The 61,435-nt window shown below is 53.8% G+C and overlaps 1 protein-coding gene across 2 annotated transcripts; it reads right to left on the bottom strand.

Annotated features, from left to right (window-relative positions):
- Positions 1-3,686: 3,686 nt before the first annotated feature.
- Positions 3,687-25,528, bottom strand: SBK1 (SH3 domain binding kinase 1). 2 transcript variants are annotated; one of them, XM_029219375.1, is made up of 5 exons: positions 24,823-25,528; positions 19,442-19,632; positions 7,202-7,434; positions 5,559-5,761; positions 3,687-4,817 (listed from the first exon to the last, which is right to left on the bottom strand). In XM_029219375.1, exons 3-5 carry the CDS (start codon positions 7,425-7,427, stop codon positions 3,984-3,986), a joined length of 1,263 nt encoding a protein of 420 aa, XP_029075208.1. In that variant the 5' UTR covers positions 7,428-7,434; positions 19,442-19,632; positions 24,823-25,528; the 3' UTR covers positions 3,687-3,983. The 2 variants fall into 2 exon arrangements, with proteins under 2 accessions (XP_029075208.1, XP_029075209.1); XM_029219376.1 differs by lacking the exon at positions 19,442-19,632.
- Between the last annotated feature and the right edge of the window lie 35,907 nt (positions 25,529-61,435).

The raw sequence follows: 61,435 nt of genomic DNA, 5'->3' as shown, positions 1-61,435 counted from the left end.
CCCCCGCGACCACTGAGATTTGAGCAGGGACCTGAAGGAGGGGAGGCAGGGGGCTCCAGGGAGATTTGGGAGAGTCCAAGGCAAGGGTACAGTCCCTGAGGGGAGCGTGCGCTTGGCTGTCCTAGAGGCCAACATGGCCTGAAGACAGCACAGGGGTGGAGTAGGGGATGGGGCTGGGACCTTGGAGACCACTGTAAGGACTTCAGCTTTGATTTGGGGTGAAATAGGGAGCTTTTGTAATGTTTCCAACAGAGTGACAGGTGTTGTCTATGGGAGGACTCACTTTGGTTGCTGTTCTGAAAAAAGCCTGAGGAGGCTCAGGAGAGGAAGCTGGGAGACCAGTGAGGGGCAACAGGCAGAGGAGGGCTGCCGGCTTCCGGTGGGAGCAATGCCGGCGGTGAGCGAGCTCAGATTCTGGGTGGACCTGTGTCTGAAGGCAGAGCCAACAGAATTGTTCTATTGACACAAGTAGGTAATTAATAAATATTTGCCGAATGAATGCAGAATCATGAAACTCTCCACAGCCGGCCCCAGCTGCCCTGCTTTAGAACGGCCATTTGCCCGCTGCCTCTGAGTCCGCAGCCACTGCCAATCAGCTTCTTCACACCCTCTGTGCCCGATGCCCAGACAACTCTGCCGAGTCCTCTGGTCTCCGTCTTCAGGGAGCTCCTGCCGCCTCCAAACTTGAACAGCTTTTCAGTTATGTAATTTCCCAGCACCCAGTCTTCCATGTGGGTAATGTCTGCTCCATCATTAGATCGCTGGCTGCCTGAGGACAGGGGCCCCATCTGTCCTGTTTACTGGCGCATCCCCAGGCTCCGCTAGGAAGACAGGCGCACAGAATGCACTCCGTAAACATTTGCTGAGCAGCGGCTGGATGAATCGCCTACTCTGTTCCCCTGGGCTTTCTGTTTCTATTTCCTGCCCAGTCTGAAGGGCTCCACGCCAAAGCTGGACTCCAGTCCAGGGACAAGTCCCTGCCTCTTCCCCCAGAACGTGGGTCCTTGTTCCCTTCACACTCAGTCCCTGGGCTGGGCCTACTTTAGGTCACATGAGAGGTCGCAGGAGCCCTGGAGTAGCTGCGCTTGGACTCTGCAGACCCCACCTTAACCCATCTGTCAAGTTTTCGGTTTCCAGAGTAATTCTGTGTGCCTCCCTCTCTACCCCATATCTGAGACAAGACAGCCACCCAGTGGTAATTTTTCTAAACTTTTGTTTATTTTATAGCAATTGTCATGATTAGAGAAGTAAATAACACATTTAAAAACCTTCTCAGGGCCAAAGGATGCCAGAGTATTTACAAACACATGGTGGGGGACGGTGGCAACATAAGGGTCTGGGGCTCTGGGGCTGGGATTCCACCCAGGCCCTGAGCCAGGCTTGGATGCCGACGCCAGCCATCATGACTGTCCTGCCGGCCACAGAGTGGGCTCGGGGAGCAGTGGCAGCCTTAGGGCTCTGCTCAGCTGGCCTGGTGGGAGACCCTCTAGCTAACCTGTGGCCCTGCCTCCCCTCCAGGGGCTCCCCACACCCCACAGGCCAGCTCAGAGGGGCCTCTGGGAAGCACCGAAGGACAGGGGGCAGTGTGGGGGGCACAGGGCTGGGACAGAGGGCAGGGATGACCCGGCCTGCCCAGGGGAGGACAGAGATGCAGGCACACACGCACACACACATACGCCTTCACAGAAGAATCGCGAGGGGTTTTTTTTTTGTTTGTTTGTTTTGTCTTCTAAGTCTTCATGTTTATGATGTTATTTTTTGCTGTTTATTTTTTCTTCGACAGTGACATAAACTGAGGTAAACACCTGTGACCAACACCTCTCCTAAGGGGCACAGGGTCCCAGCCCAACCAGCAGAGGTGGTGGCGGCAGCGGCGGCAAGGCCCCAACGGGGAGGGCGCAGACCCGGTTCCAGTCCTGCTTCCTTGTTGGCCGCTGCTGCCCCTTCTCTGTGCCTCCGGAAACAGGGGCTGGACTACAGAACTACGATCCCTTCCCCACTCTAACATCCTAGATACTATGAGGGAGAGACTCTCAGACAGGATCTTAACAGAGAGAGAGAGAGAGAGAGAGAGAGGGAGAGGGAGAGAGAGAGAGAGAGAGAGAGAGAGAGAGAGAGAGAGAGAGAGAGAGAGGGAGAGAGAGGGCGCACGCAAGGGGCATCTACTTGGAATCTCGCTTCCTTGTTATTGCAGGAGAGACAGGATGTCAAGAGGCCTAAGGCAAAAGGAGAAGTTGCGGCTGGGAGAGGTGCCCAGATGGGCTCCAGGTGGGCCGGGGGCAGTGATGGGGGGGCCTTCTCTGAGACTTGGCCCTTGGTGGGAGGAGGGGTTTGCTACTTACCTGGCATGTGGAGGGCCCCAATGCCCGCTGGGGAGGTGGGTCTCAAGAGGGGTGGGCACACCAAGGAGGGGTGGGGGCCAGGCCCTGGGGCAACCGCACAGTTTGTAAACTGGACCCGGGCAGGGCAGGGGGACCTATAGCCCTTTTGCGCGGTGTGAATGAGGGTGAATGGAGAGGTGGGGACTTCAGGCCAGAGGGGCCCCTCTGGTCAGCCTGGCCTGTCAGGGAGCCCCCTCAAATGGCCGAGAACCCCAGGAGGAACCCTGGAAGGTGTGGCCCGGGACAGTGGATGGGGCACTGACAGGCAGAGGGAGCAGCCTCACCCATGTTGAGGTTATTGCGGGGTCCCAGGCCTCCACGGAGGGGGCGGGGGTCGTGGAGTCGTGCTGGGTGAGGCTGGGTCCCTCTGGTCTGTTTTGCTGCCTAGGGTCCTGAACCAACCTGCAGGTGCCTCCTTGCTGGGCTCCCTGAGGGGTGTGCTGAACCGCAGGCCTGGAAGCCCTCTGGCAGCTGCCCGCTGAGAATCCTGGGGTGGAGTTACTGAGGCGTCTGGATGCAGCCACTGAACACACGAGGCTACACGCACACATGTGCACTCCACATGCACTCACACTGCACACATACCTATTCAATACACACTCACCCCCTCCCACTTCCAGGGCCTCCCATTCTCACACCCACACCCCAGTACCAGAAACTTGGGAGACGTGGGGATGGGGTCAGCCCCGGGCTGACATGTTAGACCCCAGCAGAAACCCGGGAGAGATTCCTGGCACAGATCACCTGGCCGCCTGCCAAAAGCCCAGACTCCTGAGTCTGGGCTGGGGCAGGGAGGACTGAGAAGGATCTGAGGTTTCCCGGGCCTGGGGAAGGTGCAGTGGGCAGGCGGGCCCGGCCCTGCACTCACTCCCTTGGCCTAGGGATGTAGGGGTCCCGGAGCCCTTCAGTTGTCCTGAAATCCCTGTGGGGGAGGGGAGGGCCGCCAGAGCTCCACCTCTCTGGCTGTGTGGTCTTGGCTGGCTGCCCTCCTTTTGGGGCTCAGTGTCCTCATCTGGGGACTGGGTGGTGGGGAGTCGGGCCCTGTGTCTGCACATACACACTTCTGCAGCCTCCAGACATTTGCTACATTTTGCAGGGGGGCTGGCCCCTCCCCTCCAGCCTCCCAGGAAAGGGGCAGGTGGCCGCTGAGCGACGCCCCCGCCCTCAGCTCATCTCCCTCCTCCCAGCCAGTGCCCAGGGGCCCTAAGGCCCTTCTCTGCCCCAGCACTTCAGCCCCTTTTCGTGCCCAGGGTGGGGGTGGGGGGCGGGGAGGCCGGGAGGGCAGGACCGGGGGTGGGCCTGCAGGATCTGCCAGGGGGTGCAAAGGGCCGGGAGCAACTAGTCAGGGTTCCAGGGTTCAGGGAGGTGTGGGAAGTCTGCCGGCAAGCTCCCTTGCTCCTGGTGTCAGGGGGCCTCTGAATCCTCAGGCCTGGGGAGCTTGGCTCCTTTTGGTGGCGATCTCACCAGCCCGCCGCGGGCCGGGCGTCTACCACTACTCCCTTCTGCCGCCGCGGGGGGCTGGCCGGTTCGGCCCAGGGCGTCTTCCCGCGCCCCGGCCTGGCTGCTACACGGCGCCCCGGGCCCGAGGGCGGCGGGGGCGGCTCAGACGCAGATCTCGATGGCCGTGGCCAGCACCACCTGCCCTTTGCTCTTGTCTGGGCGGCCGTCGGTCCTGCCGGGGGGCCCCGGGGGAGCCAGGCCGGGCTCGGGCACGGGGACCGGCACGGGGACGGGCGCAGACCCGGGCCCGGGCCCAACGGCGGGGGCCGCGGGCCGGGAGCCGCTGCCGCTCTCGGTCAGCACCGTCCGCTTGAGCGGCCCGGGCGCCTCGAGGCGCAGCGGCCCCGCGGCCGGCGGGCGGTCCCCGGCGGGCTTGCGCGCGCGGTGCGAGGGCCGGCGCCGCAGCTCGGACGTGAGCTCGTGCTTGAGGAAGCGGAAGACCTCCTTGGCCGGCCCGCGGCGCTCGGGCTCCAGGGCCAGGAGCCGCTGGAACATGCGCAGCGCCGGCTCGGTGAAGCGGCGCCACTGCGACGGCAGCCCCGGCAGGCGGCCCCGCTGCCAGCGTACGAACTCCTCGAAGAAGGCGTCGGCGCCCGAGGCCGCCTCCCACGGGAAGTTGCCGGTGAGCACGCAGAAGATGAGCACGCCGAAGGCCCACACGTCCACACCCGTGTCCACCGCGAAGCCGTCGGCGCGGCCCGCCTGGCACACCTCGGGCGCCGTGTACGGGATGGTGCCGCTGACCCGCTTCACGCGGCAGCCCACGCGGCGCGTCATGCCGAAGTCGGCCAGCTTCACGCGGCGGCACTCGCGGTCGAACAGCAGCACGTTCTCGGGCTTGATGTCGCGGTGCACCAGCTGCCGGCCGTGCATGAAGTCCAGCGCCAGGCCCAGCTGCTGCACACAGCGCTTCACCGTGTCCTCAGGGAGCCCCACCTGCGGCCGGCCAGACGGGAGAGCCGATCAGGGGCGCCGGGCGGCCACAACCCGGTCCTCTCCTTCCCGTCCCCGCCACCGCTCGCCTGACCTCCCTCCGGGTCCCTTTCCTGGGCAGACCCGGTGCCAGCCACCCTCCCTCATCCCAGGCTCCCTCCCTGGCCCCGTGGTTTCCCGCTGTCCTCACCTTCCCCGCATTTCCCGCAACAACTGTCCAGAGCGCCTACACTGCGCCAGGTGCTTTGCTAAGCGACCTATCCCGCACGACTCAACTCTGCAGCACACGGTACATGCCCGTTTCCCTTGCACCGAGGCCTTGTCACTTACCCAGTGAGCGGCAGAGCAGTTTCACCCTGGCCGACTGCAAAACCAGGTGCCTGGAGTCCCCCCGGGCACTCTCCCCACTCCAGGGCACCTCCTCTGGTGGCCCTGCCACCTCCCCTCTTGGGTCCCCACCTGTTGCTATGCAACTGCAGAGGAGGGGGCTGCTGGACTTCATCCCATCACCCTGGCTGCTCCTCATCTCAGTGCATCATCTGGCTGACTGTGGAGTGTCTGTTTCCCCCTCTAGGACCAGAGCAGGACGTCTTGTTTGCTGTGTATCCCCAGCCCTCCAAACAGTGACTGACATACCGTAGGGGCCTAATAAACGATTAAGTCAGGAGGCGCCTGACTCCTCCTCGACTCTCACTCCGGGGACCCAGAAGACAGTCTCCCCTTCCTCAGCCACCACCCATGTACCTGAGGAGGAATGATGTCAAACAGGTCCCCGGCAGGTGCATACTCCTGAGCAAAGACGTAGCAGTCCTCGGTCTCAAACACTACGTCGAAGACCTTGATAATGAAGGGGCTGGAGGAGAGGCTGTTGGTGATGCTCACCTCCCGCAGGAAGTTCTTCAGCTTAGTTTTGCTCTTGTTCACAAACTTCAGTGCCATCTTTGTGCCTGGCCAGGTGACAGTGACAGTGGTGAAGACCCCTCTCCCTGTACCCCTGCACCTCACACACCCGTGCCTGTCTGCACAGCCTGCCCCAGCCACAGTGCACGATGATGGCCCCAGCAGGTGTGACTCTCCTCATCTCACAGGTAGGAGACTGAGGCCCAGAGAGGGGAAGGAACTTGTCAAAGGCCATGCAGCAAGTCGGGGGTCAGCCTGGGTCCTCCATGCCCAGCCTGAAGCCCTTGATGAGGAGGGCCTGTTGCTTCCTCCACCCTCTCATTTTCTTCCTGACGTACTGTGTACCTATTTATCTGTCTGTCTCGCCCACCTAGAAGGCTGCTCCCTGAGTACAGGGAACCTTCGTCTTGTCTGCTGCTGTATCTCCAGTGCCCACAGAACAGTCTGATGCATAGCAGGTACTCAACAGATGTTTCTTAAATGGATGAATAAATAAGAAGGCACTAGACACAGAGAGATGAGGACCTGCAAGGCGCACGTCCCTGACTCTGAGCTTGAGCAGGCATCTGTAGCCACCTGGGTACATAGCTGTGTGACACACGTGTGTGTCCACAGAGCACTTACACATCACAGGTCTGCCTTCTGCACTTCATGTGCACAGCTCACTCTTCATTAGGACCCTCTCAGCTGGGCATTAATGCTACCTTGTTTTACAAAGGAGGAAACCTAGGCACAGAGAGGTTAAGTCACTTGCCCAAGGTCACACAGCAAGCAAGTAGCAAAGCTCAGGTGACCCCATGTCCAGTACTCCTCCTGTTGTCCCTGTCTCCTCTGTGTGCAGCTGTGGGCGCTCATGCAGCCCCTGTTCCTGACTGGCTGTGTGGGCACTGCTGTGAGCCTACACTGTGGGGAAGGCATCAAGTTCAGGGGTTAAGCAAGAAGGCCCTGGAGCTGATTACTGGGGTCTCATCCTAGCTCACACCCTCTGTAGCTGCACGACCTTGGCTGAGTGACTGAATCTCTCTGGGTCTCAGAGTCCTCAGTGACCTGAGAAATGGAGACGGCCACACTGACCTCACAGGGCCCTCTCCCACCCGTTGTAAGCATGGTGCCCTGTTCCCGAGGACCCCCCTCAGCTCGGTCCCCCTCCCTGGGGGCTGCTATCACCGATATGCTGGTGACTCCCCAGACACCACCGCCAGCCCTGACCTCTCCCCTGACTCCAGATGTCCCCGGGCGCATCCCCTTGGCTGTCCCAAAGGCACTCTGGATGGCCCCAAAGCAGCCCACCCTCCAGTCTGGGCACTCTGCCCAGAGATTGCTCCCTTGTCCCATCTGCCTGGTCCCCTCCTCCCTGGGCCACTTCAGGCCACATTCTCTCCACGTGGACCACTGACTCTGCCTCCTGCTGGCCTCCTGGCCCCTACAGAGAGCCCCAGCCAAGTCCCCACTCCTGTCTTAGAGCTGGCCACCCTGCAGACACTCACCTGTGCCCTTGTAGGCTACCAGGTCAACCTTCCCATAGGTGCCCTTGCCCAGCTCCCGGACGAGTTCGTAGTGCTTGGTGACGTCGCTTGCGGCCAGCGTGCGGAGGGTCAGCGCTTGCATGTCTTCAGTGAGGAGGGGCACGCCTGCACCCAGCCCAGGGGCGGTCCCTGGCCCACAGCAGGGCAGGGAGTGGGGCGGCTCGGGCTCTGGGCAGCCCACGCTCATCTTCTCCCTGGTGTGTGGCATGGAGTGTGACATCAAGCCAGGGCCTACTCCTCCCTCACCAGGGCCCACTCCTCCCTCCCCAGGGCCCAGGATCCCCAGGGCTGGGTCCGAAGCCAGGCCGAAGATGACCACGAGGGGGCAACAGGCATCTTTGCTGCATCACCTTTCCCCCAAAGCTTTAGGGCCAGGCCTGAGCCAGCACTCCCCAGAGACACAGCCACTGCCTCCCAGCCCCCACTTGGGTACCGCTGGCCTGCCTCGTGCTATCATCCAGACACTGTGCCAGGCAAGGCACACGTTTTTATGTCACACAAAGACACGCCACATACTGAGTTCACATGAGTGCTCCAGTGCACAAGTGCTGATCAGCACCTGCTGTTCGCCAGGTGCTGTTTGGAGCCCTGGGGACAAAGCACTGAACACATAGACCAGACTCCCACCCTCACAGGACTTACGTCCTAGGGGGGAAATGGACAAAACACAGTGAACACATGAATGATATATTATGATAAAAGGTGACATGCGCCATAGAGAAAATAAGGCAGGGGGAGGGGCAGACGAGGTCTGAGGGCAGGGGTCTCAGACGAAAGTCTGGCAGGGCGGTGCAGGTGTGGCCACACCCCCATCACAGCATTAATCCCTCCCCCAACCTCAGAGGACAACACACAGCCTGGCTCAGGTACACACAGCCACAGCTGTAGCCCCAGGGTCCCACCCAGGCTCCCCAGACACAAGGACAGAATGCCTGTCCTGCAAAGATCCGCCCTCCCTCGCCCCTACCCTCCAAATTCACCGACCGACCCCTTCAATGTTCACACGAGCTGGGTGGGGAGGCCTTCCTGGATACACCTACCCCGTCGGGGGTACTGAGTTTGCCTCTAGATGGTGCCGGGGAGGGGGGCAGAGAGCTGCAGTGGGGAGAGTTCAGGGCTGGGTGACAGTGAACGCCCATCTGGAGTCTGCATTCCTCGTCTGTCTAATGGGGGAGGCTTAGACCAGGGCGCTGAGGCCCTGTGAGCAGGTGTCCGCGTGTCCGTGTCTGCGTGCGCGCCAGCAGGGGAGGCCAGCGCTGAATCCGCTCTAGGCTGGACCCTCGGGAGCTGCCTCCTGCTGCAGCTCCTCTGCCCTCACTGCCTTCTCCCTCCAACCCCAGGTGGACCACCCATTGCTCTCAGCCGCCGCCCCTGCAGAACCACCCCGCGGCTCTGAGGGAAGGCACAGACTTGGAGCCAGACTGCCGAGTTTGAAGCCTGGCTCTATGACTCGCTATTTGGATGCCCTCGTGCAAGCGACTTCACTTCTTTGTGCCTCGTTTCCCCGCCTTAGCAAAAGGATAATAGTATCTTTTCCCTAAGGGTCAAAGGACGCGAAGTGCTTGGTGCCTGGTGCACAGTAGGCACTGCCAGTGTCAGGTGTGGACGCATTCTCGCTCGGATGACCTCCATGCTCGCCTGCTGAGCACGGCTGGAGGCTGGGGTCAGGGGCGAGCCTGGCATCTTCACCCTGGCCCGGCCGCTCTCCTCCCAGGCCCAAACCCTCTTCTCCTCCTCTGCCTCCCCTTCCCCCTCGGCACGACCCAGCCTCCCACTTCACGCGGAGAGGAGGAGCACGAGGAGGGAACCTCCTGCCTCCCACCCAGCCCCAAACGGAGCTCCATCTGCACGTCCTCCCGGCTGGCTGGCGGAGCAGGGAGCCGTCCCCGCCCCCTCTGCTCTGGCTCCTGCCCCCTTCCGCTTCCTCAGGATCCTGCTCCCCCGTGCGGGCCCCTCCCCTCCATTCATGAGCCCGCCAAAGTCCCACACGATGTCCTCAGCGTCTCCAGCGCATTTCACAGACCTGAAGATGGAGGGATGGCGCCAGGCCCACTGACACCCAGCCCTGCTTCCTCCGCCACCCTCAGTGTGTTGAACCCAACCCTGCCTGGCACCGTCGTCAAGCCTAGGCAGTCCCTGCTCCGGGCTGGACAGCACTGGGGCCCTCCTGCTGCAGGGCTAAAGTGGGGTGACATCTCCCCACAAGGCTTCCTCTGGTTGCAGGGCTGGAAGGGGTCAGCTCTCTCTTCTTATCAAATGTCCACCCGCTAGCTGGGGGGAAAGGACGCCGAGTGAGAACGACCTGCTCTGAAGTAGCCAGGAGAGGTAAGGCTGTTCCTGTGGAGTGTGGGGCTACCCCACCCCACCCCGAGGGGTGCAGAGGAGCGCACACCCTCTTCATCTGGAACTCTTCCCCCTGCCCACCAGGAAGAGTTCCCGGCGCTGGGCTGCTATGCTGACCTACTTCTCCTGATGTGTGTGGACTCCCCAAGGACTGCCGAGGCGGGCGGGCCGCGCGTGTGTGTGGGCACATGTGTGCACACGTGTGGCAGTGCGCCCACTTCGGGCTTCGGCCCCTGTCAGATCAGCTTGGGCCGTTTTCCACATCTCCTGGGAGCTGGACTGGCAGCCGCAAGTTGCTAGAAGCCCTTCTTCCCTCCCCACCTCCCTCCCCCAGGGACTGTCGGGTGCTTGGCTTATCTCTGCTGGTTTGGCCTCAGAGTTGCCCTGGGCAGGCACCGGGCTTGGTAGGGGGCACACCTGCTCCCTCACCCCAGGCTCAGCCCATGCTCTGACCACTGCCCAGCTCTGCCTCTCTACAGCTTGAACACGCCTCTCCAGTGCCCTCCGCCATTCCTGCTGCCTGCCTTCGCTGCCCCCTGCCCCACACCCCACCTCCTTATCTCATTATCCTCAGGTGCCACTCCTCCAGGAAGCCTTCCCTGCTGCCCCAGGTGCCAATTTCTGTCTCTGAGGGGCCCCAGGGTTCAGACAGGGTCTGTATGTCTCTCTCAGGGCCTCTGTTGAATACGGTGGTCTCAGCTGTGTGTCCCTGTCTGTCCCCATCAACAGGCCAAGAGCGCCCTGGGGGCTGGTATTACATCAAATTCAACTCTTCCTTGTCCCTTCCCTTGGTTCCTAGGGTCCAGGTTGGGGGATCCTGTATATTGCCCCCCCTCACTCCTTCAACCTCCCTCTCCTCTCAGGCCTGTTCTCTGCAAGGTGTCAGCAGGAGACAAGGAATTAACCCGCACCCTGTCCCTGCGGCTGCGTCATCCCCCCAGGTACACACTGCCTCCGTCCCAGTTACTACGCACGTGACTTAAGAGGCGCAGTGGGGAACGATGGAAATGGCACGGGCCTTGGGGCTCAGCAGGCTTGGCCTTGATCCTAACGTGTGCCACTGTTTAGCTGGGTGACCTTGAATAAGTCACATCACCTCTCTGGGCCTCAGCTTCCACATCCATAAGATGAAGAAAATAATAACAGTAATAGCAGGGGCTAACACTTAAATGTACTCACTACGTCAGGCCCTGTGTGGTGGATAAACTCATCTCACTTTCACAATTCCATGAGGTAGGTATTATTATTATCCCCATTTTAGGGGTGAAGAGAATGAGGCACAGAGACTGAATAACTTGCCCAAGGTCATCTAGCTACTGCTGGCATTGGCTCCAAAGCTGGTGCTTTTAACCATTATTTTTTCCCCCAAGTCAGAATGTGTGACCATCGCATCCGTATCCCTCAGTATCTGAGTGGGGAAATGGAGACCCGGAAGAGGATAGAGCCTCAGCCAGGGATGCGCATGCCGTCACGGAGCTCCTGCGGAAAGCCAGCTGGGTGCCAGGCACCAGTCCAGGTGTGCCACGTGTATGAACTCAATCCTCACAACAGTCCCCGAGGCAGGTGGACCAGCTCCTTTTTCAGGTGGGGACTTGAGCCCAGAGAGTGAAGTGAGACACATCAGCCTCACTGGTGGTTGAAGGCATAGACGTCTGGCATCAGGGGGAACTTGACCTAAAAGTATTTTACCTTCGTCTTTGTCACTGCCTCCACCTGGAGAAGCAGCCGAGGACCTGACGGCCGTGAACTTCCTAGCACCAGGCAGCAGAGGTCCTGGCCAACCTCCATTCACCCGGTGTAGCTGGTGCTGCATCCGTGCACACTCGAGCTGGCTGTGCTGCCCCAGGGGACCCCACGTGACCTACACTCAAGTGTGTGCCCTCACTGGCCCCGAGGGAGGCCCTCGATTCCCCATCTGGGGTGCGGAAGGCAGGAGGGTGTCACCCTGTCTTCATGGCAGTGGTCGTGGCCCTGACCACAAAGGCTCTGGCCCCATGGGCTGGGTCTTCCGCCACAAGCTGGGAGGGCCACGGTAGTGGGGGGGAGAGTTTCCCAAGTAAGAAGCAAGACCGAACCATCTACCACTTCCTGTTGGCAGGTGGCTCAAGCTGGGTGCCACTTTCATGAAAACAACACCCAAAGCGTAACCCAACTCAGGCCTACTTTGGGACCCCCCTTCCCCGCCACATGCACACACGCAAACACACACACACACGCAGTGCCAGTCTGGCAAAATTTCACTCACTGAGTCCTCATAAGTACCCTGAGAAGAGGGCAAGATGCCTCCCATTTAAAAAATCAGCTTAATTGAGGTATAACTTGCATATCACAAAACTCCCTCATAGCAAGTGTATAATTCAATGATTTCAGTAAATGCACAGAGCTGTGCAACCATTGCCATGATCAAGTGATGCTCTCTACTTTATGGATAAAGAGCAGAGCCCCAAGAAACCTCTGACTTACTATGGTTATGGCAAAGATGACTTATGCCATAAGTCATGCAAACCATGACTTACTATGGTTATGGCAAAGATAGCCAACTGCCCATCAAAGCTTTGTGTTCTCTCTTCTATAATACAGAGCTGTTTTGGAGGGTGGCTGTCAGCAGGGAACTACATTTCTCCTCTCGCCTGCTTCCAGGTGTGGTCACCTGGTGTGGCCACCTGTGACTGGTTTTCCCCAGTGGCATGGGAACAGAAATGAGGTGTCACTTCTAGGCTGGAGCTTTTAAGAGTGGCTAAAGTTTCTTTCTCTTCTTCTGTGGCTTGATGCAGAGGACTCCAAGACTCTAGAAGATGGTGGTGGAGCTACAATATAGGAGGAGCCTGGGTCCCCTGGGTACGCGAGGCCTCCTGCGGATGAGGACTACCTGCTCTGTATTTTGTGAGCCAGAAGTAAACTTGTTAGGCTGCTGAGATATATGGGGCTTATTTGTTACAGCAGCTAATACGGCCCTAATTCAAGAGTTATGTAGCAAGTAAACAAAAGAGCTAAGATTTGAACCTCAGTGTTTTCGACTGCCTGGAATGTGGCCAGACAAGGTAACCTGGATGGTGATAACACTGGCAACCAAGAATCCAGTTATAGGAGTAGGTGGAGGGTGATCAGCCTGTGAAGGGAAGGGAGACTGCTCTTACCCTGTCTTGTGGGAGGATAACAATACTGGCAAATATTTACTGTTTACCATATGCCAGGTGGTACGCTAACAGTGGATTAAATCATTTAATCGCAAGATGTCTCAGAGGCAGGTGCTACTATTATTATCCCCACTTTACAGAAGGGGATACTGAGGCACAGATGGGCTGAGTAACTTGCCCAAGAGCTAATAACTAGCAGAGTGGGATTTGAACTCCGGCTATCAGGCTTTAGATCCCATGCTCTTATATGCTGTGTCCTGCGAGGCTCCTACAGGCAGACCCGGGCAGACAGCAACTCAAAAATGAGACAGTTCTCACAGCCTCACAGTCTCACACAGGGAGGAAGTGCGTTCTCTGCCGCTGGGAGCAGAGAAGCAGATACTGGAAGCCCATCTGTTGGGGGAAATCAATGCGGGGTGAGGCTGGACCGAGTCAGCCAGGCCTTACTTACTCTCACTCTGGGAGTCTAAGATTCTCTGTCCCCATGCCTGGGTCCCCTCTCTCAGGTCGCTGGACCCATGCTATGCCCTTAGCACAGGCAAACCCCAAAGGTATCCTCAACAAAGCCCTGGCCTGGAAGGATGCCATTAAATAGTGATTGTGCCTGGGTGGGTCCCCTCTCTGGGTCTACTCTATTATTAAAAATCCCTGTGAAAAAGCAGTCACGAGGTGGAATTTCAGGTACCGAGTGGGGACACGGAGCCCCTCTGGCTTCTCTCACCTGCTTCACTTTGCTTTGCTCAAGGGAGGGGCTGGAGCTTCATTCCCTCAGCCTGCGTGGCTGAGCCAGCTCCCCACACCCTGCATTCTCCGCGTGCCCGCCTCCCTGTTTCTCCCCTCTAGCCCTCCCCACCTACGGGGTCAAATAAATTGTCTCAAGACCAGATTTGACCTGATCCTTGCCTTGTTCTGCATTTTCAGTGGTTCCCTGTATCGGCCTGTGGTGTTTTCTCCTGCCCAGCATCACTTTCCCTTTCCCCAGGGAACGGTCCCTCTCTCAGTCCCGTGGTTCAGTAGGGCTGTCCCCACTCTGGCTTTAAGCGCAGTTCTGACCCAGGGCCGGCCAACCAGGGGATCCATCCCATCCGCCAGGTCACCGTTGACTGGTTCAGAGATGAACACGTGACCAAAGGTGACCCACTGAGATCTCGCCTTAGGACTTTTGCTGAACTTATCAGGAAAGAGATACCTTCTGACCCCTGGGCTGCAAAGCTGGAGGACATGGGCCTGGAGCTGCTGGGGGCTGGCTGAGCCACCATGAGGGGAGCACCTGACCGAGAATGAAGCAACAGAGACAGGCAGAGCAGAAAGATGAAAAGACTTCTGCTGGTCCAGAGCACCTGGCTCCAGACATGCCGAAAGCCAATTATATTCCTGAATGTTTGTTTCATGAATTAATACATTTCCTTTTTGGCTTAAGCCAGTTTGAGCGGAATTTGGCTTAAGCCAGTTTGAGTTGAATTTGTGTAGCTTACAGCCTAAGGCCTCCAGACAAGCATATCTATTTGAGCCCAGGCACTGTGCTGGGTGCTGGCACAGGGTGAGTAGGTTAGATAGAGGGTATGAGATAGAGGGTATGAGCCTACAAATCAAGGAGGCAAATAAAGGACTCAGATAATCATGAGGCCAGGAAGGCCATGATCAGTGCTCCAACATTTCCAAGAAGGGTCCTGGCAGTGGGGATCAGGGTACCTTCCCGGAGGAGGTGACACCTTAATGGGCCTTGGAGGGGATTAACAATCTAGCAAGAAACCCAAGAGCTCCTTGAAAGCAAGACCCATGCCTTAACCATCTCGCTATTCCTAGCACTTAGCCAGTGTGTGACAAATGCCCGGTGAATAATTCTTTATGTGTTTGGGGAGCTGTAACTTTTTATATCTTGGCTTTCCTGAATGTGACCCTGCAGGCGCATAGCTATTTTCCCAGGGGCCTGCGTGAGAGATCATTAGCCCCATTTTACAGGTGCAGAGACTGATGGCCAGAAGAGACAGTGATTTGCTCAAAATCACATATAAAGTTAGGGGCAGGGCTGGGCTAGAAGCCAGGGCATCTGCAGGGCAAGGTGCGGTCTCGCCCTAACAGCCCCAGCCCCAAGCACAGCGGAGATGGGAGTGGCTGTGAGTGACGGCCACTGTGAACAGAGAGGCTGGAGTGCTGCGATGAGAATGATGAAGAGGATGGAGAAGAAATTTACAGTGAGAGCTAACACTTAAGGAACCCCTGTCCTGTGCCAAGCCCCTCAGGTAAATTAACTCGTCAAGTCCTCACAACATCCTGTGACATGGGGACTGCTATTCACTCCAATTTACAGACAAGGAAACTGAGGCACAGAGCAGTCATGTCACTTGATCAAGACCATCCATCAAGTGGTAGAGCCAGGATTCAAATCCAGGCATTATCACTGCAGTGTCCAAAAGCTTAACCACTATGCTTTACTGTCTCTAAAATGATAGTTAAAATTATCATTTATTTTCTCAGTTGCCAATTCTTTACATTGCTGCTGCCATTCAATCTTCACAGCAACCCCATTTTACACATAAGGATGCTGAGGCTCTCAGGGGTTAAGCAATTTGCCCAAGGTTGCTCAGCTGGTAAGAGGCAGAGCCAGGAATTGAACCTTGAATGACTCCTGCTCTATCTCCCTTTTCCTACTCTTGGTCTCTGGTTTGCAGCCAAGGCCTCCCTCCAGCCCCACGTCTTCAGCACCACAGGTGTGGACAGCACCCGGGCCAGCCCCGCACAAAGTGCAAGGCTAGGGGAGGCCCGAGGAGGCTGGGCAGAAGGATGGAGGAACGGCTGACAAATCAAACCCAGACCCCCGGGGCTGAACAGGTATGTATGGATATATATACTGCCGTTTATTTAACCAACTGATAGATGTTGGGTGTGCTCAACCTTTTGCTGCCACAAACAATGAGTAGCCTTGTACATCAGTCATGTTGCAGTGTGCAGGTGTGTCTGTATGATCAATTCTAGAAATGGGTTGCCAGGTTAAAGGATGAGTGCATTTGGAATTTCTGCAGAGAGCTCGATGTCCCCCAGAGGGCTGTTGCACTGGCCCTCCCCCGCCAGGCAGGGGAGGGCTGCTTCCTGGTGGAACATAGCAGCTGCTCCCTGCTCCCTCACCCTCTCTGGGCCTCCATATCACTTTGTTTAGCACGTTACTTTGAAGTGGGGGAAAACAGGAATAAGTTCCTCATTTGCTTGCATGTGCATAAAGTAACTCTGGAATCAACCAGACGCTAATGAAGGCGCCGACCACCCTCAGCACTCACTCCCACTGGCCTGAGTCGTCAGCAGCAACCTTCTAACTGCTCCCCCCCACCCCCCCAACCCCAATCTCTTCTTGACACAGCAGCCAGGGAGCCCATCAAACCCCAATCAGATCACATTACTCCCCAGGTCAAAACGCTCCACTGGCTCCCATCTCATTCCAAAGTCCTTACAACGGCCCTCAATTTACCCCTCTGACCCGCCTCCTCCCTCCCTCTGCTCCAGACACACTGGTCTCCCTGCTGCTCCCTGAACACGCCAGCTCCCCGCCTGGTGGCTGTTCCCTCTGCCCCCAGACATCCACATGGCTCATTTCCTCCAAGTTCTGCTCAAACAGCACCTTCTCAACTAGGGCTATCCTACTGCACTCCCTTTTCCTGCTTTATTTTTTTTCCCCAGTAGAGTGTATCACTGTCTAATGTAATGTCTACTGTGAATGTCTCTTTTCCCACTAGAACTTAAGCATTGGGAGGGCAGGGACTTTGTTGGGCTGGTCTTGTTCACTGCTGTACCCCCAGCAGCTAGCACAGTGCCTGGCACATAGTAGGCACTTAATAAATATTTGGTGAATGAATGAATAATGAATGAATGAATGAATGAATGAACAAATGAATGTCTGAGAAGTGGAACTGAGCAAATAGGGGCAGGGCGGGAATTAAACTTTTCACTAGGTACAATCCTGTTGGGTCTGGGGGGTGTAAGGAATCAGGCATGGCTGGGGGTCCAGACAATGCCAAGGGAGAGTGTGAGGAGAGGTTGTGCCCACCCGCCCAGGCTCAGCACCCCAGGGTGGTGTCCCCTGAGAGGGGCCTGGGGAGGAGTGGTCCAGCTTGATTGCCCTGAACTTCCACATGGAGCTGGCCTGTGCTCAGGAAGGTGGGGGCAGCTGGGAGCCCCCTTGACACCCACCCCTGATGGGAGCCCTCCCCCTACATCCCGAAGGCCAGTGCCCAGTCTGGTTCTCTGCCACTTAACACCTTCTCGGAAGGGTATCCCTGACCCTCATGTTTTTTACCCCAGGGCAGAAATCAGTTCACGTGTGGGCTCTGCTATTTGCTGCCAGGGAGTGGGGGGGGTCCAGAGCTGGGCCCTCTCACCCCAGAAAGAGGCCTGTGAGTTGCTTGGGTAAGCTCTGGCCTCTGCTGCTGGTCCCCAGGGAGCCCTGTCCAGCTCCCCCGCCCATAGTTTTCCAATCTGTGAAATGAGCCATTTCATATCCCTTCATGGGTCACCGAAGTCTCAGTACGCTTTCCCCTGAAAAATGTCCCCAGCCACCACATTCACACTTCTACATACAACACCAGGGGGTCAGGGCCCCAGGGAGCCCATAAGAAAGTCCAGGTAAGTCCTCTCCCTCCCCTTGGTCCTTTGACACAAATACAGACTCTGCCAAACATTCTATTCAGGGTCAAAAGGAGGAGGAGAATATTCTCAAGTCTTTTCGTCTTCCCTCATGGTGCAAATTCTGGCTACATCCCCTCTTGCTGTGTGGCCTAAGCTGTGGGGTCATACACCTGCCTAAGCCTCAGTTTGCCCATCAGTAAAATGGGGTGAGAATGCCTGTTTAACATGATGGGTTTCTGTAAGAATTAAAGGGGCACTTCCTACAGTGCTTGGCACAGAGCAGATGCTTAGGAAGAATCTGCTGGGCAGAGGGGCCTGAGACCTTGGTTCCGTCCTGGACCCCGACAACTCTGCACCATCTTGAGTGAGGCTGTACTCTCACTGAGTCTTGGTTTTCTATGCTGGACATGGGGGCCGTTTTGGCTTTGCTAAATCTTACCCCCAGAACCTGCCTGAGCCAGGAAGGACCTTGGAGATCACGTGGGCCAGCCCTGACATTTCCCAGGTGGGAGACTGAGAGGGGGAGCTGAGACTTTCCCAAGATCAAGCAGCAGAAGCTGGAAACAACATTCTTCCCACTGCCCTGCCCACCAGGGGCAGCCTGGGGTTCCCCGTGCTGCCGGGCTCCGCTTCTGGCTCCAGCCTCTGTCTCAGCCTCCCCTCCCAGCTGGTGCGGTCTGCCCCTTCCCCAGGGCACATCCTTGGTGGTTATGAATAGCTGATGCTGCCGCCCGCCTGCAGCTGGTGCCCAGAGTTGGGACAGACCCTCCAGCCAGGCCCTGTGGGGAGGTGGGAGCCCTGGGCCTCCTCGTTCCCAGCCTACCTGTGGCAGCCCCTGTGGGTGTGGGAGGAGGCATGAGCCTTGTTGCTGGGTGACGTGGGCAGCCCGGCACTCAGGGGCCTCGGCTGGGTGTCCACCAGTGGACAGGGGCCGGCCAGTGGGGAGATGGCTGGGTGAGCAGAGGCTCCCTGAAGAGATGAGCCCTTCCTTAGCTAAGGCCTTCACCTGTCCGCCGTTCCCTGAGCCCCTACTGAGGGATGGAAGTGGGGATGTAGCCTAGCTTAGGAGCCTGGAGCCCAGATTCAGCCACCCCTGGGTGGAACCAGGTCACCAGCATGAAATTTTGGGTAAGTCACTTACTTTCTCTGTGCCTCCATTTCCTCATCAGTAAAATAGGGTTAATAATACTTTAAATAGGTTGAAGTATTATTAATAATAGCTGACATTTATGAGCCACCTAAAGTGTAAGTATTTTATACAGATTGACTCATTCAAACCTCATAACCATCTTAGGAGAAGCTGCTATCGCTATTCCCATTATATCCCTCACAGCTCAGGAACCCGAGACTCAGAGAAGGGACGATTAAGTAACGTGTCCAGTGGCACACAGCTAAGGCGTGGCTTAGAGAGATCTGCCTGGCTCCAGAACATTCAGTAAATATTTGCCAAGCACCTACTATGTGTTTGGGTCTGGAATACATTCACAAACCAGACAAACAGCCCTGTCCTCAAGGACCTTATATTCTAATTTGGAGACAGACAATGATAAAGGTAAGTAAGAGATGTCAGTCAGACAGTGAGAAGTCCTAAAGGGAAAAACAAAGCAGGGAGAGGTGAGGAAACGCCGGGGGTGGGGAACAGGATTGTAGATGGTGGGGTGAGGGGGGTCAGGAAAGGTCCCTGAGAAGGCTACAAGCACGTGGAGACTGGATCTTGTAGGAGAAGAGCCCTGCTGGCAGAGGCAAGGGGGGGATGGCAAGGGCTGTGCTTGGTGCGCTCATGGAACAGTGAGGAGGCCGGCATGGCTGTGGAGTGGCGGGTAAGGGGCAAGGGGCCAGAGCGGAGTGTAGAGGTAAGGGATGGGGGGCAGTGGGCAGGGCCTTGGAGGCCATGGCGAGGACCTGCCTTTCACTTGGAGATGCATGCCAGACTCCGGACCTGGGCAAAGCCTTCCTGAAGCCAGCCCATGTGCCAGGCCCTGAGAGGCCAAGAGACAGCAGGAACCCGACTCCAGTGCACTCGGAGACCCCCAGTCCAGCCCCCAGCAGCATCCCACCACTGTCCTTGGAGGGGCTGAGTGAGGAAGGAATAGGGGAGCCTTACAGACTTCCTTCGAAGATTCCTCTGTGCTGCAGCTCTCGGCTGTCGTGGCCCCAGGTGAGAAGAGGTGTGCGGGCAGTATGTCCAGGAACGCAGCCAGGGCCCAGGTTAGGTTCTGCCGGGTCCTTCTGGCTGGCCGTGGCCTGTGGACTATGTGTGAATGATGGAAGAGCGGGCAGAATCTTCTCCGAATCCTAGATATGGAAGCTTGAGTAAAGACCTTCACCCCGAGCCTCCATTTTTTTTTAAAACTGTACAAGTGGGACTACCATTTCTGCTCAGGGCTTCAGGGGACTGATAGTAACAGCAAACCATAGAGGGTACTCGGTGCCATTCATAGCACTCTACAAACCCTCATCACTTAATCTTCACTATGAGCCTACAAGGCAAGTACTAGTATCATCCCCCTTTTTGTAGTTGAGGGATCTGAGGCACAGAGGCTAGGCACCTGGCCCAAGATCACACAACGAGTTTAGAGGCTGTGCTTTTGGCCACTAACCCATGTTAACTGTTGGCCCCACTCCCTCCCAGACACACTTGGGTTCAGGGCTGGCAGGTACCCAAGCTCTCGGGATGGGATGATCTCCCTGCAGGACTGTGGGCTCCAGTTCGAGAGTAGGAAGCCTTCCTGCTATGTTGGGGGGCCCAACAGACCAGAAGCTACCCTGGGGCAGGGATCTGTGCAGCTTCAACAGGGCCTGACCAGGAGGAGGACGAGGCAGCTCTGTCCTGTCCAGTCCCCACCCCTGCCCCTCAGGGCCATCCCAACACCCAGAGGCAGGTGGAACATTCTCTGCCTCTCCCAGGACTGGCTAAAGCCACAGGGAAGGAGAGCAGGTGCAGTGGGGAGTCGCAGTGGCTGGACCCACTCATTTGCATACCCTGCTGCGGGTGGCAGAAGTATTAAGCAAACACTTAAGTAGCAGGCAGAGCTAAAAGTGCTTTATCATTTAATCCTCCCCACAACTCCAGGAAGGAGCTAGTATTGATATTATTCCCATTCTACGTGAGCAGAAACTGAGGCACGGAGGACACTGCCTCATCCAAGGTCACACAGCTAGTGAGCGGTCGAGGCAGTCTGATGCCAGTTTCACCGAAACCTTTGGGGGTTCACAGAGCTGGGCTCAAATCCCCACTCTGGGTTAAGGAGGTGCTGCTCTCGGTGCTAAATGAGAAAGGATGTCCAGTGGCCGGTGTGGGGCACTTGACACTGAAGAATGCTTCCCTCCAACCCTGATATTACATGGTTCCCTGAATGGGGCTCAGCGGGGAGTCTGGACTTGTCCCCTCTCCAGACTGTGGCCAAGCTATATGGTGGGTGGAGGGGAGGATGGGGAGAGGGTGGACAGGAGAGGAGAGGGGGCTCTAACGGGCCCCACCAGGCCTAACGCCACAGCTTCCTGAGACCTAGAAGGGGGACCAAGGGAATAGGGGAGGGAGGGGGTAGTCTGGAGAAGACTAGATCTGTTGGAGATGCTGGTCCTGGCTCTGGCCAGAGGCCCATCTGCCTGGAGGAGGAAGCCTGGGGACAGAAGCCTGGCAGGCACCTCACCTAGAAAGCAGCTCTGGGCAGGAAGAGGACCTCGACTACAGCTGCCATATGTATGTCTCACCCCTCAGGCTTGACTCTCACCCTACCCCACCCGTAGCAGGGGCAGGTAGGTCCTTAAGCACCACACAGAACTGCCTCTCAAACACCTGCTTCGCCTTTCCTGGGGACCAAAAGCCCTCTGGCTCCCCCAGAACAGCTATAGGAAGACCAAGAAGACATTACCACCAAGTGTTACTTACCCACTTGCCAATGTGCCCTTTCCAATAGGAGCCAATAGTTTCTGAACACTTTTTACATGACAGACCCTGTCCTAGGCCCTTTTCATGCTTTAGCTCACTTAATCCCCCTGTTGACCCTGAGGTAGGTATTATCCTTGTTTTCCACATAAGCAAAATGAAGCTCAGAGAGGTTAAGTGACTTGCCTGAGATCACACAGTAGCTAAATGGAATTCAGACCCAGAAGTCCAGAGCCTGTGCTCTCAACTGTAGTGCTCTGCTGTCTCCTTTGGGCTCGGGCTGCTGTAGGCCTTCATCCAGGAAGATGGCACACTCCCTTCCAGGGCCATGCCCAGGGGCTGGGGCCCAGTGCTGACTCCTGACCCCTGGCTCAGCTACTTAGTATCACTCACTGGTTTCCTTAATGTTTAGTCATGTATGTCAATGTTTTTGCATGACTTCTGCATCTAGGCCCGCACGTCTCCTGCCCGACCAAAACTACAGCAGTTTGGACTCAGTCCTAGAAAGTTAGAACAAGGAGGAAGATTATGGCTGAGAGAACCTCTAGTCCAATTCCTCCCTGACACATGGGTAAACTGAGGCCCAGAGGGCAGACCTCCCTCAAGAGTCCTCAGTAGGACCTGGGTCTAGAACCTTGGACTTTTGCTCCCGGGCAAGTAGGACAATTAAAACAGGTTTTTGCTGGCTGAATCCTTCTAATCTAGAGGAGGGGGCACAAGATGGGGCCCAGAGTGGAAAGTGGGACCAGGCTGGAGATGCTTCTGGCTGGAGGAATCCAGGCTCACTTCACCACTTAGCCCTAAAAGCCTCGGAGGGACACTGCTCTGTACAGGTTCTAACTTGGCCATGGGGGAGGCAGGAAAGACACATGTGTGCAAACACACACAGACAAAGGTCACCCTCTGAGCAAACATTTTCTGGCCTCTACCCTAGGCCTGCAAGACCAGATGCCTATAAGAGGGGCCAGCAGGTCATGGAAATGAGTGAACAGGCCAGGTGGGGCCTGGGTCAAGCTGCAGGGTGATAGCCAATCTAAAGAAGGTTGTCATTCTTTGGTTCTCGCCTGGGCTTATCACAGCATCTGATTTTTCAAGAGGATCCAAAAATCAGTATTTGTGTGTGAAACTGTATGTTTGTTTAGCATTGGCAACAAATACAAACATGAGAAAAACACTGTTTGGATCAACAAAATGTGTCTAGCAGTTGTGTTTTACAACATGTGCTACACAATATGCTGGGCTCTGGGTTAGACAAAGCCGATGCAGCAGGGAGGGCGCAGACCTGGTCCCGCCTCCTGGAGATCGGAGATCGGAGTCTGGATGTGGAGACACACTCTCACAGCACACATAGACACGGGCCACCGTCTCCCAGCCACCAACCATCCATCAGTCTAACTCTACTCTCCACTCTGTGCCAGCCCAGGTCAGATCAAAAGGGGAGGTGGAGAGCTGCCCTTGAGCCATCCTATAGTGGGGCTTTCCAGGTCAGGGGAACAGCACATGGTAGAGGGAAGGACAGACATGAGGCAGAAGTAGAGGCTGGAGAGTGAGGAGCGGGAACTGGCACTCAGGAGGTGGTTTCGGGCCACACTGCAAAGGGCTTTGATGCCGCTTTATTCCAGACTCAACGGGGAGCCTCTGCAGGTTATCGAGGAGGGAAGATCTTACTCCCTTGTCCCCCTCTGGCCTCTTGATGGTTTTCCCTAGTCACAGTGACTCAAATCTCCACTCTTTAGCCTCTCACTCCACTCCCTTGCTGGTGGGTCGTCTGACAAGGCCCTGGGCTCTTGGGAACCCCCCAGGGGAAATGAACTCCTTTAGAGATGGAGAGGACACACCTGGATGCTTCTGCCGCCCAAGGGCGATCCACATCCACCCCACCGGCTACAGAGTGAGTGGCCCACTGCCGTTATCTCTGGGAGATGCCACATGCTTGCCCAAGGTCACCCAGTCTTCAGGGCAGTTGGCTCCCCCCACAGCCTGGGCTGAGGGGGACTGTCTCAACTGTCCTTGAATTTGAAGGTGGGGCTGCCAGGGCTCTGGCCTGGAGCTCCCCAACCTCTTCTCTGGCTGATCACATCCTACCCCTTAGGTCCATGCCAGCAGCAGGTGGGGGTGGGGGCACTTGGTACTGGGAAGCGGGGAGAGGAGTAAGCTGCTGCCCAGGCTCAGTGCCCCCAAGTCTGCAGCACTATGTGGGCCCCAGGGTGAAGTGTGGGACCAGGCTGGGGATGCAGATCCTGCTGAGGATCAGGTGCTTCAGGAGTGGGGTCAGAACCAGTCAGCTGGGCCTGACCAGACCCACCCCAACTGATCCAACCAAGCACAGCCTGGGCAAATTGAGAACAGCCCAGACATCTGATGAACAGTAAAGGTCAGGAAAGAGGATGAAGTGGGAAAAAGGACCTTGACTCCAGGGCCTAGTACATCACAGACACTAGCTAAAGGTTTGTTGAATGAATAAGTGAACAAAGGAACTCCTGGTGGGGCTACCTGTGCTCAGAGTCCTACCTTCTTCAGCATCACTGCTCGCCTGCAGAGGGCTCAGAGAGAGGAGGCTGGTGGAAACGCCAGCAGCCCAGAGTGTGTTCCCTGGGCATGGTCCAGTCCCTTCTTACGATCTCTGATCCAGAATTCCAGGATAAAACATCCCCTGGGCCTCTCATCCTCCCATGAGCTGCAAGGCCTGGAGTTCAGGACCACTGAAGGCCAGGCTGGGGTACTGCTCTGTACACCACCTGTAAAGCTACAGCGAGAACCTAGAATGGTTCCTTGGTTGTCCAGGATACACTGACCCCACCTGAGGTTTGGCCCTGGGTGTTTTGGAGGTCAGGAGCAGAAGGGAGGGCCTTGGGTTTGCTGCCCCTGGGGTACATGGGGACAGAAAGGTGCCCTGACCTGAAATGGCTTCTTCTTCCAGACTTCCTCCCTTCCCCAGAAACCAGAGCCTCACTTTGGAAAGGGCTTGTCCCTTCCTGTCCTGAAGGGAGCACGAAGCATGGCCTGGGTGAAGACACCCCTTCCCAGCCTGGGTTGGGGGCAGTGGAATCACAGAGAAAAGAAGGGAATCCCACCCATTCTCTCAAACACACCCCTTCCCTGTCTCTCGCAGACAAAGACACACACCCAAAGCCCCATCCATCACCCTAGGGCCACACACTGCAGGCCCCCTCACCTGTGGACACCTCAAATCTTCTCTTCCCAGGGGGGGACTTCACTTGAGAACTCAGCCTGGCCTTTGGGGGAGGGGTATATACACTCCAAGGACCAAGGATCCAACAGCTCCAGGCTCACAATTTTGGGGGGTGGACTCCTCACCCTCTTCCCCCTTCTCTGTGGCGCAAGGGTCTCTGCCACCACTCCCCCGCAGGGCCGGGAAGCTGTGCCCAAACCCCAGGGCCGGGGTGTGGGGTGGGGGAAGGGAGAGGAGGAGGGGGCGGCTCCTCCAAGCGAGACACAAAGAGACGTCCTTCAGCCTCGGCTCCATGGCGACGCTGGGGAGGGGGCGGTGCGCACCCAATACTTCCTTCCCCACCTGCAGGGCTAGGGACCTCGGCGGCCACTCACCTGCTGCCCCTCACCTGGGCCCGGCTTACCTGGGCTGGGGCCGCGGGGACGCCGCGGCAGGGGGCCTGGGCGCCGTCTCGGTTTTCGTCGTCAGCCCGGCCCGGGGGGCTCAGGGCGCCACAACCATGGGCTGGGATGAGAAGGGCGCCGCGAGGGGCTCAGTCGCCCCAGTCCTGGAGCTTTGAGGGGGGGGTGTCCCAGAGGCCTCTTGCTGGTGAGGGATAGCTCTTGCTGTCCTCGGGTCCCTAGATTTGGGGTTTCTGTGAGCCGGAATCGGGGAGGGGGGGAGGTCTAATACCCCTGATCTAGGGGCGTTCTGAGCTGGGTCTTCGTGTCTTGAGGTGTGGAGTTGTAATGGCCAGGATCTTGAGAAGGGGTCCCCACAATCCCGGACAGGGGGATCACTGCGTTCTAGGTCTTGTGGGGGCCCAGACTGAAGAGGGGGTGTCTTCGCGGAACCGCAGGGAGGTCGCTGTCTTCTGAATACGGAGGTAGTCTCCGCCTTCCCCGGCTGGGGAATAGCTCTGTGTTGGATCTGGAGGGGCCACCCGCTTTCCTAAGGGTCTCTGGGTCCTGGATGTGGTGGGGGGATCCCCACGCTCCCCGGCTGCGGGGGCTTGCAGAGTCCCGGCCACCGCAGGAGCTGGGAGGAAGCCCCTCAGCCGCTGGGGGGCTCCGTCGCCGCCGCTACGAGCAGCCCGGCCCGGCGGTCCCGGCCCCCGGCCTGGTCCGGGCTCTGGCTGCGGCTCCTGCTCGCGCTCCGCCTGGTGCTCGGGCCCCGGCCCCGGCGCCCGCCCGGGCTGCGCTCCATCGCGGCATCGCGGCTCCGCCCTCCGGCCTGCGCGCACCTGCCCGCCTGGCCCGCGGCTCCGCCCTCTGGCTCGCGCGCCGCCGCCCGCCCCTTTGTCCGCCCCGCTTGGCGCGCGCCCTCGCGCACGCGCACTAACTCCGGCGCGCTCGCGCCCTCCCGCCGCGCCCTCCAGCCGCGCGCCGCGGGGCGCAGAGTCTCCCCTCACGGCGAGAGTAGCGCGCGGCGCCCCCACCCCGCCTTCCGGCCGCGCTGGGTCCTAGCGCCCGAGGGCTGCTTCTTTCTCCTCCCATCCCCGTCTTTTCTAGGTCAGAGCCCACAAGGGGGCGAGAACGAGGTTAGAGAGGAGTCGGGGGAGTCTGAGAGGGTCACCTGGTCCAGCCTCCTGGCTCCTGCGGGACCAGACTGCCCCAGACTGTCCCAGTCTGTTCTTGTGGGGCGGAGCCTGTCTTTTTCAAGGAGGGAAACATCTAAACCCTGCAATCCGATGTAAATTCATCCATCCATCCATCCATCCATCCATCCATCGGAGCAGAACGTCAGAGAACTAACTCAGGAAAGTACTTAGGAAAGAGGTTGTAAACTGGGGCCTTGAAGGTCATGTCCAGCCCAGGTTGCGTTTTTGACCCCGGTTGTAAACAGGTAGTGGTTAGTCATGGGATGCAGCTGGGATTCACAGTGCTCACCAGATACAAGGGAAGAAAGGGGATTCCAGGCAGCGCCATGTGCAAAGGCACTACCCAGGTATGAAGGACTATCGTCTGTTTGGTAACTGGAAATTGTGACCTGGAAGGAAGTGGGGTGGATGAGGATGGAGATGAGATGGGGGCAGCTCAGCCTCCCAGGCCCTATTTTCCTCTTTCTCAGCCTCACCCACACTGTTTCCCTGAAGAGAAAACCCCTAACACCCCCTGCACCTTCCCTATTTGTCCACCCAGCACACTCTTCCCAACCACTGCCCGCCCCCGGCCGCCCCCCGACTGTTTCTAGAAGTTTTAGAGCCAGGGATTGCAAACTCAAGTACTTGTAGGTAATATAGTGACTGGGGTCAGGTGTAACGTGATAGGGAATGGTGGAGATGAAGCAAACGAGCATCATGGGCCCTGGGTGGACAGATGATTTTTCAAGCAGGAAATCCATATTCTAACATACAATTGTCCAACTTTTAAATGTTTGAAACTAATTCCCCAAATTCAAAAATACCGAATGGGCCAAATGAAACATTCTTTGGGGCCAAATCTGGCCCGTGGGCCGTCGGTTTGCAACCTCTGCTGGGGAGAATATTGCCTTACTTCCTAACTTGTCTCCCTCCAGCCTCTATCAAAACTTAAAAAAAAAAAAGAGTCCAAGTCTATGTGATCATCAGCTCCGTAAAGTACAAAGTAGATTGGGTTGCTCCCCTACATAAAATTGTCAATAACTCCCTGTTACCGCCAGGGTGAAATTCTAACCTTATCCGGGCATCCCAAGCCCTTAGCCTTTGGGGCCTCCTACCTTTCCCCTGCTGAGGCCCCCTCTTCTCCATTCAGCCTTGACCTCAGCCGGTATTCCTAGAACATCTGCTCTCTTGTACCTCTGTGCCTTTATACATTTTGTTTTCTCTGCCTCGAACATCTTTCCCCTCTTCTTTGTACTCCAAACAGCTTTCCTCCAAGATACCTCCTGTATGTCTGTCTACCTTTCCTCTCTGCTCCCTGTCCTGGCAATGTTCCCGAGTTTCAAATTTCATTCGGTGTTCTGATCCTCTCCAAGTAAGGCCTATTGTCCCAAACAAATGAATGGAGGGGTTTGAGTTATTGGGCAGGTAGTAGAGGGAAACTAGAGAAAGAAGGAAGGGAATGTCTTCCTTCATCTAACAAATGAGTCCCAGAACATTAGCATTTAGAGAGTAGTTCCTCTTTTTACAGGTGGGGAAACTGAGGTCTAGAGAGGAGCAGAGGTAGAATCAGGCCTTGAAATTCTCCCAGCTATGGTTATCAAGGGTAGTGCTGTTCAAGGCCACTTTCCGAAGAAGCCTTCCCTGATTCTTCAACTGGGGATTTGATTCCCACCCCTGTGATTAGTAAAGCTTTGCCAAAATGCATTGTGGGTAATCAACACCCCCGCTCCAGCTCTGCAGGGAGGGAAGTCTTGGTCCCCAAAGGGGGCACACTCTTACCAGGGGACACAGCAAAGGTCCTATTAAAATTTAAGCTATGGCTGCTTGCCAGGGTACTCTGGACTCCGTGTGTTCTGGGACCAGCAGGCAAGAAGAGGAGTCACTGTCCTGGCAGAAGTAACTGACCCTCATTAGTTATTAGAAGTTACTAGAAGTACCCTGATCAGTTACTAGAACAAGGCAGGGCTGCTTTTACAAAGTGGGAGCAGAGAGAAATACATGTGGAACCCAGTGATCCATTGAAGTGATCCATTGGTTATGATAACTAAGAGTTTAGACCCCTCAGGACTGAAGGGTTGGGTCACACCATCCGGTGACCCATCAAGACCTGCCAATGTAACAGTTGAGGGTATGGATAATTGAGAATGGATGGTGGAAGGGGAATGGGATGAGTACCAGTTATGTCCCTGAGATCAAGTGCAGCAGAAGGGAGGGGAGCTGTAGTTGGTTCCACTGATCTCCCTTTTCAAAGTTTCCCCTTAGAAAGAGAGGCTCATGACATCCACAGAAGAGCCATGTGGCACAAGGGGTGGGATGTGGCAGCCCTGAGAGTACACCACCCAGATCTCTGACTGCAGGGATGGTGACTCTGAGGGCAGCAGCTGTGGAGTCTGCAGGGTTCACAGAGAAGGCTCCTTTGCTTCCCTCCAGCCCATCCCAGCCAAAGACTGAGTGCAGCAAAGACTCTTAAAGCACCCAGTTCCTGGGAGATACAGGGCTTCTCTGATGGGCAACTTGAGATCAAGGACTCTCCATTGGATTTGTCGGAACTTCCTTAACATTGCACTGCAATCTAAGACTCTTCCTATCCCACCTTCCTTCCTTTCTTTCCCTTTTCCAAATATTGGATCTATTTCAGTCTGACAGTTCTCCCAGCCTCCTCTGGCTCCTTCCCTATGTTCCCGCCCAAGCATTTTCCCCAATAAATCTCTTGCATATCTGACCCCGTCTTGGCCCACTTCTTGGAGGACTGAACCAATACAACGTATGCGAAGAGAGGAACTAAAGCAGCTGTGTGTAATGCTGCAGCCCTTTTTCCCTGACGCCCAGAGATAATCCACTCTGGCCAGCTCACATTTTGCACCCACAGCAAATGCTGCCTTTGCAAGAGAGGGTCTTGATGGGTGTCACTTGTATAGCAGGACACAAACGTAAACCTTAACTGTCACCTCCATAGCGACACGGGAGGAACACTGGAAAACAGAGACCTCCACTGAGGTTTCCTCTGCCCACACCCCTCTCCAATGCTGACACGTCCTCATGGTCTCGGACAGTCCGTTGCTGCTCCCTGCACAGGGAAGCATGTGAGACCTGGAACCACAGGACTTTTGATGATTTTGCATTTTTCCCTTGGCTGCATTTTCTATTCATTGATGTGTCAGAAATTTCTGTTACTGTTGAGGGAAACAGGGAAGGAATTGAGAGTCCCTGTCCTCTAGAATCTACATAATGTTTCAAACTATATGGGTTTGGGTACCTCTACCAGCTGCACTGAAAGGGCTCTGTTGAGGCCTTGTCTTGGCCGTGTTGATCATCTCCATCAATGAACAATGACGGCCTTTGGGGGTTTTCCCCAGTGTACTCTATGTTCTATGATGGTCCTTATTGCATCTGGCCCCAGTCATGACCGGGAGAAGACGTTCCTGGCTTGTTGGTCTGCATTATGATCGTCTTGTACAGGAATAATTTCCTCCCCCGGAGGGCCACCATCATGCCCAGGACATTGCTGCTGGCGACTGGCTCACGCAGCACGATCAGGGGCCCTGGTGGCATCGGTGACTGAGTAGCTCAGAGAGCTGATCACACTTAGGATGCCAAAGACAATGCCATTTGGGGCAAAGGTACAGAAGCTGCCCACAGCCAGGAGCGGGAGCATTCAGGGCCGCTGGGAGACACAGGTCAAGTTATAGATGATAAGGAAAACCAAGAATCCACCTGAACCCACAATGGACCAGAAAGCAGACAGCAGGGCAGCCCCAGCTGTATGGCAGCTGGAGGCGATGGATCTTTGAATCTCTCAACACCTTTTCAGAGAAAATATTCTGAAGTGAGAAACACAGTGTGTTCTAGCAAGAGTCCTGATGGGCTCTCCACCTCCCGGGTCGAAATACAACTCTGTGTCCACGGCCAGCAGGATGCCACTGATGATGGGAAGTACAGAGTGATGGTAGTGCAGAGAGGAAAGAACCCTCTTCTTTGTGACACCTCAGAGCTGCTGAGTTGTACTTGGAGCTGCTTTGAAGGGAATTCTGTCCCTTGCAGCTGAAAGCGTGCCAACTGATTTGAGAAGACTAACTGTGGTTGCCCTTGGGGATGGAGTCCAGGAAATGGGACTGGGGCAGGGACAGATCACGGGAATTCACCTTTGCCTGTCATGTTTTATTATTTTTTTATTGAAAACATCTGACACAAATATGATAAAATGTTAAAACATTGATTCTAGTTGTGGATATGCACAGGGTTACACTTTTCTCTATTTTTTTAAACTTTTTTTTCAAAATAATTAAAAATTAGTGGGAGCGTTTTTAAATGGGATCTTGAAAAAAGAGAGGAAAAAATAATTTTTTCACTGTGTGACTGTTTTCTAAAGCCAGGTCTAAGAACCATCTGAAATGATCTCATCTCTCGCTCTCTGAGGAGCACGGGAATGAGTAGTACATTTGGCTCCCTGGCCCCCTGCCACCTGTACCTACTGCTCATGGCGGATCTGAACGCCTGTGTTCCTTAGGGATGGATGTGGCTGTTTCTCTGGGACATAGTGGAGTGAGGATCTGATAGGTCTTTGCCCCTCCCCCACCATGCTTACTGCAGGGGACCTGGGAGCATCTTCAGAACAGAGGCTACTCAGAGCCTTGTCAGTCTCTGTTCCTTCCTCAGGGATGGGTCACCAAAGCCAGCCCCAGGAATGTAATAGACATTTGAAAGGAAGAAAGTGCTGTCTTGTACACATCCCTGGAGGGCTGGCTTTAATGATGTCCTAGTTTGGGTTTCCCAGAAACAGACCCTGAGAGAGGGATTCGATATCCTGTGGGGTTTTTTTGGCAGGTGATCCCAGGTAGGGGGGTAGAGAAAAGAGACAGGAAGGCAGTGACAAATCACCACTGCAGGCAACTGGAGGTGAACACACGGGAGCACTCTCAGAGACAGTGTAGAACATGCACGGCCATACACTAAACATGTATGATACCCCAGCTCCTGTCGGTCACTGGTGAGAGCTGCTGGGCAGGGGTGCAGGCCCCTGTGGATGTGGGCAGAGCAGGCTGGAACAGGGAAGGCCCTCAGGAAGAGGGGCCAGGATACTGGCAAATAGAAGTTGGGAAGGGGCCCAGGGAGATCCAGGCGGGGAACGGACAGTGCCTGCCACAAATAACCAGCCCTTCGAACAGGGCCCTGGGGGTGGCTTGACGCCCATCTATTCCAAGTAGAGTGGAATTCTGTTACACAGCATCATCTGTCCCCCATTTTTAGCAACAGAACCGCAGTTTTCCTTTGGGCACTCACATTCCTTGACGTACCCTTCCCTACTCATTAGGGCTTCTGAAAGTGGGGCTCACCTGTTCAGCTCTAGGGGTGGGCTTGTGACCCAGCTCCCGCCAATGAGCATATACCAGTCCCCTGGCCACACTGATTGTTTCTGAGACGTGTCTGTGCCCCATGCCAGGCTGATACAATAGAACTCTCTTTCCATTGCCCCGGAAGAGGGTGGGATATAAGCCTGGAATTGCTCCCACGAGGGAGAACCTCCCAGAGGAAGAAGCTGACCTAGCAGAGAGCAGAGCCAAGAGATGGAGAGCATCAGAATCCCAGTGTCATCATTTGAGCCCCTGGATCTAGCCATACCTGAAGACCCTGGACTTTTCAGTCGTGTAACCCAAAAATCCCTTTTGTGCTTACGTCAGTTTGAATTGGGTCTCTGTCACTTACAACCCCAAGCTCTTTGCACTATGTGTAAATGGGGGTTTCTAAAGTGTTTAAGGATGCAGGAGTAAATGAAAGGTTCTCCCCTCTGTCCCCCATAATCACTATTTCCTCCGCATCCCAGGTTGTCTGAAGAGATTCTCAGAGGGAGCTCAGTGTGTCCAGGGGCAGGAGTTTGGAATCCTTGGAGCCCAGCTCCTGCCGCCTTAGGCTGGTTGTTCTTGGGGCCACGTGAAGAGCTGGGGGGATCATAGCTGAGCAGGTAGGGTGGATGCCTGGGCTGCCACGTGGGGCCCCTTTCCCTCTAAGCATCAGGAACCTCTGTGGTCCTGGCCAAGGCACGCAGGCGTGCATTCACGCATTCACATTTATTCACTGGCACCTGCTGTGTAAGGGCACCAGGATAAAAGGGTGGGCTAAACAGACAATCCTTGCCTTCAGGAGCCTCCAGTCTAGTGCGGGAGACCCTATACCAATCACACCAGTAAACGTCAAATTGTGAGCTAAGTAGTTCCAGGCCCCCTCTCACTCCTTCCTGCTCCTTGCTGATCGGCCATCTCTCCCCTAGAGCCCGCTCAGCAGCTCAGACACAACTTTTCTCCTTCCCGCATTTGGGATCTTGTACTCCTCAACCTGGAAGCCCCACCTCCTGTCTAACCTGCATCCTGCCTGCTTCTGGTGCAGCCCACTTTCTTTACTTTGGTCCCAGGGGAGGTGAAGGCCGTTGAACACCTTTTCAGGTCACCTCGCTACTCAGGTATGAGGCTCTAGACATTTATGAGGCAACTAGGATGTGCCAGGTGCTTCCACAAGGCTAGACCTTCCCCCAGATGGAGAAACTAGGGCACAGAGCATGGGGGTCCTGCACGAGCAAGGCCAGCCTCTCCCACCCGCTGGAGTAGGAACAGGACGCTCTGTCCTGTGCCCTTCTTGCTACTTGTCCCTTTAACCTCTCCCAGGTCAAGGGTCCCTCCCAGTTGGCAGCCTCTGGTTGCAGTTCCCAGGCCCACTCTACTGCTGGCCTGGGTGGGGGTGGGGGTTGTCTCCCTGACACCTACGGGCAGCACCCTCGCCTCCCCTCCTCCAGCCCCTCCTCCGCAGGGAGCCTTTGCCCACACCACCCGCTTATTTGACGAACACAGATTGGTGCCAGATTTTAAGCATTTGACACAGGTGAACTCGTTTAAATTTCACAACAACTTTACTGTGTGGGCGTGCTCTCATTTTGTACCTGAGACATGGAGGTGAGAAGCTGCCGAGGTGGACACACTGGCTGGGCCTGAACCCAGGCAGGCTCCGGAGACCAGGCCCCGGACTACTCCGGTGCCCAGCCCATCCAGCCCCAGCAACCTCGCCTCCTCTCACCTGCTCCCGCTATCTCAGTTCCATCCCTCTCCCTACCCACCTCCCTCTCTCGGTTTCCACTCCTTTGTCCATGAGCTTCTGCCCGGGAGGGGCTCTGCGCTGGGACCCCGGACTGGAGGGAGGGACACAGGGTGGAGGCCTGGGCGCTGGAGGGACCGAGCGCCACCCCCATCCGTTCGCAGCCCGGTGGAGGCCTGGCTGAGCCAGGGGCCTGGAGGACGTGGGCAGGGTGCAGTCAGAGGGGGCCAGGTGGAACCGGGCCTGCAAGCCCTAATTAAGTTAGTTAATTAGGTGGGGAGGAGAAGCCTGTGGGAGTTAGTGAGCTCAGCTAATTAAGTGGATCCTGGAGAATGGCTCAAATCCTAGTGGCTCGGGAGGAGAGATGGAGGCTTAGGCAGGACAGAGGGAGGGGGGATAAAGTGCCTGGCACCTCGCCACTGTCACCAGGTCTGCAGCCACCGTGGGGCTCTGAGGCCACTATTGAGACCATCGGGGTCAGCAGCCACCCCCAGGGTCTGGCCTGAAGTTACCATCAGGGTGTGGTGCCCTCACCAAGGCCACATATGCTCTGGGATGCTTGGGTTGAAGTCACCATGGAGACCTGATTGCCTGTCACCCACCACTCAGGGCTTAAAGCTATATCACCCTTTGAACTTTTGGGGGATGGAGGCAGAAAATGAGCCCTGACCCAGGGACCCCGCAAAGCAGCCACGACAATCCCTGTGACGGGCTGGGAACCGTGACCACCACCCTCACATTCCCCCAGGTTTAAGTTGGCAAAGCACTCGCTGTCGTTGCCAGAGGGAAACCTGCAGGGCTCTCAGTCCCAGCTCACAGATGTGGCAACTGCGGCCAGGAGGGAGGGGTGTGCCCTGGCACATCCTCAGCCCACCGCTCGCAGAGCGGATGCGAGGCAGGTGGTGGGTGGCAGGGGAATGTTCGCTTCCAAGCCGGTCCCCTGGGAGGCCAGCAGCTGGCCCAGGAGCCTGGGGGCTTTCCCCCGCTGGGCTCTGTTTCCCTCTAATCATGGGGTCTTGAGTAACAACAACAGCACCCGTGGCTGGAGCAGGTACCACGTGTGAGGTGTGTGTCCTTGACACCAGGGCCAGCTACAGAATGTGGGGCTTCTTGTTCAGAAAGCAGAAGAGAAGCTCTTCCTTCCTACCCAAGCCTCTCTCTCCGCCTGCCATTAATGTCATGCTGCCTTGGGCACAGGGATACTCCTGGGGCCAGTGCAGGCCCTCATGGGTGCCTGGGGCCACCTTGATGCACACCTGACACAGAACCCTCCTGCACCCAGGCCGCTGCCAGACGAAGGATAGCAGCCTTGACTGGCTGGGGGCAAGGAGTGGGTGGCCAAGACACACCCAGGGGATGTGGGAAGGGAGGTGGAATTCACAGTGCATGCGCCATTGTTAACCAGACTTCATTACACTTCAAAGATGAAATGATTAAGAATTGCAAGATGCTGGGAAGTCCCTGGCAGTCCAGTGGTTAGGACGCTGTGTTTTCACTGCTGAGGGTGAGGGTTTGATCCCTGGTTGAGGAACTAAGATCCCACAAGCCACGCAGCGCAGCCAAAAAATGAAAAAAAATGCAAGATGCCAACCACAGAGCACTATAGCCCAAGTTTGGGGCCCTGAATGATGCACACTGACTGAGTCCTCACAGACACTCTGCTTACTTGGTACCGTTACTGCCCCTCACTTCACATATTTGTTCATTCATTCATTCACTTGCAAAATATTGGGTTGGCCAAAAAGTTCGTTTGGGTTCTTCCCTAAGATGTTATGAAAACCCAAATGACATTTTTGGCCAACCCAATATTATTGCATGCCTCCTTCCTGCCAAGCACCATTTGCAATGAACAAAACCTAGAAAAATCCCTGCCCTTGTCCATTGTAGTGAGGGGAGAAGACAAAAAACAGGGTACACGAGTAAACGATTATGCTTCAAGGGATTAGTGGGAGGGAAGAAGTAAAGCAGGGAGGGGACAGGGCATACAGGAAGGTCCTCACAGAGACGGTTACATTTGAGCAGAAACTTGAAGGAGGTGAAGGAGGGAGGGAGCCATGCAGATGTGGAGGCAGGCGGGCAGGTACAGTGGGCCGGGCAGAGGAAACAGCCAGTGCAAAGGCCCTGAGGCCAGAGTGTGTGCTTGGGATGCTCAGGAACAACGAGGAGGCTGATGGAGCAAGGGAGGAGACGAGAGGTGACGGGGAGAGTTTGTTCAGGACCACTGTAAGCCTTTGCCTTTGACCCTGAGCGGGGTGGGAGTCCTTGGAGGGTTTTGAGCAGAGGAGGCAGGAGGCGGGTTGTAGGTTTTAACAGGCTCCCTTTGGCTGCTGTGGGGAAGACAGACTGTGGGGGAATGGAAGTGAGGAGGCTCCTGTACCCAGCCAGGCAAGAGAAGATAGCAACAGACCAGGCAGTAGGAACAGAGGTGGTGAGAAGTGGCAGGATCTGCTGGCCGATTGGCCAATGGGACGGGCTGTGTGTGTGTGTGTGTGTGTGTGTGTGTGTGTGTGTAGAGTGCCCTTGGCCCCTGGACCATGAAATTCCACGAACAGCTGAGGACACTAAGCAGCTCTCTGCCCCCCAAGATTCCTTGCCCCTGAGGGTCTGCTCTCATTTCCGGGGCCCCCACCCCTCTGCCTCTGCATTTCTGCCTGCCTTGGGCCAGTGGCTACAACAATGACACGTTACATGAACCCTCTTAGGCACAGTTCCCCCTTCTTGGGGTCGCAGACTGAGATGCTCACAGGAGCCAGGGAGGGACTGTGAATGGGGTGCACGGCCTGGGTGGGGACCGTGGTGAGCCGGAGAGCCCTGGCCCACCTGAGTGGTGGCCTCCCCTCCCCTGTGGCCCCACTGCTGTCATGTGGGAATGTGAACTCAGGTTTGCAGAGCTTCCAATTTTTCAGGAGAAGTTGGAAATCTGCATCTTAAGGTGTAATGCCCTGATTTTTAAAACATTGGCAAATCATTTTTAAAAAGTCAGGCAGGCTATACCCCTCTGTGGGACCAAGGATAGGACAGAGGGGCTGCTCCTGTGGGCCTTTTACCCACTGCAAAGTCTCGGCAAACCTGGAAATGCAGACATCCCCTGGGGTGTGGCCTCATAGGTCAGCTCTTGGTTGGTTTGGGCAGGAGCCAGGAAGGAGCGGGGGCAGTGAGGAGAATGGCTGGGATGGAGCACCCATGCTGAGCCCTTGGGCACCAGGCATCCCGTGGGTCCAGGGATGATGTGGTTGCCAGGCAAGGGCAGCTGCTGGTTCCCTGGGCACCTGGAGGAGCAGGGGAAGGTCTGGGGTAAGAAGGAGAGAGCGTGGCCAGGAAGGAGCCACAGGGTGAGGTTTGCTGCAAAACAAAAGAATCAGCAAGACTGAGCAGGAAAGGGAGGAGCCCAGGCATGTCCCTGGCCTAGAGGCCACCCCCAACCCAGTCTCTGCTTCCTCCCACTCCGTTTCTCACCCTGGATCTGGGCTGGGCAGGGCTGAGGGGCTGCAGGAGAAGCAGAGAGATACAGAGGCGGGGGCAAACCCTTCTCCACTGTCAGGAAGTGTTAGCCATTCCCCAGTGTGGCTCAGCGCTTCACCCGCGTGACCTCATTCATCCTTTGAACCATCTCAGCTTAGAACTAACGCTGTGCCCACTGTACCGCGGACGAAACTGGGTCACAGAGTGGTCGCGTAACTGGCCAAGATCACAGAGCCTGGAAGTAGTGGGACCTGGAGTGAAACCCAGGGGTACGTGGCTGCAGAATCTGAACTTTGAACACAGAAACTGTCCGAAAAAGAGGCCGAAGCCTCACCACTGGAACCTGCTGGGCCGTCCCGCAATGTGCGGGCGCGGCGCTCCCTCTAGCGGCCGGTCTGCAACAGTGCAGGACAGAAGACGGGCTAACGGGGCGCTGGCCTTGCTCGGTCCGATCTCTCGGTCTCTGTCTCACACACATGCACGCGCGCGCACACACATATGTACTATCTGGTTCTCCAGGGGAAGACCACGACACCTCCATCTCCTCATCTACAACCCAGGGCATGCGGCCCCTACCCAACTGCCCCTTTCCCTGGTCAGGCTCCACTTGCAATGCAAGCCCCAAGGAACTTTCTGGTTGCTCCTCTGTGTCTCTTTCTTTCTGTCAGAGCCTGGGTCTCCTTGACCACACCCGTGGTTCTCAAACTCTGCTGCACATTATAATCTACTGGGGAACTTTCAAAAGTCCTGATGTGCAGGCCACACCACCATCATTAGAGGGGAGGACCGAGGAGATGTCAGGCAGTCTGCAGCATGCCTCTCCGTTCTCTGGCCTTTTCTGTCACCTTAACCCTCTCTGCTCCCTTCAGCCTCTGGGGCTCACACCCAAGCCTTGTAATTATCCCAACCCCACCCACTCTGAGATCTGTTTTGATCATCTCCCTCTGTTTCCCCCTTCCATCGTCTTCATCTGGCGCCCAGAAACAACAGCTCTTTGATCTCATCGAGGCCACCAGCCCACTGTCCCCATCACTTTCTCACTGCCCATCAGTCTCCTTCTGCCACGACTGTCCACTGTGCCCTGTTTGGGCTCCGCACACCCTCACCATGGCCGCTCCCTGGAAACCACTCCCCACTGCTGGGCCCAACTTTCCTGTTGAAGTACCTGTCTGGAAAAATGCCAGCTATCACCTGCTCTCTGCCTGCAACTGCACAAGCTAGCACTGGTCTGAGGGTCCCACACCTGGCTGGGAGTTTCCCTTCATGGGCTCAAAGGGGCACTCACTGCTGCCGCCCTACAACCCAAGTATGCCTGTCAGTTGCTTTTCCCCACTCTCTCTGAGCAGTGATTCTCAAACTTTAATTTGCTTGTGCATCTCCTAGGGATCTTGGTGAGGCCTGAGATTCTGCACATCTAACCAGCCCCCAGGGGGTGCTGTTGCTGCTGGTCCATGCACCCCACTCTGAATGGCAAGGTCTTCCCACCTTCTCCTCGCTCCTCAAACCGTGGCTGCCACTTCATTGAGAAAACAGATGGACCAGATGCAGTTGTATTGGCTCCCACCATCAAAGCACAAACCCACCGAGCTCCGAGCTCCTCACTTCTTCCAAAGGCTTCAGTGGGGGGTGGCCCTTCTCCTTCTGAGGCCAACCCCTCCCTTGGGCCCTGGATTCTTCAGGACATCCCCCCCTCCCTTCCCCCTCCTCCTTTCTCCAGGATTGTCCCCCCAGCTCGCGGGCTCTGGTGTCTCCTCCACCACACATCTCCATCCATTTCCTTTTTTGTTGTTGTTAATAAATTTATTTATTTTATTTATTTATGTTTGGCTGTGTTGGGTCTTCGCTGCTGTGTGCGGGCTTTCTCTAGTTGCAGCCAGCAGGGACTACTCTGCATTGCAACGCGCGGGCTTCTCATTGCGGTGGCTTCTCTTGTTGTGGAGCACGGGCTCTAGGCGCGTGGGCTCAGTAGTTGTGGCGCACGGGCTTAGTTGCTTCATGGCATGTGGGATCTTCCCGGCACAGGGATCGAACCTATGTCCCTGCATTGGCAGGCGGATTTTTTTTTTTTTAATTATTTTAATTTACAAATAGAAAACATCTTGGAAGAAAAAAAATGAAAGAAAAACACAAAACATATAGGGAAATTTTCACTCCATGAGCGTCTCAAATCCTCATTTGTTCACCAATCCCCAAGATGGAAAAACACTTTTCTAAAAAGGTACTCAGCCACCAACAATGATGTTATTAATAGGAATATGGATCAATTTCACAAAAAAGCCAATGAATCCCATTATAGCAAATCCTATTGCTGTTGCCATGGCAATCTTCTGGGATTCTTTTCTATCAGGTTTGGTGCATCTTTTTTTTTTTTTTCTTTTCTTTTTTGCGGTACGCAGGCCTCTCACTGCTGTGGCCTCTCCCGTTGCGGAGCACAGGCTCTGGATGCGCAGGCTCAGAGGCCACGGCTCACGGGCCTAGCCGCTCCGCGGCATGTGGGATCCTCCTGGACCGGGGCACAAACCCGTGTCCCCTGCATCGGCAGGAGGACTCTCAACCACTGCACCACCAGGGAAGCCCCTCACTGTTGTTTTAGTTTGCTGTTTCCGGATGACATATGATGTGGAGCATCTTCTATATGCTTATTTGCCATCTGCAGATCATCTTTGGTGAAGTGGCTGTTCAGATCTTTTGCCCATTCTTTAATTGGGTTGTTCATTTTCTTATTGTTGAGTTTCACCAGTTCTTTGTATACTTTGGATAACAGTCTTTTATCAGTTAAACATTTCTATATCAGATCAGATGTCTTTTGCAAATGTTTTTCTCCCATTCTATGGCTTATCTTCTCATTCTCTTAACAGTGTGTTAGAGCAGAAGTTTAAATTTTTTAATTTCCCTTTTCTGCACAAAAGTTGTTTTTCTTGGATTTAATAACTTTTTTGGGGGGGTAGGGCCTGTTTTTCTATCTGTTTATGTCTAATTCAACCCACACTCTCTCTTTTTGTGTAAATCTTTCAAAAGTTTAAGTATATTGGGCATCCTATCAGTTTCATCTCCTTGAAGAAACCTTTTCTAGAACCTTCTGACTTTTCCAATGTGAACTGCCTGCCCTCCAGGCCTGCTCCTCAGAGAAGCTGCCCTGGGATCTCCCTTCACCAACATCTGGCAGATGCCCTTCAACTCTCTCTTATGTTGGCTCCCTTGTTTCCTGCATCCCAGGTTTACTCTTTCTTGGTTTACTTCCTTGTTTTAGGAACACATCCTCCAGTAGCTTTCTTAAGAAAGGGTGCGTGGGAGGTAAATTTTTGAGCCTTAGTAAATCTAAAAAGATCTTTTTTGTACTTTATTAATGGTTTGGCTAAGTATCAAATTCTAGACCGAATATAATTCTTTTATACTTTTGAAAATAGCTTCCTTGTCTTCTGGTTTCCAGGATTGCTGTTGAGAAATCTGATGCCATTATGATTCTTGATCCTTAGTAGAATATGGTAGAATGTTCTTCTTGTCTCTGCGTTCTGAAATTTAATAGTGACTGGCTGTGGTGTGGGTCGAACTTTATCCATTTTTTGGACACTCAGTGGGCCTTTTTTTTTTTTTATAAATTTGTTTATTTATTTATTTATTTTTGGCTGCGTTGGGTCTTTGTTGCTGTGCACAGGCTTTCTCTAGTTGCAGCGAGCGGGGGCTACTCTTTGTTGTGGTGCACGGGCTTCTCATTGCGGTGGCTTCTCTTGTTGCGGAGCACGGGCTCTAGGTGCATGGGCTTCAGTAGTTGTGGCTTGCAGGCTCTAGAGTACAGGCTCAGTAGTTGTGACACATGGGTTTTTTTTGCTCCGCCGCATGTGGGATCTTCCCAGACCAGGGCTTGAACCCGTGTCCCCTGCATTGGCAGGCGGATTCTTAACCACTGCACCACCAGGGAAGTCCTCAGTGAGCCCTTTTGATCTGAAAACTCAGGTCCTTCCATTCTGAGAAATATTTGAAATAGTTCATTGACTTATTTCCTCTTCTCTGTTTTCTGTCTTCTCTTTCTGGAACTCCTTTGTTAAGGTGTCAGATTCTTGCACTAGTCCTCTTTCTTACTCTTTCTTTCCTATTTTCCATGTGTGGCAGCCATGCAGGTGCCCCACTGGGTTCTCCCATCAAGAAAGAACTTGTTACTCAGCTGTGAAGAGTGCAGTTGGTTGACAGCCTCCAACTACAGTGCCTTTGAGACCTACCACAGCCTTTGAGTCAAGACCAAGGTCTTCTTGGGCAGCCCAGCCAATGACTGAGCACAGCGGGGACACCAGGACCTGGCCCTTTCTGCCCAGTGTGGGGCTCCTCCAATGGACAGTCTTTGCTCTGCAGCCCCCACTGGGTTGGTCAAGACTTTGATCTACACCAAAGTCAGGCTCTCTCTTCCCAGATTTATTTCCTTTCCTCCTTCATTTCACAGATGTCAGATCTACGTCACAGTCTGAAGACTCTTCCTGCCCAATCCTGATTCCTCCTCCTTTATTTTTCACAGGCATTAGCCCCCCAGGACTTCTTACACTGCTAACTCAGCTCACCATCTGTTTACTGGAGGATCCAAACAGATACGTATCATTACCTTTCTGCTTTACTTTTTGGAAAATTTCCTCAACTTTATCTTTTAACTCCAGGGGTCAGGAAACTTTTCCTATAAAGGGCTCAATGGTAAATATTTGAGGCTTTATGGGCCTTAGGGTCTCTGTAACAACTACTTGACTCCACCAATGTGAAAGCAGCCATAGGCAGTACATAAACAAATGGTGTAGCTGTGTTCAAATAAAACTTTATTTAAAAAACAGGTGACAGGAGACTTTCCTGGTGGTCCAGTGGTTAAGAATCTGCCTTCCAATGCAGGGGACACGGGTTCGATCCTTGGTCGGGGAACTAATATCCCATATGCTGAGGGGTAACTAAGCCCACGGGCCGCAACTACTGAGCTTGCGTGCTCTGGAGCCCGTGCACCACAACTAGAGAGAAGCGCACAGGCTGCAATGAAGCGAAGAACCCATACGCTGCAACAAAACATCCTGCAGGCTGCAACTAAGACCTGACACAGCCAAAAATAAATAAATAAATAAATAATTTTTTTTTTTTTTTTAAAAAGCAGGTGACAGGCTGGATTTGGCACGAAGGCTGTAGTTTGCTGACCCCTAACTTTATTAAATAAATTTTCCATTTCTGCTATGATATTTTTTTTAATTGAAGTATAGCTGATTTACAATGTTGTGTTAATTTCTGCTGTATAGCAAAGTGATTCAGCATGTATATATATACACACACACACACACACACATTCTTTTTCATATTCTTTTCCATTATGGTTTATCACAGGATATTGAACATAGTTCCCTGTGTTATATAGTAGGACCTGTTTTTTATCCATTCTATGTATACTAGTTTGCATCTGCTAACTCCAAACTCCCACTGCTATGATATTCTTAATTTTTAAGAACTTTTTTGTTTTGTTTTGTTCATCCTCAGAGGCTTTTTCCCTTTCAAAATAGCATCTAGTTTTTGTTTCATAGTTGCAATATATTTTCCTAAATCTCTGAATATAGTAATTATAGCTTTGCTTTTAAGTTTTCTTTTCCCTGCATATTCTGTTTCCTCTAAATTCTGTTTTTCTGTTTGTTTTTGCTCTGCCTCTCATATTAGAGGTTTTTCACAAATGTTGATGGTCCCTGGTTATCTGCTCATATTTAAGAGAGTTAAAGAGCTGATAGAATAGTAGTTGCCTCTGTGTGTGTGTTGGGTGTTGACTGGGGCATGATGAAAGCCTGAATGTTACCTCACATGGTAATATCTTGCTTGAGGTGTGGGTTACACCGGTGTATACATTTGTCAAAACTCATTAAGCTGGCCACGTAAGACCTTTGCATTTCACAGTAATTATGCCTTGATTAAAGGATATAAAAATACAACTTATGCAAGCAAGCTGCTGAGTATCTCTATGCTATGGGTAGGGGGCTTGGCTGACTCAGGGGGTCAATACAGAGAATTCGCATTGGGTTGTTTCATGGGGAAATCCCTGATGCCAACCTTTTTAGGTATCCTTTTCTTGGAGAGTCTGACACTGGTGGTCCAGTGGTTAAGAATCTGCCCTCCAGGGCTTCCCTGGTGGCACAGTGGTTGGGGGTCCGCCTGCCGATGCAGGGGACGCGGGTTCGTGCCCCTGGTCCGGGAGGGTTCCGCATGCCGCGGAGCAGCTGGGTCCGTGGGCCGTGGCCACTGGGCCTGCGCGTCCGGAGCCTGTGCTCCGCGGCGGGAGGGGCTGCGGCAGTGAGAGGCCCGCGTACCGCAAAAAAAAAAAAAAAAAAGAATCTGCCTTCCAATGCAGGGGACACGGGTTCGATCCTTGATCGGGGAGCTAAGATCCCACATGCTGCAGGGCAACTAAACCCACACGGGCTCAGTAGTAGACAGAACTAATCTGAACAGAAAAAAAAATCGGGAGGGAGCAGAAACTATGCACGGAGAGAAGAAAACTAAAACAGGAAACAAGAGAAGAGCAAGAAAAAAAACCCAATCGTTAATATATTCAGAGATTGAAGGGAATTAATCTGCAGTGTCCTGCCTGGAGAGTTTAGGCTGGACTTCACTATTCTGGGAGCTGAGATGGGGAAGGAGGCCCCAGGTGATGGGGGCGGGGCAGAGCTCCCCACATTCAGGATGCAATATTCAAATAATCCCGCCAGTAGGGTATAGAACTCTCCCGTCATCCTCACGGTGCCCTGTCCTCTGGTTCAGAGACTCTTGTGTTTTTTCCTCTCTGGAGAATAAGCCTCCGGTCTTTGTCAGGGTGGGGGAGAGGCAGCTGCCCAGTGGTGCTGAGCAGAGAAAGAAATCTGAGAATTAAAGCCCTTCTTAGACCAATCCGCCTGTTTTTGGCCCCGGCTTTACGCTCACTTCCAGGCGGTACTTAGTCCATTAACACCAGGGCTTTTGGGGGTTTTGTGGGGGAACTGTGGTGCCCCTTGGCTTTCTCACCCCCAATTTCGGGTTCACTTGAGGTGCAATGTCATCAGACTGCTACATCATTTACTATGTTCTTCTGCTTTCCAGATTCCAAAACTGTGTTGCTATTGTCTCCTTTTTCAATGTATTAGTTCTTGCTGATTCATGCTGTGGCAGGCAGAATAATGGACCACCTAATCCCACAAAATGTCTGGGTCCTAATCTCCAGAACCTGGCAGTATGTTACCTTACGTGGCAGAAGGGGACTTTGCAGGTGTGATTAAGGTTAAGGACCTTGAGATGGGGAGATGATCTTGGATTGCTCAGATGAGCCCAAGCTAATCGCATGCAGCATTAAAAGCAGAGAACCTTTCCCAGCTGTGGTCCAAGAAAGACGTGATGAGAGAAGCAGGGCCAGAGAGACGCTACCTTGCCGGAGGGAGGGGGCCAACTGGAAAACGGCACCTTGGAAAAGACCAGGGAATGGATTCTCCCCTAGAGCTTCCAGAAAGTTCTTCCAGAAAGAGCTTCCAAGAGCAGCCCTGTCAACATCTTGATTTTAGCCCAGGGAGACCTGTGTTGGACTTTTGACATATAGTCAGTAAGATGATAAATTTGGTTTTAAACAACTAAGTTTGGGTAGTTTGTTATGGCAGCAACAAAAGAGCAATAAATATACCTTAAAAACACACTTACATGTGGAGAAAAGGGAACCCTCCTACACTGTTGGTGGGAATGTAAATTGGTGCAGCCACTAGGGAGAACAGTATGGAGGTTCCTTAAAAAGCTAAAAGAGTTACCATATGACACTGCAATCTCACTCCTGGGCATATATCCAGAGAAAACTCGAATTCGAAAAGATACATGCACCCTAATGTTTACTGTAGCACTATTTACAATAGCCAAGACGTGGAAGCTACCTAAATGTCCACTGACAGATGAATGAATAAAGAAGATGTGGTATATATGCACCCCTATGTTCATAGCAGCACTATTCACAATAGCCAAAACATAGAAACAACCTAAATGTCCATCAACAGATGAATGGATAAAGATGTGGTACATAGATACAGTGGAATACTACTCAGCCATAAAAAAGAACAAATAATGCCATTTGCAGCAACATGGATGCAACTACAGATTATCATACTAAGTGAAGTAAGTCAGAAAGAGAAAGACAAACACCATATGATATCACTTATATGTGGAATCTAAAATATGGCACAAATGAACCTATCTACAAAACTATTACATTTAGAATGGGTAAACAACAAGGTCCTACTGTATAGCAAAGGGAACTATATCCAACCTCCTGGGATAAACCATAATGGAAAACAATATTAAAAAAGGAATGTATGTATGTGTAAAACCGAGTCACCTTGCTGTGCAGCAGGGACTGGCACAGCCTTGCCGATCAACTCTACCTCAATAAAAATAATAATAAAAAAGGTGTGATATATATAATACAATGTATATATACAATTTTATATTTATATATACACACACACACACACACATACATACACAATGGAATATTACTCAGCCATAAAAAGGATGAAATAATGCCATTTGCAGCTACATGGATGGACCTAGAGATTACCACCCTAAGTGAAGTAAGCCAGACAAAGACAAATAGCAGGTGCTATCACTTATATGTGGAATCTAAAATACGGTACAAATGAACTTATTTGCAAAACAGAAACAGACAGACATAGGAAACAAACTTATGGTTACCAAAGGGGAAAGTGGGGGAGGGATAAATTTGGAGTTTGGGATTAACCGATACAAACTACTACATATAAAAGAGACAAACAACAAAGTCCTGGAACTTCCCTGCGGGTCCAGTGGTTAAGATTCTGTGCTTTGGGCTTCTCTGGTGGCGCAGTGGTTGAGAATCCGCCTGCTAATGCAGGGGACACGGGTTCGAGCCCTGGTCCGGGAAGATCCCACATGCCGCGGAGCAACTAGGCCCGTGAGCCACAACTACTGAGCCTGCGCGTCTGGAGCCTGTGCTCCGCAACAAGAGAGGCCGCGACAGTGAGAGGCCCGCGCACCGCGATGAAGAGTGGCCCCCGCTTGCCACAACTAGAGAAAGCCCTCGCACAGAAACGAAGACGCAACACAGCAAAAATAAATTAATTAATTAATAAACTCCTACCCACAACATCTTAAAAAAAAAAAAAAAGATTCTGTGCTTCCACTGCGGTGGGGGGGGGGGTGCGGGTTACATCCCTGGTCAGGGAATGGTGTGGCCAAAAAACACCACTAAAAAACAAAACCAAAAAAAAGCAACAACAAGGTCCTGCTGTATAGCACAGGGAACTATCAATGTATTCAATATCTTGTAATAAACCATAAAGGAAAAGAAAAAAACACCCACTCACTTCTTTTTCATGGGGTTTCAGGACACAGAGAAATTAGATGTGTGTATTCGATCCACCGTCTTTAACCAGAAGTTTCTGCTCACACCTACTCCTGTCTCCACCCCTCCATGAAATGTTCTTAGCCGGGTCACTTTCAACTTCTGTTCTGCTGAATCTATTCTCCTTTTCCTTGGCCGTTTGGCATCTCTGAAGCCAGTTGTCCACCTCTCTCTCCTCCTTGAGACGCTCATCTCTTGGTTTCCATGACTACCCATGCTCCTGGTTTCCCTCCTACTTTACTTCTCTTCCGCCCTTGTTAGCGTCTCCTCCACGTGACCCCCAAATTGTGGAGTTCCTCAGGGCTCCGTCCTGGGGCCTCTCCTCTCCTCTCTCTCCTTGTGACCTCATGGTTTTCTTTTTTTAAAAAAATTAATTAATTAAATTTTGGCTGCGTTGGGTCTTCGTTGCTGTGCGCGGGCTTTCTCTAGTTGCGGCGAGCAGGGGCTACTCTTAGTTGCGGTGCGCGGGCTTCTCATTGCAGTGGCTTCTCTTGTTGCGGAGCACGGGCTCTAGGCGTGTGGGCTTCAGTAGTTGTGGCACGCGGGCTCTAGAGCGCAGGCTCAGTAGTTGTGGAGCAAGGGCTTAGTTGCTCCGTGGCATGTGGGATCTTCCTGCACCAGGGTTCGAACCCGTGTCCCCTGAATTGACAGGCAGATTCTTAACCACTGCGCCACCAGGGAAGTCCCAACCTCATGGCTTTCAATGCCATCTTCACACTGAAGTCTCTGATATCCTCTCACCCGCCCCAAAACTACAGCTTTGAGCTCCAGACTCTTAGTATCAAGTCCTCACTTGACATCTTCACTTGGGCATCTCATGTGCCTCTAGGTTGAAAACATCCATGGCCGAATTCTTGAGTTTCCCACCACGTCTCTTCCCTCTCTTAAACCTTCCCATCATCCCCACACTTATCCAACCCAGAAACCTCAGATTCATCCTTGCTTCCCTTCTTTAACCCATCAGCAAATTCTGTCTCCCAAATACATCTAGAAGGCACCTATTTCCCCCATCTCCAAGGGCCACCATGGTCCAGGCCAACGCCATGGCCCCCCTCCATCACCACCGTGACCTCCACCCAGGTTTCCTGTGTCTACTCTGGCCTGGCTGCCATGGATTCTCTCCAGAGCAGCCCAAGTGATCACTTAAGATGTCAATCAAATTATATGGCTTCCCCCACTTAAAAGTCTCCGAAGCTTTCCCAATCTTATCCAGAATGAAATCCATCCTCCTCACCATGGCCCACAAGGCCTACGTGATCTAGCCATTCCTGTCTGTCCCCATTGCCCATGTCACTCTCCCCGTCGCCCTTGTCACTCTCCCCGTCGCCCGTATCACTCTTCCCATCACTCACCCTCCTCTAGCCACGATGACCTGACATTTTCTCACAGTCTCCAAACTCTAACCTGCCTCTGGGCCTTTGCACTCTCTGTTCTCCATGCCTGAAATGCTCCTTCTCCAACTCTGCTCAGCTCCTTCTCATTCTTGAGGTCTTAGAGGAATTGTCCCTACTTCCCCTCCCCCTTATGTCAAGTGGGTGTCTCCCCCAACCATCCCTCTGGTCATTTCCTTAACAGTGGGTTTTGAACACGGAAGATCATATTGGTTTGTTTGTTGACTTGTATTTTGTTTGACTCCCCCTTTGATAAAAGCCCAGTGAGAGCAGGACTGGTGTTTTCACTGTCCAGTCCACTGAGGGGGCTCAGTGAAATCTGCAGAATGAATGAATGCATTCTGTACAACATGCTGGGTACCTCTTGTGTGCCAGGCGCTTTCATGTATACCAAATATATCATTTTCACAGCAGGACTACGTTTCCCAGTTTCTCTTGCAATTAGCTGCTTTGGCCATGTAGTGTGGGCAGAAGTGAAGTAGGCCACTTGCAGCTTTGGCTCGGAAAACCCTTCCATGTGATCTCCACCCTCTTTCTTCTTCATTTGCCAGTGGAAGCAGAGGATCCGGCGATGGATTCTGAGGCCCTGGGTGATGACAGTATCACAAGGTGGGAGGAGCCTGGGTCCCCGAAAGACTGAGTGGAGCAGTGTCCCCCACACCCCAGCCCCCTCTGGGCTTTGCGTGAAGAGCACAGGAGGCTCTACCATGTGAAGTGCATGCGGTTCCAGGGCTTGTTCATTAAGGCCGCAAGTCTCGCCTTAATCACACGTCAAGCATCAAGTGGAGGTGGCTGATGGGTGATGCTTTTGTTGACAGATTTTCACCAAATGCAGACGAGTTCTCAGTATGGCCATTTCTTGCATCGGCCCACGGAGGCCACTGCGTTCACACCTCAATGACAGCACATTGCCGCTGCATGCAATTGTTCCAGTGTATCCTTGCTGGGCTCCTCCAGGGAAGTGCCTGGTTTGTGTTCATCTCTGTGGCCTCAGCATCTAGTCCCCAGGAGGCCTCGGGGAACATTTGCCGAATCCACACATGAGTGAACAGGTTGCCTGCATCCCTCCTTGCTTCTCTGTCCCTAAAAGCGCCCCAGCAGTGCTTTAATTTTACAGAGGCCCAAAGAGAGGAAGTGACTTCCCCAGAGTCACAGAGAAGCAGCATGCCTCAGAATTAGCACGCGCTGGGGCTACTAAACATGGCAGCTATTAGGAGTGAAACCTGGCACCTTCCAGGGGCTGGAGAAAGTCTGAGAGTAGTGGGGGAGGGGAACAGGCTCCTCTATACCCACAAGGTGACCCTACCAGACCTCACTACCCACTGCCCCTCCTCCAGTAGGAAAGAAACACTCCAGAGCCTGCCCCCCACCCTCCCCGCTAGCACTGCCTGGCTCCTGCAGCCTGGGTGTCCACCATCACTCAGTATTTTTAGCTTTACCACCTGGCACCTGTGGTCACTGTCTCTGCCCAGTCTGGCGGTGTCCCCTCTCCAGATCTTAAAGGGCCAGCGCCCACCAGCTCAGTGATTCTGATGTCCCATCTCCCCACATCATATTCACTCATTCATTCATTCATTCGTCCATTCGTCCAATCATTCAACAAGCATTTTGAGCTCTTACTGTGAAAATAGTGATGCTCTCAGGAATCCATTGCTTTGGATTTCGAGAAACACTTCCACACCTGTGACCTCATTGAGTCGCCTAACTTGGCCCCGTTTTGCTTCAAGCCCTCCCCACTGCTCGCTCCATCACCTATAGATCAAGTTCTTGGCTCAGCGGTCAAGGCCCTTGGTGATCTGGCCCCTGCAGACCCTGTCAGCCCCATCTCCACCATGCCCACACAATTCCTTTTTCATATCACCAAGTCTTTGCTCTCGCCGTACCCCTTGCCTGGGATGTCCTTTCCTTAACTTCACTCACCACCTGGCAGAGGACCTGTCCTTTAAGACAGACCCGCAGGGGCTCCTAGGGTTCCTGCGGGCAGAGGTGGTCAGTCCCTCCCTCTCACTCCCTGCGTGCAGTGCACTCACGCCCATCAAGGCGCCCATCGCTCTGCCAAACTGATCGGTTTGCTTTCGGGTCTCTCCTAGCAGGCTGGACCCCATGAGGGCTGGGGCCCTGGCGCACTTTGAGTTCTCAGTCGCTGCTGGATGATGAACTGACAACCACGCAAGGAGCAGCCCACCGTTTCCCAGATGAGGAGACAGAGACCCGCGGAAGGGAAATGACCGACCCAGTGAGATTCAGGGAGGAACCTGTCCCAGGCTGCAGGAGCCCATACCCCCACCTCCCTACTAGGGGCCCGGAGGGCACACCTGGGCTGGCCCTGAGCCTGCCCTTCTCGCCACCCAGGGCAGTGCTGACTCAGGCAGTGATGGAGGCGTGGGCAGGCTGGGCTGGAGAGAGGTGACCCCTGTCTCCCCTACAGATGTTCCATCTATCCCCAGAGCTTGCGGTCACAGCTTGTGAAATGCACTTGGCTGGAGCCTGGGTTTTCCTGAAGGTGGGGGTAGGGAGAGCTGGCAAAAGAGACAATGATCTCTAGGGCATGAACCCCCCGACCCAGTCCCAGTGCACACCCCCTTCCCCAAATAAGTACGTAGAACTCACACTCACTGCCACAGACATGTACACATACTCACAATCCCACATACTCACACCCAGATACCCAATCACATACACACACAAACTTTCATTCCCCTTCATTCCCTCCCTTTCTTTTATACACAGACTCACATACACGCATGCATACGCACACACGGACATTTCCACTTTTTAATTCAAGGAAAACCTAACACTATTAGGTGTCAGTGTAGGGAGGAAAGGTGGCTTTCAGCTTGGGTTGGGGCAGGGGCTTCTTGGAGGGCTTCCTGGAGGAGGAGGTATTGCAGCCGGGCCTGGAAGGAGGGGAGCCAGGGAAAGGGAAGTCTGGGCAGGGTTTCACTGGGGGTGAATACAGGAGAGCAGAGCGAGATGAGGTGGGTGGGGCTTGCCTGATCTCGCAGGCCTTGAATGCCCAGCTGAGTGTTGACTTCATTGTGTGGGAGCTGGGAGCCATGGAGGGCTCTGAGCAGGGAGGACATGACCACAATGGGAAAGGACAGGAGGGTCACTGTGTGGGCAGGATGGGAGAGACAGGGAGGAGGCTGTGGGGATACCCAGGTGAGAGATCTGAGAGTCTGACACAGGGAGGTGGTGGTGGCTGGTAAGCAGTGGACAGACGAGGAACTCGGAAGCAGGACTTCCAGGCCCCCAGGGGCCCCATCTGAGCCCTATGCCCTCACCCTGCCCACCCGCTGCCCACCGCAGGCACTGACCTCTGCAGCGGGACTTCTTCCAGCAGTTCCTCCTCCTCCTCCCTGTGGAAACAGACGAAGCAGAAGGCTGGCACATCCTCTGTTCCACAGCCCAGGGGCCAGGCCGGAGGCAGCTCCAGGACGGGGCAGGGGTGGCTGGTGGCGGCCTCGGCAGCATCGTCCCTTGCCTGGGCAGGGGTTCCCGAGCCAGCGTGCTCCAGGGTCAGTAGCCTGTTGGCTTCAGGACCCCGCGCCTGCACCTGCCCACCTGCCACCTGTGCCTTTTCACTCAGGTTACCCGTCGCCTCGGTGGGTGGGAGAGCCTGGGGCTCTGTCTGGTGGGATCTGCTGTCCTGACCCACAGACCTTCCAGCCACTGGGTTGGGCCCCGGGAAGCAGCTTCCAGCCGCCTGGACTCAGAGGCAGCTGGCTGGTGGACAAAGGTCCAGCAGGGCCCCTTGCTGCCCCTGGTGGCGCCCGAGGCCCCTCAGCTGACCAGTCTGCTGCAGCCTGTCAGAGGCAGGACCAGGAGGACAGGTTCGCAGATGCCCTGTCCATCTGTTCATCTGTCTGTCCGGCCGTCTGCTCCCCGCCGTCCAGCCAGCACGGCAGTGGCGGTGGTTTCCCTAAGAAAGTTTGCTCTCCCCAGCTGGGGTGGGTGGCACGGCACGGGTGGCCTCCGGGAAGGACAGCCGGGACCTGAAGCTGGAAGGTGGGCAAGGACCAGGTGAGGCTGGCACAGTGCCCTCGCTATCCCCGTGAAAAGTTCTGGGCCCTGGAGTCCGGGTTCCAGCGCTGGCTCCCACTGGAGCTCCCTCTGCCCCGGCTCTTCCGACTCCAGTGGCTGCTCTGCTCCGGCAGACCGGCTTGGCTGTGGGTATTAATAGCTCCACATTCACGCTGAGAAGCCGGGAGGTTAACTCCTTCCCTGCCAGAGCTGGGAGGCCGGTAGGCGGGTGGCCGCAGGGAGCAGAGGGAAGGCAGCGCCTGAGTTCCGCCCCCGCCTGAGCCTGGTCTGCCTCCCACAGGACCCTCAGATGCCACCTCTTGCCCAAGAATGACTGTGCAGCGCTCGGCATCTGGATCTTGGTCAGAGTGCCCGGGGCCACCTGAACCCACCACGTGCTTCTCCAGGGAGCCGGGTGAGACTGGGGTCTCAGGGCATCGTCCCTGTCATGAGCAGGGCACTGAGTTGCAGGGAGCATCCCCAGGACTCCTTCACTTACACATCCACTCCTGGATCCCCTCTGCATTCCCTTAACAAACAATTACCGTCACCAAGTCTGGGTCCAGTTCTGTCACTGGCTTCCTGTGGGACCCCCCCGCCCCGCCACAGTGAACCACACGCAGCCCCTGTGGGACCCAGAAATGGACCACATGCATGGTGTATTCTATTGAAGAGTGGGGAGAGGGTGGGAGTGGGGGAATCCGAGTAGAATTTGTTTGCTTGAAAAATGTTTGGGAATTCCGTGGCAGTCCAGTGGTTAGGACTCCACGCTTTCACTGCCGAGGCCCGGGTTCAACCCCTGGTCGGGGAACTAAGATCCCGCAAGCCGAGAGGTGCAGCCCAAAGAAACTGAAAAATGTTTATTGAGCACCAGCTACGTGCCAGGCACTGTGCTGGACACTGGACTCACAGCAACGGAGAGGGCAGACACTTCCTGAGTTGGTGGGCTTGCCTGTCACAGCTGGAGGCCGTTGGGGCTGAAGCTTGTGTAACTGGTGGCAGTGTGTGAATTAGGTGCAGCCCCTCCCCCACACCCCCCGCCCCTCTCCCCAGCACCAGCTTGTAGTACATGGCAGGCTGGGTTGCAGCCCTACTCACCTCCTCTGCAGCTTACAACATGCACAGCCATTCACAGTGGCTTTGGAAGCACCAGTAAACAAAGGAAAAATAAATTCATCTTGTGGAAAGTGTTATGAAAAAATAAGACGTGGAGCTGGAGGGAGGCTGATGGGAGGTGGTTTGACGGGGTGCTCAGGGAAGACCTCACAAGGAGGGGACACCCGAGCTGTGACCGGCAGGAGGAGGACCCAGCTGGAATAGCTGGAGGATATCTGGAGGCAGAACAGGTCCAAGAAGAGGCACCAGCAGGTGCAAAGCCTCAGAGGCAAGAACTAGCTGGCATGTTTAAGGAACAGAGTGAGGAGCAGAGGAGAAGGTCTCGAAGCTGAGTTTTAGAGTGAATGGATGTTTCCCAGGGGCTCTAGAGGTGGGGCATCACCAGCAGAGAGCAGTGTACCTGCAAAGGCTCAGACGCATGGAAAGATGCAGGGTGCCCTGCAGGACAGGAAGATGCAGGTAACACGGGTCAGAGATGTAGGAGGTATTCATTCCAGCGCTGCCCCTCCCTGGGCTCTGAGGAGGAAGAATGGGTGGGAGGAGGATGGAAGTAGGGACCTGGGTCAGCTGAGGGGCTGAGGAAGTACTTGGGAGGTGGAGCGGCTTGGAAGGAAACATCAATTCAGTGAACTGAATTCCACCGGCTGGAAGGACAGATCTGGGCCTCCTTGGCCAAGAAAAGGTGGGGGTGGGGACACAGCCCGCCACACACAGTTGTTTAGGCTGCACACGCTGCACAGGCAGCCCGGTGGGTGGTGAGTGGGGGCTGACATGCAGCCCTACCTCTGCTCTGCAGTCTTGCACCTTTAAAACTCTGACCGCATGCAGGGGTTGGGGAGCACCTTTTTCTAATTGGTCCACTCAAAAGAGCTCCTTTTTCTTATTGGTCAGCCTGAAGAGTGCCTTTTTAAAAATTAGTCCACTTAGAGGGGGGGTCGCTTTTGAATTGATCTGTTCAGAGGGCATGCTTTCATCTAATTGGTTCACCCAGAGGGGTGCCATTTTCCAGTGGTCAATCCAAAGCGGGGGACTTTTTTCTGATTTGCATAAAGGTGCCCCATAGGCGGGACTGGGGGGGCATGACTAGGGGTCCCAGGTTCAAGTATGGTCTCTGCTTACAGACCTGTTGTGTGCTTTGGGCCAGTCACCGTCCCTCTCTGGAACCATAGATCTATAGACTTAGCCAGAGGAATGAGCCCAGAAAGGGGCAGACTCCCTGGAGGTCACACAGTGACACACGGCAGGGCCAGGCATTCCTGATTCTCGTCTCAGTGTCTTCCTAGGCTGCTTCCCTGGGAGACTTGATGTTTCTTTAAGGAGAGGACAAGAAATGAGAGGGGATGGGAGGACTAGTAGAGATTCATGGAGGAGGGGGAGGGGAGGGGAGGGGAGGGCAGGCCAGGTTAGGACTCCCTGGGGTGGGAGTCATAAGGGGTCAGGTGTCCTAGGCCTCCAGGCGCCCCTTCCCCTCCCCTGGGCCCCCTGGGTTTGTCATTTGTGGATGTTAATTATTCATGATGCTGGTGCTTTGCCTGGTTTTAATGCACTCTGATGGTGTTCTCTAGCTAATGGGGAAAATCAATAGGTTTTAATTCTCAGTGGCTGTGAAGCTCTGTCTGTCTACTGTTTGGGTGGCTGGGTCTGCTCTTGGGCTGTGGGTGGGGGTGGAGGATCACACCCAGTTCGCAGGAGCCTGAGACTCTGCCTTTCCTTCTCTCGGCCCCACCCGCTTCTGACCCCCGCCTGGGGAGGGAAGATTAGAGTCACCAGGCGGCTCCAAGCATCTCGGGAGAGTCTGAGCACTACACCTCGGCCATTTGACCCCCCTCCAAGAGGGATGGCCCCCGCACCAGACTTATGGGCCAGAAACACGTCAGCAGGGCCAGCCCCACCGGCTCTGGGGGGCTGGAGTCAGGCCTGCAGCCCTTGGCACTCAGGGTCAGCCCCAGCCATCCTCCTGGGCTCAGGTTCGGCTCACAGACCTGTCTCAGGCGTCGGGGGAATCTCACATTCCTGAAGAGACTTAAATGTAAGCTTCTGATACGATTTCTACGTGCAGTTATACATTCAGGCATGACAATTTCTCTGATGGGATTGAGAACCGAGAACATTTATGGGACATTAAGAACTTGTGCCATCTCAGACCACATCCTCCCCTGACCCCTCCATGGGGTATCCCTGAGTCACTGTCCTTTATGAATCCTGTCATTACCTTGTGAACGGAACAGCTATCTTGCACTGTACTTGCATGTATGTTAATTAGGCAAGTATAAACATTTAAGATACACCGTGGCATTCATAATGCTGTTTTTGGCACTTCTTAATGTTTCCAGAGCACAGTGAGCCTCTAAAAAAGGAAGAGGCCTGAGATGTGTTGACCTTGGAGAGGCCCACCCACCTCCTTACCTGAGAGCCTAGGCCTTTCCTGGTGGACCCTGGACCCACGCCTTTGCTGGGTGGAAACACTCAGGCCATCCGCAGGGGCGGTCTGCCGGGTTCCTAGCCTAGCACCCTGGCCTTCGTGAACCAGGAACCGGGATGTGAACAGTGACTGCCAGGCCTCACCTGTCCTGTCCACCCAGGCCCCAGCGAACACTCCCCCATGCCCCTTATTTTCCATTTTGGACTCAGGTGTGCAGAAGGCGAGGTTAATCTTTCCGTTCAGTTCATGGCACATTGTCATTCTTAGTCCACACAGGACCCTTTTTTTCCTTTTGATTCATTTCTCATTCCCTCTCACCTCCGTGGATGGTGGGCAGGCAAAATCTACTGAGGTTTACTCCAGATATCTACCTCGGGGGATGGTGGAGAGAATTATGTGAACCAGGGCATGTGAAATGCCAGGTACCCAGTAACTGGACGGGCTCTCTCGCCCAGGGGCCTCTGAAGCTTGGACAGAGCACCTTCCCCTTTGGCACACCTGAGCATGGCTGGTGCTTTTCAAAGTCCTTCATTGGAGACCTGAATGACAGAATCTAAATTGCTCATAATCTGAGGGGGAAGCAAATACAGACACAGATAGCTCCCATTTCAAGTTCAAATTCAGTAGTCACCGGGTGCACACTCTAGGCCAGGCCCCCCATGCTGGGCAGTGCATGTGGGGGCCCAGACAGGTCCAGAGAGGAAACACTCCCACCAGTGGGGGGTGGTTCCCTGCCCAGTAGGGGATGGGTGAGAGATGGCCCTTCACTCTCTATTAATTAGGGTGCAGCTAAACTGCTGTAACAAAGAGGCCTTCAATTACAGTGGCTCAAACAAATCTTCTGACAAATTAAGAGCCTATGCCAGGGACTTCCCTGGTGGTCCAGTGGCTAAGACTCCACGCTGCCAATGCAGGGGGCCCGGGTTCGATCCCTCGTCAGGGAACTAGATCCCACTTGCCACAACTAAGAGTTCGCATGCCGCAAGTAAGACCCAGTGCAGTCAGATAAATAAATAAACATTTTAAAACAAATAATAAGGAAATGCAGAATCTTGGAACCCGCCTCAGACCTGCTGAATAAGAACCTGTATTTTCACAAAATCCCAGGTGATTCACGTGCTCCTTGAAGTTTGAGAAACCCTGACTTAGAAAGAGAATGAAAAAAAAAAAGAAGAAAAGAAAGAGAATGGCAAACAGAAGGAACAGCTGAAAGAGTTGAATTCATTGCCTTTAGGGAGAGACCTGGAGTACAAGAGAGGTGGGGTAGGGGACTGCTAATGTTTGATATAAGCTCTGTAGGTTGTTTTTGTTTGTTTGTTTGTTTTTTAAATTTTTGGCTGCCTTGGGTCTTCGTTGCTGCATGCAGGCTTTCTCCAATTGTGGTGAGCGGGGGCTACTCTTCATTGCAGTGCATGGGCTTCTCATTGCGGTGGCTTCTCTTGTTGTGGACCACAGGCCCTAGGCACGCAGGCTTCAGTAGTTGTGGCACACGGGCTCAATAGTTGTGGCTTGCGGGCTCTAGAGTGCAGGCTCAGTAGTTGGGGTGTACGGGCTTAGCTGTTCTGTGGCATGTGGGATCTTCCCCGTCCAGGGCTCAAACCTGTGTCCCCTGCTTTGGCAGGTGGATTCTTAACCACCGTGCCACCAGGGAAGTCCCTAAGCCCTGTAGTTTTATTTGAGTTTTAAACCATGTGGAAGATTTACGTTGCTGAAAAAAAGTAAATCATGTGCATGATTTAAAATCCCCAAAGGGGGGCTTCCCTGGTGGCTCAGTGGTTAAGAGTCCACCTGCTGATGCAGGGGACACGGGTTCGAGCCTTGGTCTGGGAGGATCCCACATGCCACGGAGCAGCTGGGCCCGTGTGCCACAGCTGCTGAGCCTGTGCTTTAGAGCCCGCGAGCCACAACTACTGTGCCCACGTGCCACAACTACTGAAGCCCACACACTAGAGCCCATGCTCTGCAACAAGAGAAGCCACCACAACGAGAAGCCTGCGCACTGGAACGAAGAGTAGCCCCCGCTCACTGCAACTAGAGAAAGCCCACACGCAGCCATGAAGACCCAACACAGCCATAAATAAATAAATAAATTTAAAAATAAAATAAAATAAAATCCCCAAAATACCAAATGGAATGCAAAGGCTTTCTCCCACTAGAGACCTTCACCTTGTCAACAGTTTCTAGAGTATCCATTCAGAACATTTCTCTGCACATCCAAGCTATCTGTGTTTGATTATCCTGTTTATGTTTTTTTATTTTTTTACAGATAAGAGCCCATGCAATGCACCGTTCTGCATCTTGCTATTTTCACTCAACAATAACTTGGAGGTCACTCCAGATAAGCACATATAGATCTGCTTAATTCGTTTATAGGTTGCTTTTATAGGCTATAACAGGATGCCTAGTATTGTAATTTATTTAACTGTGTTTGTAGCCTTCTTCTGTTACAGACAATGTTGGAATATAATCATTTTGTAACTGCAGTGCAGTGTGGAGTTAAGGGCACATGCCCTGGATGTAGAATGCCTGGGATTGGAGACCCAGGGCTGCTGCTAAGTCTGGTTATTTCATCTTTATATGCCTCCGTTTCTGTAGCTGTGAAATGGGGATAAAAATAGTACTTACTGGGAATCCCCTGGAGGACCAGTGGTTAGGACTCCGAGCTTTCACTGCCAGGGACCAGGGTTGTATCCCTGGTCGGGGAACAAAGATCCCACAAGCTGCACAGCATAGCCAAAAAATAAAAATACTACTTACTTCTGAAGGTGGTTGGGAGAGATCTGGCCCACAGATATTTATTGAGCACTTACTATGTACACTGTTCTAGACACAAAAGATTCAGTAATGAACAAAACAGATAAAAACCCCTGCCTTTGTGGAGCTTATATTCTAGTGGTGGAAGACAGATACTAAACAAGATCAGTTAAGAAAATATATGATGATATGCTCTAGGGAAATGGAGCAAGGAAGAGGGATGGAGAGGGAGGTTTGCAATTTTAGATAAGGTGGTCACAGATGGCCTCACTGGTAAAGTGACACCTGAGTGATACAGCTGAAGGAGGTGAGTGGTGAGTAATGTTAATACTTGGGAGAAAACCATTCCAGACAAAGGATCACGGATGGGGAGCTCACTGCCTTCCAAGACGGCTACAAGCAATAGGAAGGGCCCCTGTGCCTTCCACCCACCAGCCTTACGTCTACCCTTGGGGACCCATGTGAAGGAAGTAGAATCCCGCCCCTCCCTTCTGTCAGATGCCAGCTAGAGAGCGGCTGCCTCGTGACCCTGTGTTGTGATGGAGCTGCCCAAAGAACTATGGTGGCACCGGCCACAGCTGAAGAAGCCTGGTGGCCTCAGAGATGCGACTGGATTCCCAGCCCAGCAGGGTCAGTCCCTGGTACTGGGGGACTCCGCCTTCAGGTCTGCATCCCCCTTCCAGAGTGGTATGTGGTGGGAAGGAGGAACCAGAGAGTGGGACGCAGGGAATGCTATCTTTGGGTCAACATACCTGGGTGGGCTCAGCTTTGCAAAGAGAAGTTTCGTGGGCTGGGTGACCTGTGTGCAGATCTCAGCAAGGCGAGTCTTGGACCTGGGAGACCAGCCCCCTTGGACCTTGATGATCTCTCCTTCTGAACCCAAGTAAGGTCAGTTCCAGAGTTTCTCCGTAGACATCTTTGGGAAGGCAATCTGATTGGAAGAGGAAGAGGAGCTTGTTTTGAGGCAGCAGTGGAGAGCCAGGGTGCTGTTGAATTTAGAATGCTTATTTGGGATGACTTTGTGGGGGGAACTGATGACGTGGTGGGAGGGCTTAAGCCGCTCAGTCACCCCTAAGCATCACCATTGCCCCAGGGCCAATGTGCGTCCTCAGTCCTCCATCCTCGAAGTCTACCTCTAGCGCCCCCTATGGACAGAGACGACCGCAGAGCTCTGACCCAGCAGAGAGGTGGTTTGAACAGCCCCGGCCCCTGCATTACGAGGCCAAGTATAGAAGGAGTAGGTTTGCACCTAATACCTGGCACCGGGGCATTTCAAATTAGTGAGAAAAAGATGGGCTACTTGATAGTCTTTGAAAAATATATATCTGGATCCTCACTCACTAGATACCGCACTCGTTTAAAGCATAGGAAACAACAGATGGATCAGAGATTTCAAAGTTAAAAATAAAACTATAAAAGAATTAGAAGAAAATATGAATAAATTTTAAAAATAGGGCTTCCTTGGTGGCGCAGTGGTTGAGAGCCTGTGCTCCACAGCGGGAGAGGCCACGGCGGTGAGAGGCCCGCGTACCTCAAAACAAAGAAACAAAAAAAAGCTATACATAAAAATAATCTCAATGAGAAAGTGTTCTCCCGGTGAGAAACCAAGTTCAGAAATTATAAATCTGACTATAAAAAATTTAAAAGTTTCTACAGCAAAAACTACTACAAACCAAATAAATACAAATGGCCAACTATTTGTACACGGGCCTCTCACTGTTGTGGCCTCTCCCGTTGCGGAGCACAGCTCCGGACGCGCAGGCTCAGCGGCCATGGCTCACGGGCCCAGCCGCTCCGCGGCATGTGGGATCTTCCCGGACTGAGGCACAAACCCCTGTCCCCTGCATCGGCAGGCGGACTCTCAAACACTGCGCCACCAGGGAAGCCCGGCCAACTATTTTTAAAGTGTGTAATACAAATGATAGATAAGAGCTAGTGTCCTTAATACAAAATTAGCTCTTTCAAATCAGAAAGAAAAGGACCATGAACCCAATAGGACAAATAGCAGAGACTGTGAACTGGCAGTTCCAAAACAAAGAAATAGAAACAGCCAATAAGTATATGGGGAAGATATTCAACTCCTGTCATCCCTGAAGGGTCTTTGCATTTCCTGTTCATTTGTTTGGAACACTCCTCCCCCAGGTAGCAACATCACTTGCCACAGGTTCCTTCAGGTCTGTGTCACTCAAGTGTCACTGTACAGTCTAAGGGCTATAAATGACCAGGGGCCTGAATTTCACAATATGTAAGGTGGGAAGGCCCCTGGAAGGTCATCTGTGTGAGATAAGGCCAGCAGGGACCAGGCCATGCCAGCAGGTTAAGGGTTTTGAGTTGATCCTAAGAGTAAACAGAGGCTAATCAGGAGGAAAAGACATGATCAGATTTGTGACTTGAAAAGTCCCCTCTGGCTGCTGAGGGCAGGGTCGGGGTGGGGAACCCATGCGGGAGATGGTGCAGTGGTCCAGGCTAAAAGTGACGGTGGCCTGGAGCAGACTGGAGGAAGTGGGAATGGAAGAAGCGGATGAACTAGAAAGATATGTAGAGGGTAAATCTCAGGCCTTGGTGAGATTGTAGGAAGAGGGGGACTTCTAGGCTCCTGGCTCACATATCTAGACCGACAGTTTTGTCAGTCAATGAAATAAGGAACGATGAAAGAGAATTGGTATGGAGCATTGTGAGGGCAAGCTTAGCCTGATGGGTCCCACGGGCGTAGGAAACATCCGGGTGGAACTGAGGAGTAGCAAGTTAGACATGCAGAACTGAACCTCCAGGGTCGGTTTGGGCAAATGGTGATTAAACTCAAGGGAGTAAATGACAACAAGGAGGGTTAGTGTGGAGTGAGAGGAAGAGGGAGGCTAGGACCCCGCCTTGAGGATCCCCCAAATTTAATTGCCACATAGACGGAGATGAGCCAGGAAAGGGGATGAAGAAAGGAAACCTGGGTCAGAGAAGTAGCTTTTGAAGAGGGAGGGAGGGTGAGCAGTGCTGAACGCTGCCGAGGGGCCAAGAGAGATGAAGACTTAGAAAAAGCCAACTGGATTTAACGTTTATGGCAGAGGCAGCCTGAATGCCGGGTTTCTCAGCCTGGGCACTATGGACATTTGGGCTGGATAATTCTGTGTTGTGGGCTGTCCTGTGCCTTGCAGGATTGTTTAGCAGCAGCCCAGGCCTTTACCCACTAGACGCTCGTAGCACCCCACTCCCCAGCTGTGGCAACCAAAATTGTTTCCAGATGTTGCCTAATGTCCCCTGGAAGGCAGAGTTGACCCTGGTTGAGAACCCCTGCCTTGGCAGCGTGTTTTGAGTAGGCATGCAAATGGCGGCAGTGACATTAGGTAGTTGTTTCTAGAAGATTGCTCGTAGAGAAGAGAAATAGTGCCAGAGAGGGCAACTTGGAAAATGTATAAATAACGATGAAGTGGCAAACTTTTGAATTTTCTTTTATTTTTTTAAGTTAATTTTTATTGGAGTATAGTTGATTTACAATGCTGCATTAGTTTCTGTTATACATATACATATATCCACTCTTTTAGATTCTTTTCTCATGTAGGTCATTACAGAATATTGAGTAGAGTTCCCAGTTCTATACAGTAGGTTCTTATTATCTATTTTGTATATATTAGTGTGAAAACTTTTGAATTCTCTTTGCCACTCTTTTTTTTTTTTTTAAAGAAGATGTTGTGGGTAGGAGTTTATTAATGAATTAATTTATTTTTGCTGTGTTGCGTCTTCATTTCTGTGCGAGGGCTTTCTCTAGTTGTGGCAAGCGGGGGCCGCTCTTCATCGCGGTGCGCGGGCCTCTCACTATCGCGGACTCTC

This window comes from Monodon monoceros, unplaced genomic scaffold (assembly GCF_005190385.1).
Source record: "Monodon monoceros isolate NGI ecotype Baffin Bay Population unplaced genomic scaffold, NGI_Narwhal_1 Super_Scaffold_13, whole genome shotgun sequence".
Lineage (NCBI taxonomy): Eukaryota > Metazoa > Chordata > Mammalia > Artiodactyla > Monodontidae > Monodon > Monodon monoceros.
This window is presented reverse-complemented; position numbering and strand designations above follow the sequence as displayed.

Bases quoted from the DNA above. Each gene is read 5' to 3' on its own strand.
- SBK1 (XM_029219375.1), bottom strand. From the start codon at position 7,427: ATGAGCGTGGGCTGCCCAGAGCCCGAGCCGCCCCACTCCCTGCCCTGC. The intron at 5,762-7,201 runs GTGAGTGTCTGC...TCACCTGGCCAG, and splicing joins GGTAGCCTACAAGGGCACAG to GCACAAAGATGGCACTGAAG. The intron at 4,818-5,558 runs GTACATGGGTGG...GGCCGGCCGCAG, and splicing joins TTGACATCATTCCTCCTCAG to GTGGGGCTCCCTGAGGACAC.